The 72,089-nt window shown below is 39.4% G+C and overlaps 1 protein-coding gene and 2 pseudogenes across 1 annotated transcript; all 3 read right to left on the reverse strand.

The window, feature by feature from the left end:
* Positions 1-33,861: 33,861 nt before the first annotated feature.
* On the reverse strand, positions 33,862-35,445 carry LOC138868182 (hypothetical protein At1g04090-like; annotated as a pseudogene).
* On the reverse strand, positions 33,960-34,554 carry LOC104249737 (hypothetical protein At1g04090-like; annotated as a pseudogene).
* Positions 35,446-37,086: 1,641 nt separating the features above from the next.
* LOC104249736 (uncharacterized) lies at positions 37,087-53,675 on the reverse strand. The gene is made up of 9 exons (XM_009806216.2): positions 53,551-53,675; positions 52,668-52,753; positions 48,234-48,340; positions 47,751-47,785; positions 47,589-47,674; positions 47,191-47,299; positions 46,959-46,972; positions 39,273-39,374; positions 37,087-37,394 (listed from the first exon to the last, which is right to left on the reverse strand). The coding sequence occupies exons 1-9, from the start codon at positions 53,588-53,590 to the stop codon at positions 37,272-37,274; spliced, it is 702 nt and encodes a 233-aa protein (XP_009804518.1). The 5' UTR covers positions 53,591-53,675; the 3' UTR covers positions 37,087-37,271.
* Between the last annotated feature and the right edge of the window lie 18,414 nt (positions 53,676-72,089).

The following is a 72,089-nucleotide window of genomic DNA, read 5'->3' on the forward strand; positions in this document are numbered from 1 at the left end:
CGTTTTTGGTCGCTCTTAATGGTTTTGAGACCAGAGCCGATTTATTGTTACTCATCATGGTTGACTTTGATATTATCTTAGGCATGGACTGGTTGTTTCCCCATTATGCTATTCTTGATTGTCACGCCAAAACCGTGACGTTGGCTATGTCAGGTGCACCGCGTGTTGAGTGGAGGGGTACTTTAGATCACACTCCCAGTAGAGTTATTTTTTTCTTAAAGCTCGGCGTATGGTTGAGAAGGGGTGTGACGCGTACTTAGCTTATGTGAGAGATGTTAGTATTGATACCCCTTCAGTTGATTCAGTCCTAGTAGTACGGGATTTTCCCGATGTGTTTCTAGCTGATCTTCCAGGCATGCCGCCTGATAGAAATATTGATTTTGGCATTGATTTGTTGCCGAGCACTCAGCCCATTTCTATTTCCCCGTATCGTATGGCTCCTCCTGAGTTGAAGGAGTTGAAGGATCAGTTATAGAAATTGCTTGATAAGGGTTTTATTTGTCCCAGTATATCACCTTGGGGTGCTCCTGTCTTGTTTGTGAAGAAAAATGATGGTTCTATGTGTATGTGTATTGATTATCGCCAATTGAACAAAGTTACAGTTAAGAACCGTTATCATTTGCCTCATATTAATGATCTTTTTGACTAGCTTCAGGGTGCACGTGTATTGACTTACGCTAAAGTTACCATCAGTTGAAGATTCGGGAGCCAGATATCCCAAAGACTGCTTTCAGGACTCGGTATGGTCATTACGAGTTCCTTGTTATGTCATTTGGGTTGACCAATGCCCTAGCAGCTTTTATGCATTTGATGCACAGTGTGTTCCGGCCATATCTTGACTCATTCGTCATTGTCTTTATTGATGATATTCTGGTGTATTCTCGGAGTCGGGAAGATCATGAGCAGCACCTAAGGACTGTGCTTCAGACTTTGAGAGAGAATAAGTTATATGCTAAGTTTTCGAAATGTGAGTTTTGGTTGGATTCAGTGGCATTCTTAGGCCACGTGGTATTGAGTGAGGGTATTCAGGTGGATCCGAAGAAGATAGAGGTCGTGCAGAGTTGGCCCAGACCATCCTCAGCTACCGAGATCTGCAGTTTCCTTGGCTTGGCGGGCTACTACCGTCGTTTTGTGGAGGGGTTTTCATCGATTGCAGCCTCTATGACCAATTTGACCCCGAAGGGTGCTCCGTCCAGTGGACGGAAGAGTGTGAGGCGAGCTTTCAGAAGCTCAAGATAGCTTTGACCACAACCCAATATTGATATTGCCTACAGGTTCGGAGTTTTATACGATCTATTGTGATACCTCGAAGGTTGGACTCAGAGCGGTGTTGATGCAGGACGGTAGGGTGATTGCCTACGCGTCTAGACAATTGAAGATACATGAGAAGAACTACCATGTTCACGACCTTGAGTTAGCTACCATTGTTCACGCCCTGAAAATTTGGCGCCATTACTTATACGGTGTGCCTTGTGATATTTATACTGACCATCGGAGCTTGCAGCACCTGTTCAAGCAAAAGGATTTAAATTTGCACCAGATGAGGTGGTTAGAGTTGCTGAAGGAATATGACATCATTATTTTATATCACCCGGGCAAGGCCAATGTGGTGGCTGATGCTTTGAGTCACCGAACTGAGATTTTGGGGAGTTTCGCTTATTTACCAGCATCAGAGAGGCCTATGGCGATGGATATTCAGGCCTTAGCCGGCCAGTTTGTGAGATTGGATCCTTTAGAGCCCAGTCAGGTTCTAGCTTGCATGGTTTCTCGGTCTTCCTTATTTGACCGTATCAGGGAGTGGCAGTATGATGACCCTCATTTGCTTGTCCTCAAGGACAAGGTTCAGCACGGTGATGCCAGAGATATGACTATTGGTGATGATGGGGTATTGAGGATGCAAGGTCGAATTTGTGTACCTAATGTTGATGGGCTTCGAGAGTTGATTCTAGAGGAGGCCCATAGTTCGTGATATTCCATCCATCCGAGTGCCGCGAAGATGTATCAGGATTTGAGATAGCACTACTGGCGGAGGTGGATGAAGAAAGATATAGTTGGATTCGTAGCTCGGTGTCTCAACTGTCAGCAGGTGAAATATGAGCACCAGAGACCGGGTGGGTTACTTCAGCAGATGGAGATCCTGGAGTGGAAGTGGGAGCGGATCACCATGGACTATGTAGTTGGGCTCTCACGGACTTTGAAAAAGTTCGATGCTATTTGGGTGATTGTGGATTGGCTGACCAAGTTCGCTCATTTCATTCCTGTGTGTACTACTTATTCTTCAGAGCGGTTGGCGAAGATTTATATCCGGGAGATTGTTCGTCTACATGGTATTCCAGTGTCCATCATTTCAGACAGAGGTACTTAGTTCACATCACAGTTCTGGAGGGTCGTTCAGCATGAGTTGGGTACTCGGGTGGAGTTGAGTACAACATTTCACCCTCAAACGGACGGACGAACAGTCCGAGCGTACTATTCAGATTATTGAGGATATGCTCCGTGCGTGTGTGATCGAGTTTGGAGGGTATTGGGATTAGTTCTTGCCATTGGCGGAGTTTGCTTACAACAACAGTTATCAGTCCAGCATTCAGATGTCACCATATGAGGCTTTATATGGGAGACGGTGTAGATCCCCGATGGGTTGGTTTGAGCCGGGTGAGGTGAAATTGTTGGGCACAGACCTGGTTTAGGATGCTTTGGAGAAGGTTAAGGTGATTCAGGATAGACTCCATATAGCCTAGTCCAGATAGAAGAGTTACGCAGACCGAAAGGTTCGTGATGTTTACTATGTGGTTGGAGAGCGGGTTCTACTTCGGGTTTCGCCTATGAAAGGCGTTATGAGATTCGGGAAGAAAGGAAAGTTAAGTCTGAGATTTATTAGCCCTTTTGAGATATTGAGGCGTGTTGGGGAGGTTGCTTATAAGCTTGCCTTACCTCCCAGCTTGGCTGGAGTTCATCCGGTATTCCATGTTTCGATGCTCCAGAGGTATCACGGCGATCCGTCGCACGTGTTGAATTTTAGTTAAGTTTAGTTGGACAAGGATCTATCTTATGTTGAGGAGTCAGTGGCAATATTGGATAGGCAGGTTAGAAAATTGAGGTCAAAAACCATTGCTTCGGTAAAGGTTCCGTGGCGGGGCCAGCCGGTTGAGGAGGCGACCTGGGAGGCCGAACAAGATATGCGCAGTCGTTACCCTCATCTTTTCACTACTTCAAGTATGTCTTTATGCTCGTTCGAGGACGAACGAATGTTTAAGTGTAGGAAGATGTGACGACCTGGCCGGTCGCCTTAAGAATTAATGCCTTGATCCTCTATAACTGCTTTCTCCAAGTTTAATTCTACTATTTTGATTTGCCGGGATGTTCAGTGTCGAATTTCGGAGAGTTTTGGGACACTTAGTCCCTAAATAAGAGCTTAAGTGTTGGAAAGTTGACCGTAGTCGGAACAGTGTGAAGACGACCTCGGAATGGAAATCTGATGGTTCTGTTAGCTCCGTTGGGTGATTTCGGGCTTAGGGGAGTTAGGATTGTGTTTTAGAGGTCCGCAGCTAAATTAGGCTTGAAATGCCGAAAGTTGAATTTTTGAAGTTCCAGTCCGATAGTGAGATTTTGATCCGAGGGTCGGAATAGAATTCCGGAAGTTGGAGTAGTTCCGTAGGGTTGAATGTGACGTGTGTGCAAAATTTTAGGTCATTTGGACGAGGTTTGATAGACTTTTTGATCGAAAGCGTATTTTGAGAATTTTGGAGTTCTTAGGCTTGAATCCATGGTTAATTCGAGGTTTTGATATTGTTTTAAGTGTTTTAAGGATTGGTACAAGTTTGGGTAGCGATTTGTGACTTGTTGGTTCCCTTGGTTGAGGTCCCGGAGGCCTCGGGATGATTTCGGATGGTTGACGGAAAGATTTTGGACTTTAAGTTGCAACTTCAGCTGCTTGTTCTGTCATAACCACACCTGCGATTTGGGTTCTGCAGGTGCGGCACCGCAGAAGCGGATAACAGACCGTGAAATTGAAATTGAGGGAGGTCAGCATGAGATTTTCCGCAGAAGCAGAACCGCATCTGCGAGTTGGAGACCGTAGAAGCAGAATTTGGTCATCTCTTCAGGAACCGCAGATGCGGGTAGTCCATCGCAGAAGCGGTACTGCACCTGCGGAAGGGTAACCGCAGATGCGGAAATGGGTCTTTAAGTGAAAGTCACAGATGACCTAGGCTCCACAGAAGCGGGACCGCAGATGCGGTCCCAGGGCCGCAAATGCGGAAATCGCTGGGTAGAACATATAAATTCTTGCCTTCGCGAAATTTAGCCATTTTTCATCTTTTCAAAATGGGAAAAAGCTTGGGGAGCACTTTTCAAGAGGGATTTTTAGAGGAGTTCATTGGGGTAAGGTCTTTGGTCCCTAAACTTATTATTGGAATGACTTTTATCAATTTAAGCACAAAAATTTAAGGAAAATCAGTGGTAATTAGGGTTTAGGGCTTGACTAATTGGAGGCTTTTGAGTAATGATTTGAGGGATCATTTGAGGTTTTATTTTGATACTCTTGGTATGACTGAACCCGTGAGAGTGTGAGGATTATGAAAATATAAATTTTACTCAATTCCGTGACGTGGGCCCGAGGGGCATTTTGGTCATTTTACATAATTTCGCGTATTAGCTTAGAATATAATTGTAGAATCATTTACTTGAAGTATTATTTACATTATGCAAATGAATTGAATAGATTTGGACCATTTGGAGTCGAGTACTCGTGGCAAGAGTATGGTTTCGAACTGATTATTGAGCCGGTTCAAGGTAAGTGGCTTGTCTAACCTTGTGTGGGGTACCTTCCCCTTAGGATATGATATATTTGATAATTGAAATGCCTTGTACGTGAGGTGACGAGCGCGTACTTGAGCTAATTATTGAAAATCCGGTTTTTTTCTTAAGTATTTCAATTGAGTTCTTTTTCCTGCTTTATTCTACTTGTGAATTTAGCATGTTGCTAGTTTAGAAAAGCATGTTTAGTTGACTTAATTGCCTATTTGCTTAAACTGCCTTAATTGCATTACGTGAAGTATGTTAGGCTAGAATTAACTGTTTACTTGGTATGAAATTTAGCTTAATTGGGCATTCTTGTGTTTTTGCTGTGTGTTTTTACTTTGGGACTATGGGACTGCATCCCGGGAGATCCCCGGTATGTATTTATGATCTGAACTGAGGTGCGGGATACCAAGAGATCCCTGGCACGTATATTGAGGATACCAAGAGATCCTCGGGATACTAAGAGATCCCTAGCATATATTGAGGATACGTGAAGCATGTTAGGCTAGAATTAACTGTTTGTTGCTGTGTGTTTTTACTTTGGGACTACGGGATGGCATCCCGGGAGATCCATTGTACGTATTTATGATCTGAACTGAGGTGCGGGATACCAAGAGATCCCTGGCACGTATATTGAGGATACCAAGATATCCTCGGGATACCAAGAGATCCCTAGCATATATTGAGGATACCAAGAGATCCTCGGGATACCAAGAGATCCCGCACATATATTGAGGATACCAAGAGATCCTAGGGATACCAAGAGATCCCTAGCATATATTGAGGATACCAAGAGATGTTCGGGATACCAAGAGATCCCCGGTTATCATCCTTGTTATGCGTGGTACTTTCTTGTGGTTTGCCTTCATCTCTGTTCCCGTTATTGTACTCTTATTATCCTGTGTAAATTCTTACTGTAGATTCTCAATTGTACTGCATACTTTATCCTGTCATCTTTATATTTATTTAATCTCAGTAGGGCCCTGACCTTCCTCGTCACTACCCAACCGAGGTTAGGCTTGGCACTTACTGAGTACGGCTGTGGTGTACTCATGCCTCTTCGGCGCATGTTTTTCATGTGCAGATCCAGGTACCGCTACTCAGGCTTATCATCATTGAGGAGGCGACTGCTCTAGAGACTTCGAAGTGCATCTGCCACGTCCGCAGACCGAGAAGTCCCTTCTTATTCCTGCTTGTAGTATTTAGCCCTTCTATATTTTTTTCTGTTCTTATTAGACATTCTGGAGTTAGAGCTATGTAGTCTTGATCTTAGCTTGTGATTCGTGGGTTTTCGGGTCTTGTATTTACGTATTGGTATTGAGAGTTAAACATGGTGTATGCCGAGTGGCACATTTAAACACTATTATTACTTTATTTCTGTTTTAAATTGTTTTACTTCCGCAAATTTTGGTTTTTCTTCCGCAATTTAGGCTTACCTAGTCGTAGAGACTAGGTGTCGTCACAATGGTTCACGGAGGGCGAACCGGGGTCGTGACAATCATGTTAATATGCAAGTTTTGAATTACATGCATAGATTGGTTTTGAATTCTGTATTGTTCTTAACATGAATATGTGTTCTGAGTATTATGATTATTCTAAAAATCATGTAATATCTGCTTATAGTTTATGATATTTGATTAGAATAATCTGAAAATTACATTGTTCCATGAAAAACGCAAAAGCCACTATTTGGCCGAAGTAGGCAGAAAATCAGAGGTCAACATGTTGACGGACTCTGATTGACCTGAAACTTGGCAGGTCCATGCGAGGCGGCCCAGTAAGCAATAGTCATCAGCTAAAGCTCATGGGATAAGTCATTTTTTGGGCATTTGGGGTCGTTTAGATGGGTTTTTGGACGTTTTATTGATTTTCTGAAAATTTCAAAACTTTTTTGAGTTGTTTTTAATCCAGTGGTAGTAGGGTTCATTTCCTATGGACTATAGGGTTAAAATACTAGTGTTATAATGTTTTTACACATTGACATAGGTCTTCTTCCATATCGGATAAACTCATTATGGATAATCACTAGGTTATACTAGTTGTTGATTACTTGTATTCACCATCTGAGTATGCATGTCGGTTCAATGAAGCTAGTATATATATTGAATGTTGATATTCACTTGACTTAAATTAACAGTTTACTCTCCATCTGAGTATGGCCTGTCTAAATTCATGGAGTGAATAATCTGTCGTTATATATGTATATTGCAAGAATAGCCTTTTTCCCATCGAAATTTGTTGTTCAAGATGCATAGATTATATATATGTAGTGTGTTTTGAGTTTTAATATTCAAATAAACATGACTGATTTTGATCTATTTAATGAAATTATCTCCCATATTAACAATGAATGCTTTCAATCCCCTTACTACTATTCTTACTCAAAACAAACTTGAGGGTCCGAATTATGTTGATTGGAAACAAAACTTGGACATTGTCATAATTGCTGAAGAGTACAAATTTGTGCTCGATGAGGTGTGTCCAGAAAAACCTGGAGATGATGCTACAGATGATGAACAAAAGGCTTACTAGAAATGGGTCAAGGCTGATGAGATGGCGCGATGTTACATTCTGGCATCTATGTAAAATGTTCTGCAACATCAGCATCAGTCAATGGAGTCTGCTTATGACATTCTGGAAAATCTCAAAGAAATGTTTGGAGATCAGAATCGACAGGCTAAGTAGACTGCCATGAAAGCTCTTCTGATTACCAAAATGGTTGAAGGTTCATCGGTTAGGGACCATGTTCTGAAAATGATGAGTCTTCTGAATGAATTAGAGGTCCTTGGAGCTAACATTGATAAGGATACGCATGTTGAAATGATCCTGCAGACTCTACCTGATAGTTTTCGGCAGTTTCACCTGAATTATAATATGAACAAAATGGATTTGTCACTTGCGAAATTGCTGAATGAGCTGCAGTCGGCAGAGACTATTATCAAGCAACAAGCTCCTCCTATGGAATTGAACTTTGAGGCAGGTTCTGCTTCTAAGCCGAGAGGCGGTCAGAAGAAGAAAAAGACTCAAAAACCCTTTGTTGGTGGCACGATTGCTTGTGTGAAAAAGGCTAAGGCAAGTGCTATCACTGCAAGCTGCATGGGCATCATAAGAAGCAGTGTCCGACTTATCTGGCCAAGATCAAAAATAAATGGGTGATTTACATCTACTTGTCGTTGAAACTCTTTTAGCGGTTGTTTCTACCATGTCATGGTATGTAGATTTGGGAGCCACTAATCATGTATGCACTTATTTGCAGGGGTTTCAGGTAACGCGGCGTCTATGTAGAGGAGAAATCAATATTTATCAAGCAGATGGTTCGTCAGCCCCAACTTTAGCAATAGGAAATATTAGTATTTCGTTTGGTAGTAGTAGAGTTTTAGCTTTAAAAGACACATTATATGTACCTTCCGTTAAAAGGAATTTAATTTCAGTTCTAGCACTATGAGAGATGGTTATGACATTAATTTTCATGATATTGATAAATGTGTTATTACTCGTGATAAATGTTATCTCTCTTCGGCTACATTGATTAATGGTCTTTTTGTTGTTGACTCTATTCCTAAACCGTTACAACCTAAAGAACTGAATTATGTTGATTTACCAAGTAAGAGAAAACGTTCTTCTGAATTGAGTGAAACATATTTATGGCACTTGCATTTGGGTCATATAAATCTAAACAGAATTTCAAGATTAGTCAAGGATGGACCTTTAAGTTAATTGAAAATGGAGGCCCTACCAACTTGTGAATCTTGTTTAGAAGGAAAAATGAAAAAACAAAATTCCCCTCTAAAGAAAATCTAGCAATCGATAAATTAGAGTTAATTCATTCTGATTTGTGTGGTCCAATGAATGTCCAAGCAAGAGGTGATTTTGAGTATTTTGTGACTTTCACAGATGATTACTCAAAATATGGATATATTTATTTGTAAGTCTGAATGTTTTGAAAAGTTCAAAAAATTTAAGACTGACACAGAAAAGTGACATAATAAATATATCAAGACACTACGATCTGATCGTGGTGGGGAGTACCTCTCTACGGATTTCATTGGTTATTTATTAGAATATGGAATTACATCTCAATTATCTGCACCTGGAACTCCACAACAAATGGTGTAGCTGAAAGAAGAAATGGGACTCTTATGGAAATGGTTAGATCAATGATGAGTTATTTCGATTTGCCTTTGTCCTTTTGGGGACATGCCTTAGAAACGATGAATTACGTTCTGAACTTAGTTCCTTCAAAGTTAGTACCTTTGACCCCTACAGAATTGTGGACTGGGCCCAAGCCTAGTCTACGGCATATTCGAGTTTGGGGTTGTCCGTCACATGTGCTGAAAGGAAAAACGAATAAATTGGAGGCAAGAACGGATGTATGTGTGTTTGTAGGTTATCCAAAAGGGACGAAAGGTGGTTTATTCTATTGTCCTAAAGAGAAAAAGGTAATTGTTAGCACAAATGCCAAGTTTCTTGAAGAGGACTATTTGATGAACCATATTCCTAGAAGTAAACTCGTTTCACGGGAACTTAGCAAAGGAATGTAAACTCAGTCATCTGAAAAACAAAACGACCAGATCCAAACCCTGGAAGTCGATTTTGACATACCATTGCATTTTAGTAGTGGGAGAAATATCAATAGACTTAATGTCCTGCAAGAACAAGTGCCCTAAGTCATACTACCACAAAGTAGTGGGAGTCATGTTGAGTAGACTGCACAACAGGAAGAAGTCGTTGATATCCTTGTGGATAGCATGGAGACTCAGGTTCCTGATGATGATGTGGTTCAACCACAAAATCAAACTGATGTAGTTGCAACTGATGTAGTACGTAGTCGTAGTGGGAGAGAAATAAGATAGCCATTTCGTTATACGTTCTTGGGAGAATCATATGATAGGATCCCTGAGGGGCCTACCTCCGAACCTGTCAATTACAACCAAGCACTACATGATAAGGATGCCGATAAGTGGGTTGCTGCTATGAAATCAGAGATGGAGTCTATGTACTCTAATCAAGTCTGGGATCTTGTAGAACTAGCTGATAGGGTTAAACCCATTAGATGCAAGTGGATCTATAAGAAAAAGAGAGGTGTAGATGGAAAAGTACAAACTTTTAAGGCAAGGCTTGTAGGGAAAGGGCTTACTCAGAAAGAAGGGATCGATTATGAGGAAACTTTCTCGCCGGTAGCCATGCTTAAGTCTATAAGGATTTTCTTATCCATTGCTGCTCATTATGATTATGAGATTTGGCAAATGGATGTCAAGACAGCTTTCCTTAATGGAAGTTTTGACAAGTGCATCTACATGATGCAACCAGACGGTTTCGTAAAAAATGGCAAGGAACACATGTTGTGTAAGCTTGAAAGGTCCATTTATGGACTAAAACAGGCATCTAAGGCATGGAACACTTGTTTTGACAAGGTGATTAAAACTTTTGGTTTTAATCAGTGTCTTAACGAGTCTTGTGTATACAAAAAATGGGATGGGACAAAGTGGCATTTTTAATCTTGTATGTAGATGACATATTGCTCATAGGAAATAATGTGGGCATGTTGGATTCAGTTAAACAATGGTTGTCCACGTACTTCGATATGAAAGATTTGGGAGAAGCAGCTCATATCCTTGGGATCAAGTTCTTGCGAGATCGCAAGAAAAGGATATTAGGCTTATCCTAGGCTCTTTATATTGATAAAATACTCTCCAGGTTTAACATGCATGATTCCAAGAAAGGATTTCTCCCTTTCAGGCATGGAGTTTCTCTATCTAAAGATCAGTCTCTTAAAACTGATGAAAAGATAGAAAAGATGAAGGTGGTTCCCTATGCATCTGCTGTGGGGAGTCTGATGTATGTTATGTTATGTACTAGACCTGATATCTGTTTTGTCGTTGGCGTTGTTAGTAGATTTCTGTCTAATCCTGGAAGAGAGCATTGGACAGCGGTTAAGCATATAATCAAGTACTTGAAAAGGACTAGGGATTACATGCTAGTCTACCATTCGGATGAACTTGTGCCTATTGGGTACACTGATTCGGATTTCCAATCAGATAAAGATTCTAGAAAGTCTACCTTAGGAAATGTGTTTACTCTAGGAGGTGGATCCATAAGTTGGAGGAGCATCAAGCAAACTTGTGTTGCTGATTCCATCATGGAAGCCGAATATGTGGCTACCTCTGAGGCAGTCAAAGAGGCGGTTTGGCGCGAAAACTTCCTAAGAGAGTTGAATGTGGTTCACTCGATTCAAGTACCAATAACACTTTATTATGATAATAGTGATGCGGTTGCAAATTCAAAGGAGCGGCGAATCCATAAAAGAGAAAAGCACATTGAGCGTAAATATCATTTAATTCGTAAGATAGTGCAAAGAGGGGATGTAGTAGTTACCAAGATTGCGTCGGAGAACAACTTGCGGACCCGTTTACTAAGAGCTTACCACAGAAGACTTTTGATAGGTATGTAGATGAAATGGGTGTCAGAATTGTAGACGCATAGTTATGAGTCTAAGTGGGAGATTGTTAGGATATACTATGAACCATGCGTACTGTTATAGTATTCTTTATGGAACAATTGTTTTATATATTCAATCAATAAAGTTTTATTTTAAATAGATCATGTATTTGTTTGTGTGTTTGTTGCTTATATAGTAGATGATTTAGTGTATAGAGTTTAGCTTATATACGGAAAATTAAATGATCGGTTCTTATAAGTCATAAAGTTTATGTTCACAACCTAATGATGGAATTGGACAAGCCATCGGAATGATTGTAGCACAAGATTAAATATAATTTATCTTGATTATGGGAATGGTCTAATTCCAACTTCTTGTGCTAGTACATTTTGTATGTATTGAACGGGTCAAGTAGAGATAGGTATTTTATACTGACTTAATAAAATAATTTCTCTAGTCCATTCAATGTACTTATACTCTTAATCTTGATATAATTATTATTAGTTGTGTATATCATTTATTATTTTGATTTATTAAAAGGCGAGATTCTTTCGTGGGTCAATAAGCCTGGTAAGTGGGACAATAATGATATACATTGGCGAAATAATAATTAGTTGATAGAATCCATATCTCGGTTTTTTGAGATTGATGATACTCCTTTATGAAAGCTTATAAGTTTTCATGTGTAAACTCGGCCGGTGGATTTTGTATCCGACACATGAAATAAGTTAAGTGAAAGTCTAAAGGAAGTGATCAATAAATTAAATTGTCAGTAATTTAATTTGATCGATTAGTATCTGAATCTTAGCATGGGGAGTTAAATAAGGTTTTATGGAAGAATTTCGAAATTGAACTAAGGAGTGCAATTACGAATTTTTAGTGGATTAATTCATAATTTATTATTGTAGAAATTAATTTCAAAATTTCGAAATTAATTCCATAATAGGAAGCCTTGTTAATTAAATTTCATGGTCCCTACTGTGCCTGAATAATAGGAAATAAAGGAAACATTTCCTTAGTGGAAGAAGAAAACCTAACAGGTTTTGGAAAAGGGTTTTGACCTAAAAAAAAACGTAGCTATATATACATGGTATATAGCTGGTCATTTTTTGCACTGAAAAACAACACGTTTTTCTTCCTTGAATTTTTCCCACCGGAAGTTCTCTATTTTTGGCTTTTATTTGGGTAACACAGTAGAAGACTGTGGAAGGTTGCTGAGGTCTTGCAATTCTGCAACTGGAGAAGGATATCGATTTGCTTTGTTCACGCTTCAAGAGGTAACTCGTATAATCTCCGTATATTCTAATTGTTTAATTTATACGTGAATACGATACTGTGATTGCTTCCGCTGCGATATATAATCCAACAATAAGTATATCCAGAACAGAGCATGTCTGTTTAGTTGTGCATGTTTTCTATTCGATAAAAACCGTAGCTTTCAGTCTTTAGGGTGCTGATTTATGTTGAATCTTGCGCGACAACTTGAGGATGGATCTTAATTAGTTTGTAGGTCTTTAAATTGACTACTGTGAAAACGCCATTAATCATGCAAATCTATGCGTGCTATTACAATTTATATAGAATTGGATAATCCATCAATATAGATACTGGGATTTTCATTAACCCCCAGTATAGCTACTACTAGCTGTATGGGTAAAATTGATTAGCGATAGGTGTATGAATGATGAGACGACATGTGGAACTGGAGACACGTAAGATATGAGTCGGTGAATATTTGACATCGGATACAAACATGTGATTGGTGCTGAATAAATTTCGAAGGCATGAGAACCGAGAACGATGATTTGAAAAGAAGATATTGGTTGGAAAAGACAACATTCAATGAGCAACTGTTACAAAGAATCTCAGTACTAATGGTCAACCGTTATGTAGCCATCAAGAAGAGTTTTATTTTCATTAAAGAAGAGCTTGATTTGGGGATCTTATCTCCCTGAATAGAGCTATAAATAGAAGAATTTGTAGTCATAATTAAGACGAAAAATTATCTGTACTCAGAGGCTATAATTTTCTCTTACTATATCAACTTACTCTATTTCTTTTGTTCTTAACATTGCTCTTATTACAGCTACCGGAGAAGTTAAGTCCACAACCATACTTGTATTTTCTTCAAGTTATTTAGTAATCTTATTTCTGTTGCTATCATTTTCATATTCTTGGATCAAACTAATTTACGTGTCTATAAAACACGTTACGAATGCAATTGTACTGTTTTACGGATAAACAATTTGGCACTCATCGTGGGGCATAGACAATTGTATTATCACTTTGATCCATTCATTTGTCACTAACAAAGTTTGATTCTTTTTATCTATTAAAAGAAAAATTAGATATGACAGCTAATGATGTGAACAACTCTTACAATGATGGAACAAATTACGAGGATGTGTTCCAAGGTGATGTTTCAACCAGTGAAACTCACAACGAATGGAATGAAATAACTCTGGTTCATGGAGAACAAAATTCTCGGCATGTGAGAATCCCAACTCCTGACGATATGGACGATAAATGAGTTGTTGAGACGGTTAAAATTTTGAGAGAGCAACGAAGGAAAACTATGAATCACCTCTCAAGACAAGATCGAGTGATAACGGAATTGAAGCAGACACTTTCAGTTGCTTCTAATAACTCCAATGGAGTAGTTCGTATTCCTCCCAGTGTCCGTGCAAATCCAACAGTTCAAAGGACCAGTAACGATGCTCCAAAGGAGGAGTTTAGCTTTAATGAGGCAGGTGGTGCAGGTAGTGGATCTGGGAAAGATAACAATGCTAATAATCCTTTAAAAACCAAGCTCACGAGATTCGTGAAGGAAATGAATGAATAAATGGACCAAAATACTAAGGAATTTCATGCTCGGATGGATCAGATCTTGAGGGAACCGCCGGTGTTAAAGGGACCAGATTCAAAGAAGTATACAGAGTTGTCGTTCAAACCAAGTGCGGCCCCAGAATTAATTCCGAAAAGATTTAAGATGCCTGACATTTAGAGGTATGATAGGACTTCAGATGCACATGACCATATTGTAAGCACGTGATTTTTGCCCTATATGAGAATTACTCCCAAAAAAATCAAAAATAAAATAATTTTTCTTGGTGTGCAATTTTTGTGATATTTTGTGTAACTATTTGTATGTTTGTCTATGCATGTTTATTTGTTAAATTATTAAAAATACAAAAATATGTCGCATTTCGCATGTGGGATTTAATTATACAATTGTTAGTAACTAAGTTTGTTTTACAAAAAAAGTAAAAATTACAAAAATAGGCATCGTTTGCATTTTTAGCATTTAATGTCCAAATATACAATTTTATGCTTAATTATTACTTAATTGTGCGTTAATTGTTATTGGGAGTTAATTTGCGCTTTTATAACTTAATTTAGTTCTTAATAATAGTTTAAGTATTTTTATAATTTAGTTTTATAAAAATAAAAGAAGAAAAGAGAGCGAAAAAATAAAGAAAGTCGGAATAGGGCCTCTTCTTTGATTTCAAGCCACAGGCCCAAAAAATGGCCCAATCTTCCCAAACGACCCAGTCCATTTCGAACTGGGTCGACCCAGTCCATAACCCAACACCCCTATTATCTTACAAACAACACAAAACAAAAAAAAAAAAAAAACCCTAAATAATACACTAACTCATCCGCCCCCCCCCCCACTTTGGTTTCTTATTCTCCAAACCTTCCAAACCTCCCATGGCTACCCTTTGCAGTTTCTCCAAGCATCATCCATGGCCTCCCTGCCTATCCCCTCGACACACACACACGCACGTCACCCTCACGACCCCGGCTCGATTAAAACGACCCCTCCACCGTCCGCCATTGACAAGCAACGTTGTTGCTGCGTTTTGCTCATCGACCAGCTGCTTTTGCTTTCTCCTTCCTCAAACTTACGTCCAAACACACCTTACGCTACTGCTTAACGTCCAGAAACTCTCCAGCTCGTGAAGTTTTACATCCCGCCATGGACGAGCACGCACAGCTGCGTCGACCAGCTCCTCCGTTGCCGCAACGTTGCTGCCTGCGCTCCAGTGTTGCTGCTTCTCTTCCTCCTTTCTTCTCCTCCGAACTACTGCTTCTCCGCCATGGACGAGCACGCATAGCTGCTCACGTTTCAGCCCATGTCGCTGCTGCTTCCCTTCCTCCTTCCAGCTGCGTCGACCCGCTGCTGCAGCTTCGTTTCTGCTTTTGATGGCGCGTCATCTTCTTCGTTTTCATCAAGGATTCGTTTGGTTTTTGCTTGAGTCTGTTGTGTGTTGTTTTGAGTTCAAGAAGAAGGGGAGTTTATCGTTGAAGTCAATATCTACGATAATCATTTTTCGGACAGATTTGTTTACAATCGAGTTCGTCGTTGATTCATCTCCGGTTAGTTGGTTTTGAGTTTATTTCGTTTTTATATTTTTTTCGAAGTAAAAATCGATAAATGTTTGATCCTTGCTTTGTTCATGTCTATCGTTTGAATTAATTTTTAGTTTGTTCATGTGTTTTGATTGAATTAATTTTCAGATTTCAAATGGAAATTTAATTAGTGGTTTTTCATGTTTATTTCATGTTTGTTTTATTGTTTAGGTAAAAGTTTGTTAGTTTAATGTTTGTTAGATTCAAATTGAAGTTTAAATTAATTGTTTCTTCAATATTGTTTCATGTGTTTTATGTATTTTCAGAAATTGTTAACATTGTTTAAATCATGTGAATCCGTCATATTTTGTTATTTTTATTGAATATTTTCATTCATGTTTGTACTTTGTTTGGTTGATCTTGAATCCGAAATTTGTATAGTTTGATTTCTTGTTTTATTGTTTATCATTTATGATTATTTCTTGAATTTGTCTCATAATCTTGTTTAAGTTTAATATAGGAATTGTTGGTTGTAATGTTGTTAGAGTTGATTTTAAGTTCAATATTATTGAATTTAGAAATCTAAATATACTTGTTTGATTGTTGTTGTTGAATCTGAAAATAGGTTTGTTTGTTGCTAAAAATATTGTTCAATCAAATTTTAGTTGTTCTTTGTTGTTCAATTTGTGTTCATATGATTTGTTGTTGAAATCATGTTCATGTGATTTATTGTTAAAATGTTGAAGAAATCATGTTCATGAGATTTGTTGTTTGAATTTGTGTAAAAATTGGTCATATTGGCTATATTTTGGTTGAGTTTGATTAATTGATTTGTTATAGCTGATGGGGGTAGTTTGATAATTTGCAGTACGTTCAGGGGTAGTTTGGTAATTTCAGTAAGGTCGGAGGGGTAGTTTAGGAATTGTACATTTTTGTAATTTTTTATGTGAAGCATGGGGGACAAAATGTAATGGGGTGGGTTCTGATATAGTTGTTTAATATAAAGGGGGGACAAGACAAAATTTAGTGGGGAGGAATCTTGTATTTGTTTATGTTAGGCATGGAGGACAAAATGTAATGGGGTGGGGTGATATATTTATTTAATGTAATGGGGGTGAGTGGAAGATAATGGGTTTGGTAGGGGAAAGTGATTGATTTTAATTGAGTTTGGGAATGCGTTATATATAGAGGTCTTGATACAAGACAGAGGAAAGAATACAGATGGAGGAACTAATCTGAACAGAAGGAGAGGAAAAAAACGGACAGATAGAAAGAGAGAAAAAAGGACTGAATATTTAAGAGAGAAAGAAAAATTTCGAAAAATATTTAAGCTTTCAAATAAAAAAAAACTAAAAAAAATCTTCTGCTTTCTTTCTTTGTTTGAAATCAGTATTAATTGTTGTTGTTTCATTCAAAGCTTGAAGCTTTTGTTTTTGGGATTACTGCTCTACTGGTTTGCAAACTCTTTTCCTGGGTTGTTACTGTTGCTGGGTTGTTGTTGTTGTGCTGTACTGTTATTACTGCTGCTGATTCTCATCTTCTTTTGTTTCCAATACCAGGTACACGACTGTAATACTAGCTATTGCAAAGCTAATAATGTGGAAGCATGAATACATATGAAGAATGAAATTTTGAAGTTTTAATATCATTTTTATTTCCTTTTATCGATTGTATTTAAACTATTTCATGTATTACTGAATAATAATTGAAATAAGAAAAAATAACATAAGTTAGTCTTTAATGAATCGGTTTGGCAAAACGGGTTAATTCACTAGTTATGAAGGTTACAAAATTATCAACAGTAGGTTAATCATGAATAAGTAGCTAAATTTAGTTAAGACATGAATTTGAATTAATTTTCGAAAATTAGGCATTAAGGCATTTGAGTTCAGGCAAGATTAGAAACTTCGTTTAAGTCTAAAAGACTTTCTAAAAAGTTTTAGTAATTATGGTTAAAATTTAGTTTCAAATGGTTGTGAATAATTAATCTCAATAGTTTTTTTTTATAACAATGCTGAGTTTTAATCTAGCTGTATTTGATTCGTTTGAATATTAGTTGTCAAATTTTTATTTTATTTATAATTTCGAGTTTTTTTTAAAATAAAATTCCTTTTCATCAATATTTGTATTAATCTAGCAATTAGTATGTCATGCTTAAATAAATAAAATAAAAGCTAGTGATTAATTAGGATTTTCTTTCTTTATTTTAGAGACTAATTTTCATAGAAAAATGTAGTCGATTTAAGATTTGTCCATTTAAAATAAATGAGATGAGCCTCGCTTAATAAAATGTATAGATTGCGGGGCCCTCAATAAATGTACATTTAATTGCTTAGAATTCGGGAGGAGCCGTTTAGCAAATTTCTCGGCCCTACCCAAAATAATGATACGCTAGTCGCTTTAGGCGCGTATTTAATAATATTATCTTCTTAAACTCGGGTGCGTATTTCATGCAACCCAAATCCAAATCCCAAAACATTGAATAAAAATGTGTTCCGGATTGCGGGAGCATTTCATGTGACGTAATCCAAAGACATGTTTTAAACAATGTTCACATTCTTGTAAAAATAATAATAACAATAATAAAAGCGGTAAAAAGATAAAATTTGCACATGAGCTCATAATTGTATAAAAATCAGATATTTAAGCCAAATATGACAGTTGAGCGACCGTGCTAGAACCACGGAACTCGGGAATGCCTAACACCTTCTCCCGGGTTAACAGAATTCCTTATCCAGATTTCTGGTTCGCGGACTGTAATACAGAGTCATTCTTTTCCTCGATTCGGGATTAAATTGGTGACTTGGGACACCCTAAATCTCCCAAGTGGCGACTCTGAAATAAATAAACAAATCCCGTTTCGATTGTCCTTTAATTGGAAAAAACTCCCTTGTACCCTCTCGGGAGCGGAAAAAGGAGGTGTGACAGCTCTGGCGACTCTGCTGGGGATTTGGAAAACCCAGAACCACTGGTTCAGAGTTCAAGAATTCGAGCTTAAAATAACTGCTATAGCTGGCTTTATTTATTATCTGATTTTTACATGATATATGTTTAATGTGCTAAATGATGCTTTTACCGCTTTAATATTATTTGAATTGTGTATATAAAACTGCTACGAAACCCTTCTTCTTTCTGAGTCTTCTGAATTTATGGTGTACACGTGCGCGTGGCCCACCTTTCTGTTAGAAGTCATACCAAATAAAACGAAGTTGGGACAAGTAACTAGGCCGGGTAGACTTTCGTGCTCCCGGTACGTTGCCCCCACTTCGGCTCAAGCTGTCCACTTGGGTAAGCCAGGGCTAGAACAATATGCCTCAGGTTTTTCACTTAGAATAACTCAGCTTCATGCCGGATCCCTAGTAGGAACGTTTGTTTGCATCACGTGCATTTGACTTTGGAGGCTCAACACAGGGGTTGGGTCTGTCTAGGACAAGTGTACCAAAAAATGAAAATGACCATCCTGATGCATCTTACTTGCTGCTACTTGCGCATTTATTTGATTCGGAGTTGTGTGTTGACTGACTTTTGAATATCAGGAATAATATTTTAAAATTGAAAAAAAAAAAGAAATAGTGGTTAGGGAATTGACTGTTTATTTTTGAAAAAAAAAACCAATGCCCAAATACTGTCAAAACTCTGCCGAAATTTTGAGAAAATGAAAAAAAATATTTTATTAGTTTGTTTTATTAAAAGCAAAGAAAAAATAGAAAGAAAATAAAATCGTTGTTTTGTCTTATTTTTCAAAAATATATATATATATATATATATATATATATATATATATATATATAAAGGAAAATAATTTGTCTTCCCCTGAAAATGACAATGAAAAAGAGTCTTACATTTAAAATAGTTTTTTTAATTCGTTTCTGAAAAATTCAAAATGAAAATGAAAAGAGTAGTGCTTTGAAAGTGGTTTTGTTATTTGTTGCTGAAAAAGAAAAAAAAATCTTGTTTTAAAATAGTTCGGTTAGTTGGCCCGAACTACGCGGGTTTGATTCTCACTGGATGTGAGATACGTAGGCAACCCTTATCGGGTCCAACCCCCTTTTTTGCTAAAATAGCCAAAAACCAATAAATAAATAAAAAACGTGTCAAAATTTTAATTTTGTCATAAATAAGTCGGGCAGTGTCCAGCCTCCCCTTTTGCTAAAAAAAATAGCCAAAAAAAATATGTCAAATTTAATAAAGAAGTCGGGTGACGCTGTTTTGTCAAGACACAGCTGAATGTTCCCGAAATGGACGCCGGAAGGCTGACTTTGCATAAACAGCCACTTTTTGGGTCATGTTTAAGATTTGGTCCAGTTGACCCACACAGCCTTAAAAATCTTCGTCCCCGAGACGTTGAAAGGCCGTGTTTGCAATGTTGAGTTTTCTATTTTTGAAAAATGATAAAAAGAGTCATAAATAAGTCGGGTGATGCTGTTTTGTCAAAACATAGCCGAATGTTCCCAAAAGGGACGCCGGTAGGCTGACTTTGCATAAACAGCCACCTTTTGGGTCATGTTTAGGATTTTTGGTCCAGTTGACCCACACAGCCTCAAAAAATCTTCGTCCCCGAGGCGCTGAAGGCCCGTGTTTGCAACACCCGGTTTTTATTTTAATTTGAAAAAAAAAACAAAGAGTCAACGGTCAGGTGAATACCGTTTGAATTTTTAGTCAAAATAAGCCGAGCCAGCTTCGGCCGCGTCTTAAACCGTTCTTGCCGAAATAGCCTTAGAGTATCTTTCAGTTGTCGAAAGGCTATTTTCGTAAAAGAATGGACAAATTTGTAAAGTGTTATGAAATAATCCTCCCGGCCTCAAAATTCATGTGAAATTTGGAAGGGGCTACATTTGCAAAAATAGCTGTTTGGTTGCATTTGTCAAACGGGGAAAGGAAGCTGGCCTTTTTGTTTTGAGGTTATAAATCTTTTGACTAGAATATGTGGGTTGTTTTGATTTTTGAGTGTTGGTCATCTTTCAACCTTTGAAACCCAATTTGTTTTATTATGAAAATTGATAAAGAAAAAAATGTTTCATTGCTTTTACCTTTCATTTGGTCCGAACTACGCAAGGTCTGATTCATGCGGGGTCATGATACGTAGGCAATCTCCATAAGATTCGACCACAACAAAAAAAATGAAGAAAAAAAAAATCGAAAAAGAAAAATGAAAAAAAAAATCGAAAAAAGAAGAAAAATGAAAAAAAGAAAAAGAAAAAAAAAAGGGAAAAGATGTTATTAATAATGGGGACCGACGGAGTCCATTCTAACCTGTTTCGCTTTGAATCACAAAGAAAGTTAAGGTGGTTGGTTTGTGGTAAGCCGGAAATACAAGACCCAGAAGCACACTTTGCGGGGATCAGGCCTGATAACAGAAGCACTCGAATCCTATTGGGACTTGTTGACTAAAGTTGATGATATTGAAGTTGGCAATGGTCTGGGCAATACTGATGCGAAGCTCAGTGGCTGAGATGCCAGTTTTGATAAAATGGGAGGACGCTCCGTTCCTTGGTTAGCAGGAGAGAAGTTTTTGGTGGCTTATTTTGTTGTCATTTCTGTTGTCCGGATTATTCTTAGGGTTGTAATCCGAATATTGTCTTGTGTCAAACCTTCTTATCTTTCCAGTTTGTCATATCAGTTTGTTTAAGTTTTGTCAAGGCTGTGTTAGGATTTTATTCTGGTTGTTTTGTTTGTTTTATTATTCAAACCATTTCGCCGGTAGTCTAATACAAAAGCCGGTCTTTTATTGTTTCCAGTCATCTTTTTGTTCAGCGCCGATTCTCGTGACATGAAATGCGCACACAGTTTGGGCCTAATCTTAAAAGTTAATCATAAAACCCTCGGAAGATAATCAAAGCATTTAAAGGAAATAAGAACGGTTTGAGATTATTTGAAGCCCGAGTCATGTGGAACTGGGGCAAGTAAAACATAAAGAAAATCGTTAAATGCAAGATTCGCCAAATTGGCATGGTCGTTCATGAGAATGAGAGTGTCGCCCAGCAGTGCTTTAGAAATGACAAATGAAAAAGCAAGTGTTTAACACAATTGTCAAGTCCAGCACCATCGGAAGAGACTATAAATCTATGATCAATTGTGTTGTTTGCACTTGGCATGTTTTGAAGACTGGAATGACGAAGGCATTTTATTCTGCTACCTAAACACTTTATCCTTCGTTACCCCTTTTGAGCCTTATTTATTTTCTTTCATAACCCTCGTTCGGAATCAATAGCAACGACTAGGAAATACGAGCCTTGAAGGTAAAGAAAAAAAATCAACAAAAAAAAAACGAAAAAAAAATAAGAAGAGAAAAATGATAACAAAAAAACAAAAGAAAGTCAAATGAAGAAAACAGAGGAATTGGGAACTACGTTTGACCTGATTCCTCAAAAAGGATACGTAGGCGCTTCACGGCTCGGTCATAGGGTGCATAATGGCCACAATGGTCACAGTGTACATGGTATGATAAAAATTTTAAAAAAAATTTATAAATAAATAATCCCCAAGCAAGAAACTGGGGCAAGGGTTGCGCTTGTGGTAAGCAAAATTGGTTCCGAAGGTTGTAATTTTAAATCCCAAATTTATTTTGTTTTTGAGCCTTTAATACCCTTTCTTTCTAGCCTATCCAAAAAACCCACATTACGGTCCAAAGAAAGACCTTCTGATCAGTCTGCAAAAGATGCCAAGTCAGACAAATGAGAGTCTTACCGGCGAACATAACATTCTGTTCCACAGCAGAAAGGACTCTAATCTCCAGCAGAGAGAGTCATACCGGCAACACTCCAAATCCCCAGCTGGAAAGTGATACAAATGAGAGAGTCTTATCGGTGAAAATCTTCACGGACACCATAAGGCGATGAAAGCTGAGAGAAAAACCAAAATGAGAGAGGCTTGATAGTGAAAACCCTTCGGGCACTACAAGTCGAATAAGATTGAGAATCAGATGGGGAATTGCCAATTGAAGGTCTTGAAAGACGATTGACGACGGAGGATAGGCCACATATGCATGCCATGACCATTAGAGTCGGTGTCTGCGTTTGATAGATTTTATTTATAGTTTCTTTTGTTAAAGAGTCATCTTTTTCCGTTGTCTTTTATTCTGTTCCCTTTTATCTTTTCCTTTCATAGAAAGTTCCCCAGTAGAATCTGTTTGGTCAGAACCAGTGGGAAATGACTTCAAAATAGGCCATCAGCTTTCCAAGATAAGATCTGACTAATACATCCAAGTGGTATAGTCAGCAAGGAACAAGCGCGAGGCCAGTGTCAAGAAAGATATCTCCAGTAAAAGGAGATTGACAAAAGGATCAACGAGTGTCAAGAGGGATATCCTTGCCAAAATCAAAGGTTATTAAAACCTCAAGGCCAAGGCCCGTGGACAAACAAGGAGAGCAATAAGCAGGATTTGGGAAATTCGTGCGAGACTAAAAGGTCGGGAAAATGACAGTTTCCGAATTATGCCACAAAAGAAGAGGGATATCCCCAGCAGAAAGGGATCATTCCCAGCAAATAATATCGTCCCCAGCAAGTTTTTTGGAGCACAGAGCAGGGAAGGAGAAAGGGAAAAGCCATCCCCAGCAGGAGTATCACAACCAACCACCGCGTTTTAAACTAACAAATTTTGTTTAATTTGAAACAGGTAAAGGAAATGGCATTGATGACAGAAATGCATGCCATAAGGGAGACTGTCAAACTGGGGCAGAAAATTTTCCTTCCATTTATAAAATTTTCTGGAAGTCAGATACCCATTCGGGGTAGAATAAATATAGCACAAGTCTCAAGGGAAGTGGTCTTTGAACCAGTTTTACCCCCAGCATAACAAGTTTTAATAAAAGAAGTTGTATCCCCAGCAGACAGAACAAAGGGATGACATTTGTGCTCAGAAAAGCAAATAGCCATTATCATCCCCAGCAGCTTCCAAAAGAATGAAGCATCGATTTGAAGGGATAAAACTCCCCAGCAGCGTTATCCTCAACAACGTTATCCCAAGAAGATAACACTTTTATCCCCAGCAGTGTTGAAAAAACCAAAAAAAAAAAATTGAATTTGAAGGAGGGGAAGAAAGGAGACTCCCACAGTGGTATTATCCTCAGCAAGCAAGAACAAAGCAGTGCAAAGGAAAAAGAAAAGAAAAGAAGAAATTACGAAGGTAAGTTTCTCAAATCATTGATCTTTACATTTTCCTCCTAGGATAAAAGTCCTAATCTGATGAATTTCCTTTCCGATACAATCTTGGTCCGATGAAATTTTTCTCCCAAGATAAGATATCAAATCTTAGTCCGATGAATTTTTCTCCTAAGATATCAAATCTTAGTCCGATGAATCTTTCTCCTAAGATAGAAATCTTAGTCCGATGAAATTTTCTCCTAAGATATCAAATCTTAGTCCGATGAATCTTTCTCCTAAGATCACAACAAAATGGACCTAGTTTGACGATTTATCTCCTAGAGTCACAATCTTGGTCCGATGGAATTTTTTCTCCCAAGATAAGATATCAAATCTTAGTCCGATGAAATTTTCTCCTAAGATATCAAATCTTAGTCCGATGAATCTTTCTCCTAAGATCACAACAAAATGGACCTAGTTTGACGATTTATCTCCTAGAGTCAAAATCTTGGTCTGATGGAATTTTTCTCCCAAGATAATATAATAAAATCTTAGTCGGATGAATATTCTCCTAGGATCAAAATCTAGTCTGATGAATTTTCTCCTAGGATAATTTGAAAAAAAAGAAGAAGTTTGAATTTGAAAAAAAGGGGGTCATTTTTTGGTTAAAGTCAGGAGCCCCCCTGGAGAACAGAATGGCGATGTATTGGTTGAAGTCAGGAGCCCCCTGGAGAACAGAATGGCGATGTATTGGTTGAAGTCAGGAGCCCCCCTGAAGAATAGAATGGTGATTTATTGGTGGAAATCAGGAGCCCGACTGAAGAGAGGAAAGTCGTTTTATTTTAAAATTGTTTAAATCTCGCCAACCTAAAAAAGGAATGGCATTTTATTTTCAAAATTGTTGAAATCAGGAGCCCGCCTGAAGAGAGGAAAGGCGTTTTATTTTTAAAAGTTGTTGAAATCTCGCCAGCCTAAAGAAAGGAATGGCATTTTATTTTCAAAATTGTTGAAGTCAGGAGCCCGCCTGAAGAGAGGAATGACGTTTATTTTTAAAGTTGTTGTTGAAGTCAGGAGCCTCCCTGGAGAACAGAATGGTGATTTGTTGGTTGAAGTCAGGAGCCCCCCTGAAGAACAGAATGACATTTCAAGCATTGAAGTTGGGAGCCCGCCCAGATAACAGAGGCATACATTTCAGTCTTTACATTTCAAGCATTGAAGTTGGGAGCCCGCCCAGATAACAGAGGCATACATTTCAGTCTTTACATTTCAAGCATTGAAGTTGGGAGCCCGCCCAGATAACAGAGGCATACATTTCAGTCTTTACATTTCAAGCATTGAAGTTGGGAGCCCGCCCAGATAACAGAGGCATACATTTCAGTCTTTACATTTCAAGCATTGAAGTTGGGAGCCCGCCCAGATAACAGAGGCATACATTTCAGTCTTTACATTTCAAGCATTGAAGTTGGGAGCCCGCCCAGATAACAGAGGCATACATTTCAGTCTTTACATTTCAAGCATTGAAGTTGGGAGCCCGCCCAGATAACAGAGGCATACATTTCAGTCTTTACATTTCAAGCATTGAAGTTGGGAGCCCGCCCAGATAACAGAGGCATACATTTCAGTCTTTACATTTCAAGCATTGAAGTTGGGAGCCCGCCCAGATAACAGAGGCATACATTTCAGTCTTTACATTTCAAGCATTGAAGTTGGGAGCCCGCCCAGATAACAGAGGCATACATTTCAGTCTTTACATTTCAAGCATTGAAGTTGGGAGCCCGCCCAGATAACAGAGGCATACATTTCAGTCTTTATATTTCAAGCGTTGAAGTTGGGAGCCCGCCCAGATAACAGAGGCATACATTTCAGTATTTACATTTCAAGCATTGAAGTTGGGAGCCCGCCCAGATAACAGAGGCATACATTTCAGTCTTTAATTTTCAAGTATTGAAGTTGGGATCCCGCCCATACAACAGAGGCATACATTTCAAGATCAAGTCAGAGGACAATAAAACAGAGGGTTACAATAGGAATCCCCAGCAGAAAACAATAAAATTCCCCGGCACCGGGAAGCAGAAGGTTGCAACAAGAGGTCCCAGCACAAACTCAAGTGCATGTGTCAAAAAGAAGAAAAGCACCGAAAAAAATGCAAGCAGACAAGAAAGCAAGGCAACAAGAACAAATTGCAGTCTAGCCTAGCTTCTTGTTTTCTTTTAAGCACGGTGTAACAAGGAGATCGGTAAGCAGTGATAACAGCATGCAACAGCAGTAACATCGCAGTCCCACGGTAGTCCCAGCTACCAAAAACTTCCCGAACTACATTGACCTGATTCCTGTTTAGCCCAGGATATGTAGGAAACCTTTGAAGCAAAGGTTCGGTCAAATCTTTTTCAAAAAATGCTTCACACGGAGTACTCGGATGGGCAAAAATCGCTCGCTTTATCTTTGCACGAAAACCCTTCGTGTCTTCGGGCAAAGAGGGGCAGCTGTAAGCACGTGATTTTTGCCCTATATGAGAATTACTCCCAAAAAATTCAAAAATAAAATAATTTTTCTTGGTGTGCAATTTTTGTGATATTTTGTGTAACTATTTGTATGTTTGTCTATGCATGTTTATTTGTTAAATTAATAAAAAATACAAAAATAGGCATCTTTTGCATTTAGGATTAAATTATACAATTGTTAGTAACTAAGTTTGTTTTACAAAAAAATAAAAATTACAAAAATAGGCATCGTTTGCATTTTTAGCATTTAATGTCCAAATATACAATTTTATGCTTAATTATTACTTAATTGTGCGTTAATTGTTATTGGGAGTTAATTTGCGCTTTTATAACTTAATTTAGTTCTTAATAATAGTTTAAGTATTTTTATAATTTAGTTTTATAAAAATAAAAGAAGAAAAGAGAGCGAAAAAATAAAGAAAGTCGGAATTGGGCCTCTTCTTCGATTTCAAGCCACAGGCCCAAAAAATGGCCCAATCTTCCCAAACGACCCAGTCCATTTCGAACTGGGTCGACCCAGTCCATAACCCAACACCCCTATTATCTTACAAATAACACAAAACAAAAAAAAGGGAGAAGAAAACCCTAAAAAAAGCTAAGTCATCCGCCCCCCCTCCTATCTTTGGTTTCTTCTTCTCCAAACCTTCCAAACCTCCCATGGCTGCCCTTTGCAATTTCTCCAAGCATCATACATGGCCGCCCTGCCTATCCCCTTGACATACACACACGCACGTCACCCTCACGACCCCGGCTCGATTAAAACGACCCCTCCACCGTCCGCCATTGACAAGCAACGTTGTTGCTGCGTTTTGCTCATCGACCAGCTGCTTTTGCTTTCTCCTTCCTCAACCTTACGTCCAAACACACCTTACGCTGCTGCTTAACGTCCAGAAACTCTCCAGCTCGTGAAGTTTTACAGCCCGCCATGGACGAGCACGCACAGCTGCGTCGACCAGCTCCTCCGTTGCCGCAACGTTGCTGCCTGCGCTCCAGTGTTGCTGCTTCTCTTCCTCCTTTCTTCTCCTCCGAGCTGCTGCTTCTTCGCCATGGACGAGCACGCATAGCTGCTCACGTTTCAGCCCATGTCGCTGTTGCTTCCCTTCCTCCTTCCAGCTGCGTCGACCAGATGTTGCAGCTTCATTTCTGCTTTTGATGGCGCGTCATCTTCTTTGTTTTCGTCAAGGATTCGTTTGGTTTTCGCTTGAGTCTGTTGTGTGTTGTTTTGAGTTCAAGAAGAAGGGGAGTTTATCGTTGAAGGCAAGATCTACGATAATCATTTTTCGGACAGATTTGTTTACAATCGAGTTCGTCGTTGATTCATCTCCGGTTAGTTGGTTTTGAGTTTATTTCGTTTTTATATTTTTTTCGAAGTAAAAATCGATAAATGTTCGATCCTTGCTTTGTTCATGTCTATCGTTTGAATTAATTTTTAGTTTGTTCATGTGTTTTGATTGAATTAATTTTCAGATTTCAAATGGAAATTTAATTAGTGGTTTTTCATGTTTATTTCATGTTTGTTTTATTGTTTAGGTAAAAGTTTGTTAGTTTAATGTTTGTTAGATTCAAATTGAAGTTTAAATTAATTGTTTCTTCAATATTGTTTCATGTGTTTTATGTATTTTCAGAAATTGTTAACATTGTTTAAATCAGTTTGAACAAAGTTTGTTTGTTATTGTTATTGAATATTTTCATTCATGTTCATACTTTGTTTGGTTGATCTTGAATCCGAAATTTGTATAGTTTGATTTCTTGTTTATCATTTATGATTATTTCTTGAATTTGTCTCATAATCTTGTTTAAGTTTAATATAGGAATTGTTGGTTGTAATGTTGTTAGAGTTGATTTTAAGTTCAATATTATTGAATTTAGAAATCTAAATATACTTGTTTGATTGTTGTTGTTGAATCTGAAAATAGGTTTGTTTGTTGCTAAAAATATTGTTCAATCAAATTTTAGCTGTTCTTTGTTGTTCAATTTGTGTTCATATGATTTGTTGTTGAAATCATGTTCATGAAATTTGTTGTTTGAATTTGTGTAAAAATTGGTCATATTGGCTATATTTTGGTTGAGTTTGATTAATTGATTTGTTATAGCTGATGGGGGTAGTTTGGTAATTTGCAGTACGTTCAGGGGTAGTTTGGTAATTTCAGTATGGTCGGAGGGGTAGTTTAGGAATTGTACATTTTTATAATTTTTTATGTGAAGCATGGGGGACAAAATGTAATGGGGTGGGTTCTGATATAGTTGTTTAATATAAAGGGGGGACAAGACAAAATTTAGTGGGGAGGAATCTTGTATTTGTTTATGTTAGGCATGGGGGACAAAATGTAATGGGGTGGGGTGATATATTTATTTAATGTAATGGGGGTGAGTGGAAGATAATGGGTTTGGTAGGGGAAAGTGATTGATTTTAATTGAGTTTGGGAATGTGTTATATATAGAGGTCTTGATACAAGACAGAGGAAAGAATACAGATAGAGGAACTAATCTGAATAGAAGGAGAGGAAAAAAAACGGACAGATAGAAAGAGAGAAAAAAGGACTGAATATTTAAGAGAGAAAGAAAAATTTCGAAAAATATTTAAGCTTTCAAATAAAAAAAAACTAAAAAAAATCTTCTGCTTTCTTTCTTTGTTTGAAATCAGTATTAATTGTTATTGTTTCATTCAAAGCTTGAAGCTTTTGTTTTTGGGATTACTGCTCTACTGGTTTGCAAACTCTTTTCCTGGGTTGTTTCTGTTGCTGGGATGTTGTTGTTGTGTTGTACTGTTATTACTGCTGTTGATTCTCATCTTCTTTTGTTTCCAATACCAGGTACACGACTGTAATACTAGCTATTGCAAAGCTAATAATGTGGAAGCATGAATACATATGAAGAATGAAATTTTGAAGTTTTAATATCATTTTTATTTCCTTTTATCGATTGTATTTAAACTATTTCATGTATTACTGAATAATAATTGAAATAAGAAAAAATAACATAAGTTAGTCTTTAATGAATCGGTTTGGCAAAACGGGTTAATTCACTAGTTATGAAGGTTTCAAAATTATCAACAGTAGGTTAATCATGAATAAGTAGCTAAATTTAGTTAAGGCATGAATTTGAATTAATTTTCGAAAATTAGGCATTAAGGCATTTGAGTTCAGGCAAGATTAGAAACTTCGTTTAAGTCTAAAAGACTTTCTAAAAAGATTTAGTAATTATGGTTAAAATCTAGTTTCAAATGGTTGTGAATAATTAATCTCAATAGTTTTTTTTATAACAATGCTGAGTTTTAATCTAGCTGTATTTGATTCGTTTGAATATTAGTTGTCAAATTTTTATTTTATTTATAATTTCGAATTTTTTTAAATAAAATTCCTTTTCATCAATATTTGTATTAATCTAGCAATTAGTATGTCATGCTTTCTTAAATAAATAAAATAAAAGCTAGTGATTAATTAGGATTTTCTTTCTTTATTTTAGAGACTAATTTTCATAGAAAAATGTAGTCGCTTTAAGATTTGTCCATTTAAAATAAATGAGATGAGCCTCGCTTAATAAAATGTATAGATTGCGGGGCCCTCAATAAATGTACATTTAATTGCTTAGAATTCGGGAGGAGCCGTTTAGCAAATTTCTCGGCCCTACCCAAAATAATGATACGCTAGTCGCTTTAGGCGCGTATTTAATAATATTATCTTCTTAAACTCGGGTGCGTATTTCATGCAACCCAAATCCAAATCCCAAAACATTGAATAAAAATGTGTTCCGGATTGCGGGAGCATTTCATGTGACGTAATCCAAAGACATGTTTTAAACAATGTTCACATTCTTGTAAAAATAATAATAACAATAATAAAAGCGGTAAAAAGATAAAATTTGCACATGAGCTCATAATTGTATAAAAATCAGATATTTAAGCCAAATATGACAGTTGAGCGACCGTGCTAGAACCACGGAACTCGGGAATGCCTAACACCTTCTCCCGGGTTAACAGAATTCCTTATCCAGATTTCTGGTTCGCGGACTGTAATACAGAGTCATTCTTTTCCTCGATTCGGGATTAAATTGGTGACTTGGGACACCCTAAATCTCCCAAGTGGCGACTCTGAAATAAATAAACAAATCCCGTTTCGATTGTCCTTTAATTGGAAAAAACTCTCTTGTACCCTCTCGGGGACGGAAAAAGGAGGTGTGACACATATCACAACTTATACTACGACAGTAAAGGGAAATTACTTGGCCCCTCACGAGATCGAATATGTTTTGTTGAAAAAATTTGACGAATCCTAACGAAGGGTGCTTTAACCTGGTATTCTCTTCTACCTGAGCATTCAATTGATTCTTTTTAAATGCTTGCATATTCTTTCATTAAAACTCATGCTGGGGTAAAAGTCCAAGTTAGAAAGTCAGATATATTCAGAATCGCCCAAGGAGAATTTGAGCTATTGCGAGAGTTCGCGATTTGATTTCAGAAGGAAAGGATGTCGTTGCCAGCAATACTGAACGAGTGGGCAACTGAAGCATTTACTAAGGGTCTCAATCCATTGAGCTCTGATGCCTCCAGGAAGCTGAATGAAAACTTGTTAGATTTCAAGCAACTACATGGGCAGATGTCCACAGTCGCTATGAGTCAAAGATTAGAATAGAAGATGATCAACTAAGTTGCTCGGTATCTTTCAAAGGACGTATTCGTGATTGGAATTATGAGAAGTTCAAAACTGATTTCAATGCAGACCGGAGACCTTCTAGAAGCCATTTGCAGCTTTATGAAAGAGTTGATGGGCGTGGGAGTAAATGATTTCAGTCATCCAACAGGTTTATTTCCGATAGAAGGATTGATCGTGGTTGGAGTAGGAGATGGAAGTGCCTTTCTAGAGATTGGCCTTTTCAATGTTGTCATCAATTGTATTCATCTTAGGTCCTTTGGCTGCCTTTTCTACTCAACAGTGCCCAAACCCCATAGAGACAAGTTTCACCCTAGGTCCATCCCATGTGTGTTTATTGGCTATCCTTTTAACAAAAAGGGTTATGAACTTTACAATTTGTCCACTAAATCCTGTTTCTCTAGAGATGTGATTTTTCATGAGCACATCTTTTCTTTCTCTAAATCTTCTGTTTCATCATGTCCTGCCATACCTTCTTCCCATGTTCCTGGTTATTTTTCTGATGATTCCCACTCTCTCTCTCTCTCCTCTTGTTCCTGATCCTTCTCCCAAGTTTTCTCCCATCTCTACTCATCCTTCTCCTCCCTCAGGTTCCCCTGATTTCACTTTTTCTCCTTCTTCTAGCTCCAATCCCCCTTCTGTTCTCCCTTTATCTCCTCCTCCAATTAGAAGATCTAGTACACCTCATATTGTTCCTACTTATCTTCAGGATTATGTATGTCCTACCCTTCCTCCTTCTGCATCTCTTCCTGCCTCTTCTAGTTCTGAGTCTGTTTCCTTCAATGCAACCACTACTCAGCTCCACATCCCTGAGCCCTACACTTACGCTCAGGCTGCTGCCATCCCCGAGTAGCAGGATGCCATGATAAAGGAGTTTGAGGTTTTGGAGGCTAATAGAACTTGGGATATTATTGAGTTACCCCCTGGTAAAAAGCCTATAGGCTGTAAATGGGTATACAAAGTAGAATATAGAGCTGATGGGAGTCTGGAAAGGTATAAGGCCAGGTTGGTGGTTAGGGGTGATACTCAAGTTGAGGGGTTGATTTTCATGAAACTTTTTTTCATATTGTTAAAATATCGACTGTGAAGTCTTTAATTGATGTTGTTGTTAAGCAACACTAGCCTTTGTTTCAACTTGATGTTAATAATGCATTCTTACATGGGGATCTTGATGAGGAGGTCTTTATGAAGGTGCCTCATGGTTTGTCTGTTCCTCCTTCTTGTTCTTCTTCTCCTCCTTTGGTTTGCAAGTTACTTAAGTCCCTCTATGGTTTGAGACAGGCCTCCAGACAATGGTATGCTAAACTATCTCAGGCCCTTTGTTCTAAAGGATATTCTCATTCTTTAAATGATTACTCCCTGTTTACTAGAGGTTCTGGGATTTCTTTGGTCATTTTAGTTGTGTATGTGGATGATATCATCCTTACTAGGACTGATTTTTTCTGAGATTTCCTCCTTCAAAAGATTTTCTGCATGAAAAGTTCAAAATCAAGGACCTTAGTTCTCTTAATTATTTTCTGGGGATTGAGGTTCTCTATTCTGATTTTGGGGTTCTTCTTCATCAAAAGAAGTCATGAACTTATTGGACTCTTTACTTCTTCTGCTTCTTCTATTGTTGTTTATCTTCTCTCTATTAATGAGAAACTGAAGGCTTTTGTTGGTGAGCCTTTGCCCAAGCTTGAGGAGTATAGGTGCTTGGTGGGTAAGTTGAACTTCTTGACCCATACAAGACCTGATATGAGCTTTGCAGTTCAACATCTCATCCAGTTTTTACAAGCTCCTTGTGTTCCCCATGTGCAGGCTGTTTTGCACATGTTTAGGTATTTGAAGGGCACTTCTGAGTTTTGTCTTTTCTTCAGTAATTCACTTGATCTTTCCTTGAAGGTCTATTGTGATATGATTGGGCTTTTGTGCTGATAGTCGAAGACCTATGACTGGTTTTTGTGTTTTCCTTGGTGATTGTTTGATGAGATGGAAATCCAAGAAGCAACCTGTGGTCTCTCTTTCCTCTGATGAAGCTGAGTACAGGGCCACGAGTAAAGCTACAGCTGAGGTCACTTGGCTTTCAAGGTTGTTGTCTGATTTTGGTCTTCCTTCTTCTTCTCCCTTCCCTTTGTATTGTGACAATCAGGCAGCCTTGCACATTGCACGTAACCTAGTATTTCATGAGCGGACTAAGCATATAGAGTTGGACTGTCATTTCGTCAGAGGTAAAATTGATGATGGGCTAATCAGCTTGGGCCATGTCTCCAGTGATGCTCAAGTTGCTGATATACTTACCAAGGCACTTCCTAGGCCTGCTCATCATTTGCATCTTCGCAAGTTGAGGGTTTTATCACCCTCCAACTTGAGGGGATGTTAGTATATTAGATAAAGGCCGACTATTTAGGCCTTTCTAGTAACTTAGGCCAACGTCTGTATTGAGTCCATTAGTTTGAATTAGTTGGTCCACCGAGTCTCTTTGTTGTGCAGATTGACACCTCTTAAATATAGAAAATATTTTTCTGGAACAGTCTCTCAAATTTATGAACCCTAGTTTACATTTTGTCAATCCTTCTGTAAATCTCAATACTTAACAGACTAGAGAGAGGAGAAATGTCTCTTTTGGTTGTAGTGCTTTTCGTTTTGCAAAGAAGACGAAGAAAACCCCTCTTTTCCCTAAACAGTTTATGCAATTACAGGATGTGATGCCGATATCATTTTGTTCAAGATTACTGATGGCTTCTCGTTGGCTTCTTTAAGTATATCCAGAACAGAGCATGTCTATTTAGTTGTGCATGTTTTCTATTCTATAAAAAGCCAAGCTTTCAGCCTTTAGGGTGCTTATTTATGTTGAATCTTGCGCAACAACTTGAGGATGGATCTTAATTAGTTTGTAGGTCTTTAAATTGACTACTGTGAAAACGACACTAATCATGCGAATGTATGGTCGCTGTTACACTTTACGTAGAATTGGATAATCTATCAATATGAACCATACTTTTAGATATTTGAGAGAGCTGCCAAAGAAAGCTTTTTCAATTGAATCCACTGCTGTGTAGTAGCTATTAGCAGCTTTCTCACATCCAATACATGCAAGAAATGGTGGAGATTGGACCAATTCAGTAATAGGATTCCAAACATATTGCCTAACCACTACCATCTTTCATCTCCCAACCAATTGTCCTTTTCCTTTGGTCATGTTGGCCCTACTTCACCATATAGTTCAGTTGGAAATAACTCAATGAGACTCTCCACTGAAAATCTCATAAAAAGGGGAAGATGCTAGATTATTTTCTTAACTTCTGATCGCCCATCGTATATGATGGTTGGACCCCATTCCCTCATATATTGCAACCATGGTGGTTCTGAAACAACTCCCTCTCCAAGGTACTCAGCAGCAATAATTTGATATACGCTTACTAGAGTCTACATGGTATTTGCTACGGGCACAATCATTCCTCACTCCAACCCCGAGTTTAGTGGAGCCCTGGATATAGCAACCGGGATGTGGGAAACTCACGTGCCCATTTTTTTGATGCATATACAACTAACTTGTTTCCCTCGATGAACTCCAAGTTGCAGGCGTCTAGCCATTCACACCACTATGCTCCGAGAAATACACACTCGAGAGCTCACCGGAAAAGTTGTTGATACGAAGTGTATAATGCTCCCAACAGTAGCGAAGCAAAGAATTTTTCCAAAGGTATTCAAATTTGAAAGAATCTCGATAAAGGGTGTTCAATATGTGTTATATACCTCTAAAACATAATATTTTACCTATATACATAGTGCAATTTTTCGATGAAGGGTAGTCAGTTGACCACTCTTGTGACCATGTGGCTTCGCCACTGGCTCCCAATCACCAGCATGCTCTCCTACTTTATTCAAAGCAAAACTCAACAACCCAATCTTGAGGGAAGTCGGTCCATCGAAAGAGCAGAATATCCACATTGCAATATCCGTGAAGGTTCCTCCTAAAGCTGGTTTAACATGAACATAGAGCTTTGCACTCTGCATGTTCCCACATTTGACATTGGTTCGATTGGCATCATCCTTATTTGGAAAATCAAGCCAATATTCACCAGCGTTTTCTCCACCTGCAGGCAAGTTTAAGCCTTTAGAGTTGATGGCTATACCGCTATTCCTCCCACTTTGTAGAGGAGAGCTCCATTAATGAAGAACCACGAAACTGAGGAGGGCAAATAAATCTCATCGGGGTGGAGATGGAGATACACTGTTGGTCCATAGTGCTTGATAAGTGCATGGATCTGCTCAAGGTTGGGCATTCCATGTAGGAAAGAGTCGAGATTTTTCAAGCACGAAAAATTATCGAGTTCATCTCCGGAACTGATTGTTGTACTGCAGAAGAATGTAAGATGATTTACTTGCCATCTTGTTATTTCTTGGTATTTAACTGCACAAATTATTTGTAGGTGTCTTGTCTTAGTCTCGTCACTATCTTGTCGGGGTTAGGCTCGACATTTACGGAGTACATTGGGTCGGTTGTACGGATACATACTTCTGTGCTTCTTGTTCAGATTCAGATATTGGTACCAGCTGAGTCTCGAGAGGTGCTTAGCGGATACCAGATAGACAACTCAATGTAGAGCTGCATATCGTTCGCATGCCTTAGAGCCATCTTCCATTTTATTGTACTGTTTTTACTTTCCAGAAAGTATTGTATTTCTTTCAAGACAATATATTTAGTATACTCTAGTAGCTCATGTACTTGTGACTCCACGTCTTGGGATGGTTGAACGTTAGAGTTGATCATAGACATCATATATACTTCAAAATTATATTTCACTATGTTATCATTTTGTTGTTGATTGAGAGTTTCGTTTCTCTCGTATTTTCTGTTATGTATTGACTTGCCTAACAAGCGATGTAGGCGTCATCATATCCCGCAATTGGAATTTTGGGTCATGACATTTTTTAACTTTGCTTTTTACAATTTTTATTAGGTTTTCCTTTCTTGAGAGAAAGAATAATCTCATAATACCTGATATAAATTGCTCTGAAGGACGATGTTAAAGGGTGATGGACAGAAGTGGCATTAAGGAGTTGGTCTTTAAATATTGTCTCTTTTTAAATGAATCTAGAAAATGACCCCTGGCCCACAAACATTAATTACTTGTTATGGATTTTCTACCAAATTGATAGAATTTATGCTATATTTATTCTACTTAAATTGTTAATTTTCACAAATTCTACCTGATTGACGTTACTTTGTGATTGTTTAATTGTTTACCAAACTCTACCGTATTGGTATGACTTTGTGTTATCTACATTCAACCTATTTGTTAGATTGTTCAAAAACTCTACCCAATTGACATGATTTTGTACTTTTTCAATTCTTCACCAAACTCTACCAAATTGACATGAGTTTATGTTACCTGCAATTGACCTATCTCTTAAATTGTTCATCCAAGTCCACCCGATTGACTTAATTTTTTTGTTTTGTTTAACAAAGTGTTCTTCAAAATTGTAATTCGAATTTCGATCAAATCACCCATAATATGCTCCAAATGATCTTAAATTTGAAACAAACCTCTAAATATCAATACAACCGATCCCCCATCACTAATTTAGCCAATAACACCAAATCAAGAAGACCTACTTTATCTTCTTAACACTTTCTAAGAACCACAATGGAGTTTTGAGATTTTAAAAATAAATTACTATATCAATGTTTGAACTAAAAATTCAAGACAAATTAACTTGAAGTTTTCAACCTCAAACAATAATTTCAAGCTTCCAATATTGAAGAACTATGGTGTTCTTGGTGAAGAAGAAGCCTATTTTTGCAACAAAGTCAAAAAGGCAACAATATTTAAAGACATCCTTATGGAAACAACGGATATAATTTTTTGGATGTTAGAAGAGGTTACCCGAATTTGAACAGTTCAGTGGATTAGACTGACATGCCTTTGATCATGATAATCCAACGGCAAATATACAAAATTTCTATTTTATTCTTTCAACTTTAATTACATGAAAGTATAACTTGCAAAGGCTCCAATTTGAATTGGAGATGTAGGTGGTAGCCAAACCAATGCACACACTTCAACTATTCCATCGGATACTTGTCACCCTTACTGAATAACTCTCCCCACCTAAGTCTTAGGCAGATGGAAAGAAATTACCTAGCATTTTTTCTCTGTCACCAAAATTTGCACCCACTTCATTGACCACTAGGCCACGCTATTGAGTGCTTTCACATGCTGCTTTTTCATGTGTTGGCAATTCACTCTAACTAAAAATTTAAATCGAATCCTCATTCATAGACAATAAAAATTCCATTTCAAATCCATTATCAGAAAAATCCTTGTTCTTTCCTTCCACCTACACTTCTCTTGAAAAAAGAAAGGAGAGAAGAAATCCTTCCACAAACTTTTTCTGCAACAGTCTATAATCTGAAAGCCACTGCTATTTGTTCCAGAGAATGGTGAATGTATAATCAGTTTACTTAGGATCTCGACGCTGAACAATTGCACTGAATGTGAATGGCTCACCAGGTTCAAATATTGCTTCAAGATCTTCAAAACTTTGCTCAATTTGTAAATCTTTAAAAACTGCTAGACCATCCTGCAATTGTTTTGCAAAAGCATAAAGGCAAAGCAATTCACATTCAAGAAACAAACTTTTGTCTCTTTTTTAGATAACTACACATTCAGGCAACATGTTGAAAGCAAAGAGAGTGAGACAATCAGAAGAAACTTCATACATATAGTTTGATTCAGCAAAGAAAATGAACATGGTGAATGATGTATCTTGTTTGCCTTTCAGCCCAATTCCTGATAAATCCCAACCTCTCCTCTTCTCCCCCAAGTCTTAATCCCATCCCATGAAATAAATAAATACCTACTACTGTTTTCTGAACTTCAAATAGAGTCCACTTTGACCTCTATAACTCAGCTAGGAGCTACAGCGAGGGCCATAACAAAGTTGTGTTTCTTCCAACACATGCATATTAATGTTTATTAGGCATGGGTCTTCTCTTCCCCCAACCCCTCTTCTTATTACTGTTTCCCTTCACTCTCTTGTGTGTGTACGGAGGGGGTGAGGGGAGCATTAACCGCCTATACTGGATCATTAAAAGGATTGTAAATTGTTCCTTGATTTCTTGTGAAGTCATTTTTAGATCAGTAAAAGGATTTGTATTGATAATAAAAGAGGAGGCACCTGTGATCGGGATGAGGTAGATGCCTCCCAGCTGGGGGGCGGATCTCAAAATAAAATAGGAGGATAGGCAAAAATCTCGATTTCAATTGAAAGAATAAGTTGAATGAAAAGTTTTTGATTTATCTGGCAAGCTTGGCCCAACATTGGATTTGTTTGAAAACTGCCAAGGTGGCATTCATTCAACCAAATCTTTTATGCCTATGCCAGCCCAAACTAATTGACTTTTTTTGGGAAGGAAGGATCACTCCAGTGCTTCGGGTGCAAGGACAAACTATACAGATAAGCAAAAAGGTCACATGCAAGAGAATAAACGGTGCAATAGAATCTGCAGGGATCTACAGACTACAGCAATAAAATTTCTGTCGAATAAAAAAAATCAATGAATTGTACAAGTTCTTCCCTTTTAACCAAAAAATAAGCTGCTGAGGCATTGAAGCTTCAGTTGATGTGTCAGTTCCGACAAGTCGTCAAAATGGGATTTCATTTCTCGTAACTCATGGTTTGCACAATTCACATTCTTTCAATATTAAACAAGTAAATGCGGATCGACCGAAAAGTTATTTGTGCATCAAGTTGATAAAAGAGGTAGGTTAAATCACATTAGTTTGTAGCTGCAACATAAAGCATTTCCTTTACTATCAAGGTATCCCTATTAGAAGCCCTCAATAACTATTTGCATATGAACATAGATATTTACTCATGATTGAGTAATCACACTCTGATCATGATGGAACCCGTAAAAAATACAAGTACTTAACAAGAACTTTCTAGATGTTCTAAACTCAGAAAAGGTGAGATGGAACAAAATTAGCAAATGCCTTGAGAACTGACTCCAGTAGTAAGTTTCTCATACAGTTCTGTAAATTCAAGAAATGAGAATCAAAAATTATTTTAAAATGTTTAGAAGTCTAAATATACTTCTAGCCATTCCCTTGAAGAACCTTTTGAATAATATTTTGAGGTGCGCTGTAAAAATCTTGAGAGGACTGCAATAGTTAAATAAGTTTTATATGGCCATTCAAATATTTGACATGTTATTTAGAAGCTAGAAACGGTAAAGAATCAGCAATGTTTAGAATCCAAAAGTTGAAGCTAAGTATTAATTTATCTGTCAACAGGGGAGATAACTTATTGTAACCACCATAACATGGTTAAATGCACCCATAGCATTTGATAATTCTGTATCTATCCAAGTCTTTGAGATATAAAAGAAGGGCGTGAATATGAAGAGACAAAATGACTGAGATGCATAGGGAGGGGGAGGGGGGAGGGGGGGTCTACCTTTTCTACATATTCGCTGATGGTCGAGTTGATTATTTTCTTGATAACTTGCTTGTAAACTTTTGAGTATCCAAGAATCTCAATAAGAATATCTCTTGGTATCTGTCAAGACATGGAAAATACGCATAAATATAGTACGTCTGGCCTGAGAACCATAATCGATTCATAAGACAAGCCAGATACAGTAGTCTCCACTCAGTATCTTTTTCTTTTTCTCCGTAAAAAAAAAATTATAACTGACAAAAAAATTGTACTATAAGAAGTGTTAGAGATAGCTATGTAAATGTTGGAGATAGCTATGTAATTGTCCCACATTGGAATAGGAGTAGTATCCCCTTTGTATAGAGTAGCTATAAATAGCACCTCTTGTATTGCATCACACACAATATCAATATATCATATTTTCTCCCGTGCCTTCTCACATGGTATCAGAGCTATCGTGAGAGATTTATCGCTGTGCATAAATTCCAGCGATTCCGGGAAGTAAAATCAGTCACCGGAACCCTTTTTTTCCGGCGACTTTCAAAGTTGTTTTGCGTCTGCTTTGTCTCGGTCAGTGTTGTGCACAAAATCCAACACTACCACAAGAGTAGTCACTGTCCGGCGACCAAATCCCAGTGAAAATCTCCGGCGGTACTGTAGCTGTCCAAAGAAAATTTTCCGGCAAAGTTCCAACGTTGCGTGGGCCACCTTCCGGCCATTTTTTTGCGACGACTCTTCAGGACAGATTGTTTCCCTTGCAATTCCGAGCCTACCCATCCAGGTTACACCAAATTCCGACCACTTTTTTATTTTTCCGGCATGAATAGTGATTTCAAAAAGTTGACTTCCGGCCATTTTTTGAAAAAGTTCCTTCAGAATAGTTGGTCTTCTGGTAATTCCGATCCTACCCCTACTGTTTTTATTTCATTCCGACCACTTTGAATATTTTCCGGCTGCAACAGTAACTTTCCAACTGCTACAGTAGTTTACTATTCTGGTTCAGTGTTCCTTACTCTATTTTCAGTGGATTACAGTTGATTATTTCTCTTATTTGGTAATAATTTACAAGATGTCTTTGGGAATTGATGTTTTTGGGTCTAAAAGCATGAGTTCTGGAAACTCTAATGTTATGATTACCTCGGAACCTTTAATGGGAGGTTCAAACTACTTAGCTTGGGCTTCATCTGTCGAGTTGTGGTGTAAAGGTCAAGGTGTGCAAGATCATCTGATTAAACAGTCTAGCGAAGGAGATGAAAAGGCGATAGCGCTTTGGGCAAAAATTGATGCTCAATTATGTAGCATCTTGTGGCGTTCTATTGATTCTAAGTTGATGCCTTTGTTTCGGCCATTCCAGACATGTTATTTGGTTTGGGCAAAGGCTCGTACGTTATACACTAATGATATATCTCGCTTCTATGATGTGATATCACGGATGACAAACTTAAAGAAGCAAGAATTAGATATGTCTACTTACTTGGGTCAGGTACAGGCAGTCATGGAGGAATTTGAGACATTGATGTCAGTTTCTGCTAGTGTGTCAAAACAACAAGAGCAGCGACAGAAAATGTTTCTAGTTCTTACACTCGCTGGACTTCCTCATGATCTTGATTCAGTACGAGACCAGATTTTGGCGAGTCCGACTGTCCCTACAGTTGATGAATTATTCTCTCGATTACTTCGCCTTGCTGCAGCACCAAGTCACCCAGTGATTTCATCACAGATACTTGATTCCTCTGTTCTTGCATCCCAGACAGTGGATGTTCGGGCATCTCAAGCTATGGAGAATAGACGAGGAGGCGGTCATTTTGGGAGATCTAGACCCAAGTGTTCTTATTGTCACAAACTTGGACACACTCGCGAAATGTGTTATTCCTTAAATGGCCGTCCACCCAAAAATGCCTACGTTGCTCAGAGCGAGACTACAGGTAACCAGGGCTTTTCTGTATCTAAAGAAGAATATAATGAGCTCCTTCAGTATCGAGCAAGTAAGCAAACATCTCCACAAGTAGCCTCAGTTGCCCAGACTGACACTCCTATTGCTGGTAATTCTTTTGCTTGTGTTTCCCAGTCTAGTACTCTTGGACCATGGGTCATGGACTCAGGCGCTTCTGATCATATCTCTGGTAATAAATCACTTTTGTCGAATATTGTATATTCACAGTCTCTTCCTACTGTTACTTTAGCCAATGGATGTCAAACTAAGGCACAAGGAGTTGGACAAGCCAACCCATTGTCTTCTATCACCCTAGATTCCGTTCTTTATGTTCCTGGTTGTCCTTTTAGTCTTGCATCTGTTAGTCGTTTGACTCGTGCCCTCAATTGTGGTATATATTTTATTGATGATTCTTTTATTATGCAGGACCGCAGTACGGGACGGACAATTGGTACAGGTCGTGAATCAGAAGGTCTTTACTACCTTAACTCGCTCAGTCCTTCCACAACATGTCTAGTTACAGATCCTCCAGATCTAATCCACAGACGTTTAGGACATCCGAGTTTATCCAAACTTCAAAAGATGGTGCCTAGTTTATCCAGTTTGTCTAGATTAGATTGTGAGTCGTGTCAGCTTGGGAAACATACCCGAGCTTCCTTTACGCGTAGTGTTGAGAGTCATGCAGAGTCTGTTTTCTCCTTGGTTCATTCTGATATATGGGGTCCTAGTAGAGTCAGTTCAACCTTGGGATTTCGTTATTTTGTTAGCTTTATTGATGATTACTCAAGATGTACTTGGCTTTTCTTAATGAAAGATCGTTCTGAGTTATTCTCTATATTCCAGAGTAGATGGCAGACCTACTTTCATAAACTTCTAAATGAGGAAGGGGATCAAGATATTGTACTAGGTGAATTGAGGAATGCCGACAGCCCCCATGAACTAAGTGATTGTCGAGACATTGAGGTCGATGAGGTCATGGAGGCAATGCGTAAGATGAGAAGGGGCAGAGCTACCGGACCAGATGAAATTCCGGTTGAGCTTTGGAGGTGTGTGGGTAGAGCAGGCTTGGAATGGCTTACTAAGTTGCTTAATGTTATATCCAAGACTAATAGGATGCCCGAAGAGTGGAGGTGGAGTACAATGGTCCCGTTGTATAAGAACAAAGGCGATATCCAGATCTGTAACAACTATAGGGGTATTAAATTACTAAGTCATACCATGAAAGTTTGGGAGAGAGTGGTAGAAATGAGAGTGCGAAGGACGGTGTCTATTTCAGACAACCAGTTCGGGTTCATGCCGGGGCGATCTACCACAGAAGCTATCCACCTTATTAGGAGGATGGTGGAACAATACAGGGATAAGAAGAAGGATCTCCACATGGTGTTTATCGATCTAGAGAAAGCGTACGACAGGGTTCCTAGAGAGGTCTTATGGAGATGCTTAGAGACTAAAGGGGTCCCGGTTGCCTACATTAGGGCGATTAAGGACATGTATGATGGAGCTAAGACTCGGGTTAGGATAGCAGGAGGCGATTCCGATTATTTTCCGGTTATTACGGGGTTGCACCAAGGGTCTGCGTTCAGCCCTTTCCTATTTGCCCTGGTGATGGATGCTATAACGCATCATATTCAAGGGGAGGTGCCATGGTGCATGCTATTTGCTGATGACATAGTCCTAATCGACGAGACACGACGCGGCGTCAGCGAGAGGTTAGAGGTTTGGAGACATACCCTTGAGTCCAAAGGTTTCAGGTTGAGCAGGACGAAGACGGAATACCTTGAGTGCAAATTTGGGGCAGAGCCGACGGAAGCGGGAGTGGAAGTGAGGCTTGATTCTCAAGTCATCCCTAAGAGGGGTAGTTTCAAGTACCTGGGGTCGTTTATTCAGGGGTCCGGGGAGATCGACGAGGATGTCACACACCGTATAGGGGTGGGGTGGATGAAATGGAGGTTAGCGACGGGAGTCCTGTGTGACAAGAAAGTGCCACTGTTACTGAAAGGTAAATTTTATAGGGCAGTGGTTAGGCCTGCTATGTTGTATGGGACCGAGTGTTGGCCGGTGAAGATCTCACACATCCAGAGGATGAAAGTTGCAGAGATGAGGATGTTGAGGTGGATGTGCGGGCATACAAGGAAGGATAAGATTAGAAATGAAGATATTCGAGAGAAGGTGGGTGTGGCCCCCATGGAGGACAAGATGCGGGAAGCAAGACTCAGATGGTTCGGGCACATTCAGAGGAGGAACACTGATGCACCGGTGAGAAGGTGTGAACGACTGGCGGTGGTGGGTACGAGGAGAGGTAGAGGGAGACCTAAGAAGTATTGGGGAGAGGTGATCAGGCAGGATATGGCGCGACTTAGGGTTACTGAGGACATGGCCCTAAACATGGAATTGTGGAGATCGAGCATTAAGGTTGTAGGTTAGGGAAAATTGTGATGTCTTTTCTACAGCGCACTAGAGTGAGACTAGCCAGTTAGGAATTAGTCTTAGGATGTTATTGATCAACTACTGATGATGGGCTTTATCTGTTGTGTATTAATACCTTACATCTTTCTCGTATTTCCTATATCTCTTATATTGCTGTTACTTTGTTATTTTATGGTATTTATGTTATGTTATGGATTTTATGGTATTTTATGTTGTTTTATTATGAGTCTATTGATAGTACTAATATAGTGTCTCTTGTTGCCTCTTTGAGCCGAGGGTCTCCTGGAAACAGCCTCTCTGCCCCTCGGTGCAGAGTCTGTTTTCTCCTTGGTTCATTCTGATATATGGGGTCCTAGTAGAGTCAGTTCAACCTTGGGATTTCGTTATTTTGTTAGCTTTATTGATGATTACTCAAGATGTACTTGGCTTTTCTTAATGAAAGATCGTTCTGAGTTATTCTCTATATTCCAGAGTTTTTGTGCTGAAATCAAAAACCAATTTGGTGTCTCTATCCGCATTTTTCGCAGTGATAATGCCTTAGAATATGTATCTTCTCAGTTTCAGCAGTTTATGTCTTCTCATGGAATTATTCATCAGACATCTTGTCCTTATACCCCTCAGCAAAATGGGGTTGCAGAAAGAAAGAATAGGCACCTTATTGAGACTGCTCGCACACTTCTAATTGAGTCTCGTGTTCCGCTGCGTTTTTGGGGCGATGCAGTTCTCACAGCTTGTTATTTGATTAATAGGATGCCTTCATCTCCCATCAAGGGTCAGATTCCACATTCAATATTGTTTCCCCAGTCAGCCTTATACCCTCTTCCACCTCGGGTTTTTGGGAGCACATGTTTTGTTCATAACTTAGCCCCGGGGAAAGATAAGTTAGCTCCTCGTGCTCTCAAGTGTGTCTTCCTTGGTTATTCTCGTGTTCAGAAGGGATATCGTTGTTATTCACCTGATCTTCATAGGTACCTTATGTCAGCTGACGTCACATTTTTCAAGTCTAAACCTTTCTTCACAACTGATGTCACTTCTGCTGACCACCATGACATATCTGAGGTCTTACCTATACCAACTTTTGAGGAGTTTAGTAATCCTCCTCCACCTTCAACCACAGAGGTTTCACCCATACCAACTTTTGAGGAGTCCAGTGTGATCCCTCCTAGTTCCCCAGCCACAGGAACACCACTCTTGACTTATCATCGTCGTTCGCGCCCTACATCAGGCCCATCTGGTTCTCGTCCTGCACCTGACACGGCTCCTACTGCGGATCCTGCTCCTAGTACACCGATTGCACTTCGAAAAGGTATACGGACCACACTAAACCCTAATCCTCATTATGTTGGTTTGAGTTATCATCGTCTGTCATCTCCCCATTATGCTTTTATATCTTCATTGTCCTCGGTTTCCATCCCTAAGTCTACAGGTGAAGCATTGTCTCATCCAGGATGGCGACAGGCTATGAGTGACGAGATGTCTGCTTTACATACAAGTGGTACATGGGAGCTTGTTCCTCTTCCTTCAGGTAAATCTACCGTTGGTTGTCGTTGGGTTTATGCAGTCAAAGTTGGTCCCGATGGCCAGATTGATCGACTTAAGGCACGTCTTGTTGCCAAAGGATACACTCAAATATTTGGGCTAGATTACAGTGATACCTTCTCTCCAGTGGCTAAAGTGGCATCAGTTCGCCTTTTTCTATCCATGGCTGCAGTTCGTCATTGGCCCCTCTATCAGTTGGACATTAAGAATGTCTTTCTTCATGGTGATCTTGAGGATGAGGTTTATATGGAGCAACCACCTGGTTTTATTGCTCAGGGGAGTCTCGTGGCCTTGTATGTCGCTTGCGTCGGTCACTTTATGGTCTAAAGCAGTCTCCTCGAGCCTGGTTTGGTAAGTTCAGCACGGTTATCCAGGAGTTTGGCATGACTCGTAGTGAAGCTGATCACTCTGTGTTTTATTGCCACTCTGCTTCAAGTCTATGTATTTATCTGGTAGTCTATGTTGATGATATTGTTATTACGGGCAATGATCAGGATGGTATTACTAATCTGAAGCAACATCTCTTCCAGCACTTTCAAACTAAGGATCTAGGCAGATTGAAGTACTTTCTAGGTATTGAGGTTGCTCAATCTAGCTCAGGTATTGTTATTTCTCAAAGGAAATATGTGTTAGACATTCTTGAGGAAACAGGGATGACAGGTTGCAGACCTGTTGACACGCCGATGGATCCGAATTCTAAACTTCTGCCTGGACAGGGGGAGCCGCTTAGCGATCCTGCAAGCTATAGGCGGCTGGTTGGTAAATTAAATTATCTCACAGTGACTAGGCCCGACATTTCTTATCCTGTGAGTGTTGTAAGTCAGTTTATGAATTCTCCCTGTGATAGTCATTGGGATGCAGTTGTCCGCATTATCCGGTATATAAAATCGGCTCCAGGTAAAGGATTACTGTTTGAGGATCGAGGTCATGAGCAGATCGTTGGGTACTCGGATGCTGATTGGGCAGGATCACCTTCTGATAGACGTTCTACGTCTGGATATTGTGTTTTAGTAGGAGGAAATTTGGTGTCCTGGAAAAGTAAGAAACAGAATGTAGTTGCTCGGTCTAGTGCAGAAGCAGAATACCGAGCAATGGCTATGGCAACATGTGAACTAGTCTGGACCAAACAATTGCTCAAGGAGTTGAAATTTGGTGAAATCAGTCGGATGGAACTTGTGTGCGATAATCAAGCTGCACTTCATATTGCATCAAATCCGGTGTTTCATGAGAGAACTAAACACATTGAGATTGATTGTCACTTCGTCAGAGAAAAGATACTCTCAGGAGATATTACTACGAAGTTTGTGAGATCGAATGATCAACTTGCAGATATTTTCACCAAGTCCCTCACTAGTCCTCGCATTGATTATATATGTAACAAGCTCGGTACATATGATTTATATGCTCCGGCTTGAGGGGGAGTGTTAGAGATAGCTATGTAAATGTTAGAGATAGCTATGTAATTGTCCCACATTGGAATAGGAGTAGTATCCCCTTTGTATAGAGTAGCTATAAATAGCACCTCTTGTATTGCATCACACACAATATCAATATATCATATTTTCTCCCGTGCCTTCTCACAATAAGTTTTTTTTTTTTTGAAGACCGAGAAATCTGTCTGGGGCCGACCATTACGAGCGACTGCAGACTTCGAAACTCGGGAAAATGGAGAGAAAATGGACAATGAATTTCTGTTCAAACTCCTATCAGATCAAGTCCTGGGGTCATGCTTAATATATTTTTCCATTGATGTTATTCATAAATGTAGAACAATAGCAAAACAGATAAAGACTAAGGAAACTTACATTGGGAGTTTTTCCTGACAGATTCCAAGTTGTTCAAATGAGATGCAGATGAGCAATGCAAAAAATCAGTTAGTAGGTCACCAGTTCTCAAAAATGCAGACATAAAAAGGTAACAAAGGAAGCCAATTAAAAGTATCTTTAAGTAACCAAAATATCAGGGAAGAGAATCTACCACTGCTTGATGTCTTTTGAGATTAATGTAACTTAAATAGAAATTTATTCAATGCTTCACCTCCTTTTACTCTTCGAAACCCTGGAATAGGTTGAGCATCTTCAACCATTCTTGAAAACACCTTGCCAAAGATCTCTTCAGTTTTGGCACCCGAGACATTAACACTTATCTGCAAAGAACCATTAAGTCCAAGTGTTAAAAAGCTTAAGAACGTAGTAAGGATGATTTACACCTTCCCTTCATGGTTTCCCTTTATGGTTGCCTTACTGAGGTAAAACAAATTCCTTATGAATAGTGTCGTTTGCATTAAAAGAATTCTATTAGAGGACACTTTCAGATTATAGACAAACCTTTACAAGCTTTCTCATCTGCACAGACTATTGTCTCTATACATATCATGGATGAATAGACCAAGTAATCAAATTAACAACTTTTCCATGATCTTACCTCATTCTTACCTTCAATTTGTTAGAACCATTGACACCGCTCGTGGTAACAGAAAAATCTTCAAATTCAGAAGTAGAAACTTCAGCATCTCCAATTCCTAATTAAGAAAGAAGGAGAAAAAGTTAGCCATGCCACTGTCAGAATCTTTGAAGGGAGTTGACTTGCATTTGCACCTAATGATACAGCATAGCAGCATCCAGCTCTTGCCCTGCAGAAAGAGGGAAGCATGGGTGAGCAAAGCAAGCGAGCAATATGATTACACCCTTATAAAGAGTGTATGTTTTCTTATACTGTTATTTACTTGATTACTTGGTTCTTATCTGGCTGCTATGGTCGTGGAGAAGTGTAAGACCGTCGAAACTAATTGGAGGTGTCTATAGTAAGTGCCGCTTTGCATGACCAAGTCATAGTATAGGAGGGCATAGTGTAACTTGGAATAAAAGTTAGAATTCCATTCCGGGGAAGGTGCACTAAGATATAGCACAATCAAGTTTCGAGAAAAATAAATTTTTTCTTGAACTGCTGCAGCTTCCCTTGTACCATTAACCATGCAATAACCACGGAAGTCACACGACATACTAGAAACTATGAAACACATCTATCTTTACATCAGTGGAAGCATGCAAAAAGAAAAATATTACTAATCACTTAAATACCTTTCAGGAAGTCGTCCCAAACCACATCCGGTCCAAAGAGGAACACATTCTCTTCCAAACAATTTGCTTGGAAGCAGGAAATGAACATGATGCATTAGAGGCACAACCTGCACTATAAAACATATTTCTCAGTGATTGCAGAATAGACGGATATTGAGTAGGAAAACAGGCACCAAAACCATAACATAGCTAAGAAGGGAAACATCAGTCAAATATAAGAAAAAGTAGGAAGCTGAAACACTGGGTGCACATAGGGGTGGCAATTTTGACCCAAAAAATTGTAACCCGCCCAAGGTTGAACGGGTTCGATCAATAATAAAAAAGCCAATGGATCAAAATGGGTTGGACCCATAATGACCCACCGAAATATGTAGCCCAACCCAATGGGTCAAATAAACAAAACATACGCTCTTTATCTCTCGATTTCTCAGATGACCAAGGTGAGACAGACTACTCTCTTCCGCTCTCCCACTCCTTCATCCTCGATTTCTCAAACGACACAAGGTTAGACTACTATTTTTCGCTCTTCCACTCCATTCTCCTCCTCCTTTAATCTTTCTCTTTGATTCTTTATCATTCAAAGTGCTGATTTAATTTTTGTGTGGATTTTGTTATCATTCGTGAATTGAGTGTTTGAATCTACTGTTTATTTCTTATTTAGGGTTTCTATGAGCTCAAAACTCAAAGTATTTCCAGATAATATTTGCTCTTATATCTAGCTATATGCTTTGCTCTTAAGCTGTCAAAGAGCTGATTTTTACTTTTTTAAAAAAGTTTATGGAGCATATAGATGAAGTCGAAAAATCTACTTAAATAAGCTCGACAAGTGCATGCAGGAGGACTTCTGTAGTACGGAATATTTTTTTGAAGTTACCACTTGACATCAATCCGGATAATAGATTGAGGGCAAAGTGTAAAGATTGTGGTGGTATATTTGGCTGATTCAATTGGTGGAACTTCAAATTTAAAGAGCCACCGAGCTAAGCGTCATAGCAATGTGTCATAATCATGTTGTTATCCAGCTGTGAATAGTGAAATGTTCCGTGAATTGATTGCCAAAGTTGTAGTAAGGCATAACTTACCTTTTAGATTTGTGGAATATGAAGAGATAAGAGGAATACACAGTTTTTTGAATCCCACTGTCACGATGGAACACAGTTTTTCAAAGGTTGATGTTTTAAAATTATATTAGAAGCAAAAAGGAGTAGTTCACGATGAATATGCTTGACTACTGATTTGTGGACATCAATTACCTTAAATGGTTATTTTTATCTGACGGCTCATTTTGTCGACTTAAATTGTATTTTACAATATTCTGCATGTGCCTCCTTCACATACTGGCCAAATTCTTGGACCGATATTGGTTAATTTCTTGAAGGAGTGGGGAATCAACAACAACAAACCCAGTAGTAACCCACAAGTGGGGTCTGGGGAGGGTAAGATGTACGCAACCTTACCCCTACCCCTGGAAGGGCAAAGAGGTTGTTTCCGATAGACCCTCGACTAGAGAACGACTGAAAAAGAAAAGGTAATTGCAACAAGTAGGAATAACAGCAAGATGAAATAAGATTGAATCCAAGAATGCAGTCAAACTCTAGGTGGTAATAGCCATCTATGGATAAAAGATATCATACTAACACTAAAAGAGAAACGCTCGACTACCTACAAACCTTCTACCCTAATCTTTAAGCTCCACACCCTCCTGTCTAGGGTCATGTCCTCAGTCAGCTCCAGCTGCGCCATGTCTCGCTTAATAACCTCTCCCCAAGACTTCTTAGGCCTACCTCTACCTTTACTACTACCCGCTGAGGCTAACCGCTCGCACCTTCTAACTAGGGCTTCTATACTTCTCCTCTTAACATGCTCGAACCATCTCAACCTTGCCTCCCGCATCTTATCCTCCACAGGGGCCACTCCCACCTTTTCCCGAATAACTTCATTCTTAATCTTATCCAACTGGGTATGCCCATACATCCACCCCAACATCCTCATCTCAGCTACTTTTAGCTTTTGGGTATGAGAGTTCTTGAGCAGCCAACACTTTGTTCCATACAACATAGTAAGTCTCACTACAACCTTGTAGAACTTAGCTTTAAGTTTCAGCGGCACATTCTTATCACACAAGACACTGAAAGCAAGCCTCCACTTCATCCATTCTGCTCCGATACGATGCGTGACATCTTCATCAATCTCTCCGTTACCTTGTATTATAGATCCAAGATACTTGAAACTACCTCTCTTGGGGATGACTTGCGTATCAAGCCTCACTTTCATATCTCTTCCTGGGTACCGTTGCTGAACTTGCAGTCCAAGTATTCCGTCTTGGTCCTGCTCAACTTGAACCCTTAGACTTTAGGGTCTGCCTCCAAACCTCCAGCCTCTCGTTAACACCACCCCGCATCTCGTCAATTAAAATTAATGTCATCAGCAAATAACATACACCATGACACCTCACCTTAAATGTGTCTCGTTAATGCGTCCATCGCCAAGGAAAACAGGAGTGGACGATAACCTTAGATAATGCAACTTATAATGAGAAAATTGTGGATAGTTTCAAAAAGCACGTGAACTCGATGGATTCTTTGTATGTAACGGGGACTTTGTCCATATTCGTTGTGCAAATCACATTTTAAATCCGATTGTTAAAGCAAGTCTAAAGTCAATAGATGTTGCAATCTTTAACATAAGAGAAAGTATTAAATAAGTGAAAGGTTCTGAGTAAAGGATAAAAAGGTTGTAGACTGTATCAAAAATCTTTGATTGAAGTTGATTGAGAAAGTGCGTCAAGATGTGCCGACGAGGTGGAACTATACTTTTCTTATGCTTGAGTGTGTTATTCCATATCGTCGGGCTTTTTTTGACTTCAAACCAGTTGGTGCGGATTTGAAATATTGTCCTTCAGAAATGGATTGGGATAAGGCAGAAACAATTGCCAAATTCCTAAAGCCTTTTGATGAAATCACTACTTTGTTTTCGGGAAGCGAATATCCGACAGCTAACTTCTTTTTTCATAAAGTGTGAAACATTCATTTGTTGATAAAGGAAGAGAAAAATAGTGAACATCCTGATATCATCATGGCTGGAAAAATGGAAGAGAAATGTTCAAACTACTGGCACGAGTATACTCTAGTTTTATCATTGGCAATTGTTCTCGATCCTCGATACAAGTTAAAGTTTATGAAATTTTGCTTTTCAAAGCTTGATTCTTTAACTTGTTTAATGAAAAGACGAAGGTTATTGAAGATAATTTGCATTGATTGCTTAAGGAGTACATGAGATCCCCAACATCTAATAGTGCATTAGATACCCTGAGTTGTCACTGATGGCTCGAGATGTTTTAAGTATACCTATTAGTATTGTTGTGTCCGAACCAAAGTTCAGCATTGGAGGACAAGTAATTGAGAACTATCAAAGTTCAATCTTACCAAAAACTGCAGAAGCTAAGTTGTGTGCTCAACATTGGCTCTATGGACATGGAGGTAAAATTTATTCTTATTGAGATGTATTATGTCAACTTTTTTCTTACTCTTTCTCTGTAGTTATCAATTTTTTTTGTCTATTTTTAGCGGCTGATGATTCTTATGAAGAGGATATTGCAATTGATGTGGGAAGATTGCTGCCCGTGCCGATGAATCAAAATCTTATGAGTGAGAAAACTTATACATATACATGCACTCTAACTTGAAATATATGTGAATTTCATCAGAGTTGCTCAAGATTGGCTCCATTGTCTGAGTGAAAATAAATGTAATGTGAAAACAGCTAAGTTTTTACTTCTCATTGATGGAAGCTAAATGTTTGTGAATTTCATCAGAGCTCTCTTGGCCAGGTTCCACTGCTTTTAGAGAGAAACAGATGTTATAATACTCAAATCACAGCGTTTTTAGTATGAGCGCACCCAAAAAAAAATGTTCATTTGATTCTCTGGCAGCTTGACAAAGGCAACATAGAGTATTAATTGTCACTCCCCAAACTATCATCCAGAGTAAGGCCATTACTTATGCTTCTAACAAAAGTAGGTTGGAATAATGACAGACTTTGAAGTAGACGTGTGCATACATTTTTCTTTACAATTGGAAGAATAAGTAGCCATTTTGAAATCAACAATTACACTCTAAGCCTCTATTGTTCTCACTTATCTGCTTCCCACACGTGCACATAATTAAGTGTAGAATTGCTAAGCATAACAGACTAAATATAGAAGTCCAGGTTCCTTGCTCCACAAGCCATATGCCAAGCAAGGTTGGCAATTGATCAAGACTTTAACAGCTTAAATAACTTTAGTTTAACTCTTTTGGTGGGTAAGCAATATAAAAGGTTGTTCGGCATGAGCTGGGTCCACGACAGCTTTAAGAAAAGATGCTATAAAGTAAACGATTCCTTGGAACCCCAAAGCTAGCTTCATAATGCATATAGTAAGTAGATTTACTTTACCTGATTATGACCCATTGCGGGAGCAGCAGCATAGATCACTTTTGCACGAACTCCAATACGATCAGAAGGCAAGCCAGCATGCCCATCTGTTTAAGAGAAAGAGCAGTCCATTTTGAAAAGAAAAAAAAAACAAATAAAACAGCTATGTGACTACAAGATTAGACAAGATGATCTTCCACAATAGGAGTGTTTCAACAGATCTTGTGCATTTTTTCAATGAGACAAGTAGGAACTTCAACCCCTTCTTCAACCCATACATAAAATTACATTTTGCAGCAGAAACCCATAGTAGAGTCCAAATGCATTCCAATGCAATTAAACTTTGGAGCGTAACTAACTGCAGGTAGTTTGGAGTTTGACACATTTAGACTTCCCCGTCTGTCTTTGTTCTAGTCATTATTGTTTTCTTAATTTTAAATTAACAAGCTTAGCATTCACATTTTTGCGGACTTATCCAAGTCAAAAACCCATTTTTCTAATTAAATTAATGAAACAAACATGTAAATTTCCATGTTAACATAGGGCCCGAGCTCTAGTTATGGAAGAAGGAACCGAGAAGAAGGTATCAGCGAACAACTATTGTAATATAGCATGACTCACACTAGGCCATGATTTCTTCTATAGATGTCCCTCAGTATAAAATCAGCTATTGGGACTAACTGTTTTCATACCAAATTTCCATCAATAAAGTGTAAAATGAAAATAATGAGGCAACCATTTTACAAGATACTGACAAAAGTATAAACCAATTCATGAAACAACACGTCTCGCAGAAGAGCAATCCCCCAATTTATAAAATTCTATTCTTAACCAAACCGAAAACTCCAGTGAGAGTGAAGAAGACACTAAATTATGAAAAGAGGGAGGAGAGAGTAAAGAGTACCTCCTCCAAAGCTTCGCGAACAAACAGCGGAGAGCTCCATTCACCGCCAAAGAAACAATTTAACAGAGCTTTTCTAATATGATAAGATATCTGTGTCCAGATTTTTTCTTCTTTCATTTTTCTTTAATATCATGGAATTTTGCCACAAGAAAACTCGTTTGGTACTGCCCGACCAAGGACATTCTTGTAATTTTCGTGTGTAAGTGCTTACGTGTCTTATCTCTAATTGAACTATGTTATGCAGAAAATAATAGTCCCTCCGTTTCAATTCACATGAACTTATTTGATTGGGTACATAATTTAAGAAAAAATGAAAACTTTTAAAATTTATGATCCTAAATAAGTCAAAAAGGAACTCATAGTATTTGTATTATTATAAAAACTCCTTATTAAAGGTAAAATTATAAGTTTAAGCTAAATTATTACCAAATTTAGAAATGAGTCATTTTTTTTTGAACGGACCAAAAAGAAAATAGGTTCACATAAACTGTTCTTAAAGATGAGAAGTTTTATTGTGTCTCATACAACTGACACTAGCTGTATGAGGCTCCTTTTTGTCTCACAAATTTGTGGACCCCAATCTTACACTTCTGGGTCCACAAAACTGCGAGACAAAAAAGATGTCTCATACAACTAGTGTCAATTGTATGAGACACAAAATAAAATTTTCCCTTACGGATCAAGGATTTAAGGGTATGATAAGGGTAAGGGGAGGATTCCTTAGAGGGTATTTATTTAAGAAAATTTAAGGGTATGGGGTAAGGTTACTTTTAGTGGTACCCCACTAATACCTTTACCGGTACTAAGGGTGCGGTACCGATACTTAGGAATAATTTTAAATTAAAAATAAAAAAAATTATATTTAAATACAAACAAACTTTAATTGATAAAAAAATTCAATACTTTTATTTCAATGCTTATTAAAATAAAATTATAATTTACATGAATATTTTAATAACTTCTATTGCTTCTTCGCTTGTAATTGATATTACTTATTCTTTTGCGTCCCTGATGTCTCCGCTAGATAGTATTTCACATAGGCATCGTCGTCTTCATGAATTATTTCTGGAAGGCCAGAGTTTCTTCTCTTCCACTATTTCAACGAGTCTTCATTTCCTTCATATTCGCAAATACGATTTTTTACAGTTGTTCTAGGAAAACCTTGAAAATCAAGATTATACGTTTCTTGTATGTAACGCCTAAAATCGGATTGGCTAGGATTTACTTCAAAACGAGGACCCCCTTCTTAGCATTACCCTTAGTCAATATATTACACACTTTTTTTACTAGTTTAGGAACCATTTTTAATAATAAATAACTAAAATTACAAGAAATAGCAATACAAATATAACAAAACTAAATATGAAAATTAATATGAGTGCTAGAACGTTAATTGCAATTAGAGATAGAGAATTAGAGAGATATGAGAGTTTTGTGTGAACATTGAATGAATGAAATGGGGTATTTATAGTTTTAAAATAGGGCCAAAGCGTATTTAAACAAACTTAGAGTAAAATATAAATTAAGGCGCAGAGGGAGTGTTAGGAGGCTAGGGAGGCAAAAATAGCCATTTTTAGCCGTTGCCAACAACTATTTTTTTAAAAATAACCATTGGCTAACAGTGCAAAAACGTCCACATTTTAAAAAATATATATATATAAGGGTACCGGTACCGGTGCAGACCGGTCTGGTACCTTAAGGGTACCAACTGGACCGGTACTACGGTTTTTTTTTTCATTACCCTTACAATTTATTCAAATCCCTTACCCTTACCCCCAATTCGGAGCGATACGGTCCGATACGGGTAATATCATCCCCTCAGACATGTCATGACCCCAAAAGCCCGGTCGTGATGGCGCCTATCACATTACTAGGCAAGTCAACCTAACCATATAACCACAACAAATATCCTTTCATAAAATTATTTTTCTAACACGGGTTTGAATACCAATTTTTATAAGAAACGTTTAAAATAATTGAAATATGCGGAAGTCAATAAAACATAAGAAAACACAGCCCAAACATCTGGTGTCATGAGTCTAAAGCCTTTAAATACACAACCGATTGTCTAATACATCAATAGTCTTAAAATACGGAAAAAGGAACAAGATAGGAAGGAGTAAAGCAGGGCTGGACGCCATGCAGCTTCCTTGCAATCTCCAGAAAACTCTGGATAAGCTGTCGACCCTCACTCTGCCGCTCGAGCACCTGAATCTGCACACAAGGTGCAGGGAGTAACGCGAGTACGCCAATTCAGTATGTAACTAAGGTAAATAAGGTCTGAAAGAAGTGACGAGCAGTTAAAATCATATAAGAGAATAAACAACAATATAACAGGTCAAATTCCACAGTTTATAAACCAGCTTTATCATAAAAACTCCAGTTTCAATTGGAATACTTGAAATCATTTACTTAGCACATTTTCAACAAATGCTTATTTTAAAAAAAGATTGAAATCAGTGAAAAACTATCACAGCTGGGCCCCTCGGGCAAGGTATCACTCAAAACATGGCCTCTCGGGCAGCCTCTCAGTCACTCGTGACTCAGCTCTCGTCACTCAGTACACAATCTGAGCACTCAGGCTCATTAATATCTCATAATACTAATAACCATAGTAACCGCTGCGTACGTGCAGCTCGATCCGTAATTTATAGTCGACTACGTTCACTAGGGGTGTACAGACTCCAGAGGGGCTCCTACAGCCCAAACGTCATATCACTACGGCGCGCAGCCCGATCCAATATATATCTTTGCGGCGTGCAGCCCAATCCATATAAGTATCGCTGCGACGTGCAGCCCGATCCATAATTCACACATAAATAAATATCTTCACCATTAGGTTCTCAACCTCTCTCAGTCATTAACCTCACAGCCTCTCGGGCACAATAGTAAAAGTTAGGGAACTTAGTCCAAACAGTCCTCACATTAAAGAAATAGAGTGATAAAACAAGTTTTAAACAATAAACAGGTAAAACATGACTGAGGATATGCTTTCAAACAAGTAGAGTGAGGAAAGACAGTAAAAATACCCCTAAGGGTCTCAACAGGTCGGCACAAGGCCCCAAACATGGCATACAACCCATAATATAGTATAAATAACTAAAGTACGGAATATCATAAGATTCCAAATCAAATACGCGGCTTAATAGTCGTTACGGGACTGACCAAGTCACAATCCCTACCAGTGCACGCCCACACGCTCGTCACCTAGCATGTGCGTCACCGCATTTATCAAAATAAGTCAAATACCGGGGTTTTGTGCCCTCAGTTCTAGATTTACAATGGTTACTTACCTCAACCCGGTGGAAATACTACTCCGCGATGCCTTTGCCCCTCGAATCGGCCTCTACTCGCGTCGAATCTATCCAAAATCAGAATCATGACGTCAAAATATGCTAAGGGAACGAAGCCCAAGCGAAAATAATCAATTAATACCAAAAATTTCGAAATTTCCAAAACCCGACCCCCGGGCCCACATCTCTAAACTTGGTAAAAATCGCATCAACAGATTCCTTATCCTTCCACGAGTCCATACATACCAAGAACACTGAAATCGGAGTTCAAATGACCCCTCAAATTCCCATCTAAAAGTCTCTTAATCTCAATCCCTAATTCTCAATTTTTAGCCTTTAATTTCCATTATTTACACCTCTAATCCGTGAAATAATACCATGGAAATGAGTTTTAGGTCCAAAATCCTTACCTCAATGAAGTTTCCTTGAATTCTCTCTTCAAAATTGGCCAAAACTCTAGAATTCGCGTTTAAAAATGGTGAAACCCTCTGAAAATCGCGAAGGAAGAAATATATACATTCTGACCCAGGCCTTTTTGCACCTGCGGTCAATCTACCGCATCTGCGGTCCTAAGCGCTGCATCTGCGGTTTCCACTTACTCGACCAGTTTCCGCTTATGCGGTTCAAAATACTGCACCTGCGCCATCGCAGGTGCGCCTCCTCGCCCGCTTCTGCGGTTTCAGCTAGCCTTGACCTTTTTCGCTTCTGCGGTCCTTTTCTTCGAATCTGCGGCATCGCACCTGCGGCTAATCTGCAGGTGCAGAAATACCAGAAGCAGAAAATCTGCAGCTTCTTCAAAATTTCCAAACTCTCCGTCAACCATCTGAAATCACCCCGAGGCCCCCGGGACCTCAACCAAAAGCACAAACATAACCCATAACCTTATTAAAACTTATACCAATCTTCAAAACGCCTCAAACAACATTGAATCAACCAAAACTCATCGGATTCAAGCCTAAGTTTCCAAAATCTTCTAAATTATGCTTTTGATCAAAACCCCAACCAAACTACGTCCGAATGACCTAAAATTTTACACACACATCCCAAATGATACAACAGAACTACTACAACTCTTGGAATTCCATTCCGACTCCTATATCAAAATCTCACCTATCAACCGGGAATCGCCAAAAATCAAATTTCGCCAATTCAAGCCTAAATCTACTTCGGACTTCCAAAACTCATTCCGATCACGCTCCTAAGTCCCAAATCACCTCCCGAAGTTATCCGAATCATCGGAACTCACATCCAAGCCCTCTAACACATAAGTCAATATTTAGTTGACTTTTTCAACTTAAGCTTCCTCAAAAGAGACTAAGTGACTCAAACCTTACCAATTCCTCTCTGAACCCGAACCAATCAACCCGATCACATATAGAACCATAAGACAAAGCAATAAGACGCAGAAATAGGGGAAATGGAGTGGTGACTCATGAGACGACGGGGCGGGTTATCACATCCTCCCCAACTTAAACAAACATTCGTCCTCAAAGAAGTCAAGAAACATACATGAAGCCTCAAACAAGTGAGGATATCTGCTACGCATCTCCCGCTCGGTCTCCCAGGTAGCCTCCTCCACGGGCTGACCTCTCCACTGCACTTTCACCGAAGCTATATCCTTTGACCTTAACTTTCGAACATGACAATCCAAAATAGCCATTGGCTCCACATCATAGGTCAAATCACCATCCAACTGAACCGTGCTGAAATACAGAACATGAGACGGACCCCTAATATACTTTCGGAGCATAGAAACATGAAATACCGGATGCACACTCGACAAGCTGGGTGGCAAAACAAGCTCATAAGCTACCTCCCCAATCCTCCGAAGCAGCTCAAAAGGCCCAATGAACCGTGGACTCAATTTACCTCTCTTTCCAAATATCATAACACCCTTCATGGGTGAAACCTTCAATAGAACCTTCTCTCCAACCATGTAAGACACATCCTGAACCTTCATATCGGCATAGCTCTTCTGTCTCAATTGCACTGTACGAAGCCTCTCCTAAATCACCTTCACCTTTTCTAAGGCATCCTGCACCAGGTCTGTCCCCAATAGCCTAGCCTCACCGGGCTCGAACCAACCAATTGGAGATCTACATTGCCTCCTATACAAAGCCTCATATGAAGCTATTTGAATACTCGACTGGTAGCTGTTGTTATAAGCAAACTCTGCAAGCGGTAGAAACTTATCCTATGACCCTCCGAAATCAATAACACAAGTACGCAACATGTCCTCCAATATCTGAATAGTGCGCTCGGACTGCCCGTCCGTCTGAGGGTGAAAAATTGTGCTCAACTCAACCTGAGTACCCAACTCTCGCTGCACAGACCTCCAAACTGCGAAGTAAACTGAGTGCCCCTATCTGAAATGATAGAAACTGGGACACCGTGCAAACGAACAATCTCCCAGATATAGATCTCTGCCAACTTCTCTAAAAATAGGTAGTACACACAGGAAAGAAGTGCGCGGACTTGGTCAGTCGATCCACAATCACCCAAATAGCATCGAACTTTCTCAAAGTCCGTGGAAGTCCAACTACAAAGTCCATAGTGATCCTCTCCCACTTCCACTCTGAATATCCATCTGCTGAAGCAAGCCACCCGGTCTCTGATGCTCATATTTTACCTGCTGACAATTGAGACACCGAGCTACAAATTCCACAATGTCTTTCTTCATTCTTATCCACCAATAATGCTGCCTCAAATACTGATACATCTTCGCGGCACCCAGATGAATGGAATACTACGAGCTATGGGCCTCCTCCAGAATCAATTGCCGAAGCCCATCTACATTGGGCACACAAATCCGGCCCTGCATGAACGGGGTAGTTCTAAGCAATAACTATACCCTCCTGCATCAATACACAACCAATTCCAACTCTCGAAGCATCACAATACATGGTATATGAACCTGAAGTTGATGACAAAACTAGCACTAGAGCTGTGGTCAAGGCTGTCTTGATCTTCTGAAAGCTTTCCTCACACTCATCTGACCATACAAATGAAGCACCCTTCTAAGTCAACTTGGTCTAGGGCGATGCGATAGACGAGAACCCCTGAACAAACCGACGATAATAGCCTGCCAAACCAAGAAAGTTGCGAATCTCTGTGGCTGAGGACGGTCTAGGCCAACTCTAAACTGCCTCAATCTTCTTCGGATCAACCTGAATACCCTCGTTGGACACCACGTGCCCCAAGAAAGCCACTTAACTGAGCCAAAACTCACACTTGGAGAATTTTGCATAAAGCTTCTCCTCCCTCAATCTCTACAACACAGCTCTTAAATGCCCTGCGTGCTCCTCTTGACTACGCGAATACACCAGAATATCATCAATAAAGACTATGACAAACGAATCGAGATAAGGCTGGAACACGCTGCTCATCAAATGCATGAACGCTGCTGGATCATTAGTCTGGCCAAAAGACATCACCAAGAACCCATAATGACCATATCGGGTCCTGAAAGCTGTCTTAAGAATATCCGAGTCCCTGATCTTCAACTAGTGATAACCTGAACAGAGATCAATCTTGGAAAACACTCTTGCTCCTTGAAGCTGGTCGAATAGATCATCAATGCGAGGCAAAGGATACTTGTTCTTAACTGTTACCTTGTTCAATTGCTTATAATCAATGCACATTCTCATAGTATCATCCTTCTTCTTCACAAATAGAACCGGCGCACCCCAAGGTGACATACTAGGCCGAATGAACCCTTTATCAAGGAGTTCCTAAGCTGCTCATTTAACTCTTTCAACTCCGCTGGCGTCATACGATACGGCGGAATAGAAATGGGCTGAGTGCCCTACACCAGGTCAATACCAAAATCAATATCCTTGTCTGGTGGCATGCCCGACAAGTTTGCAGGAAACACATCGGGAAAATCCCTCACGATTGGGACAAAATCAATACTGGGAGTCTCTGCACCGACATCCCTCACAAAGGCTAGATACGAAAGACATCCCTTCCCAACCATACGTTGGGCCTTCAAGAATGAGATCACTCTACTGGGAACATAATTAGTCAAACCTCGCCACTCGATCTGTGGCACACCCGGTATAGCTAATGTGATTGTCTTGGCATGACAATCCAGAATAGCACGACACAGAGATAGCCAATCCATGCCCAAAATGATATCGGAGTCCACCATACACAATAATAAAAGATTCACTCGGGTCTCCAGACCCTCAATAGTCACCACACACGACTGGTACACACGGTATACAACAACAGTATCGTCCACCGGAGTAGATACATGAATAGGTGAAATAAGAGACTCACAGGGCGTATCCAAATAACGAGCAAAGTATGATGACACAGAAGAAAAGGTGGAATCGGGATCAAATAATACAGAGTCATTTATGTGGTAGACTGAAACAATACCTGAAATCACGGCGTCTGAAGCAGCATTATCTGGTCTACCTAGGAGGGCATAGAAATGAGCCTGACCACCACCTGATCGACCTCCCACTCTAGGACGACCCCTAGCTGACTGACTTCCATCATTAGCTGGGTGGGTGGGTAGTGAAGTAATTGGAGCTGAAGTCGAGGTCTAGCCCCTCTGCTGAGACGGACCATCATGAAGACAAGGACACTGTCTCCTCATATTCCCAAACTCTCCACACTCATAGCAACTCCCTGGTGCTGGAGATGGGGACTGAAGGAAACCCTTGGCACCAGAATGACTAGCAGAAGGACCTGGCATAGAAGAACCCTGAACTGATAGAGGACGGGACGAACTCTAGGCTAGAAGGTCACTGAATGATGAATGGACCTAATGAGAACTGTGAGATCCATGACCCGATGATGCCCCACGATAACCTGGGAGAGCTGATTGAGCCTGCCTGAATGGACGGCCTCTGCCCTGCTGGAACTGACCCCTCGAAGGAGCACTACTAAAGCTACTAGATCCCCGAGGCCTTTTGGCCTCCCTCTCCTCTCGCTCCCGGCGGCGAACCGACTCAATCTCACGGGCGATGTCAACAACCTCCTCGAAAGTAGCACCTGTCACCCTCTCCCTAGTCATGAGAATCCGAAGCTGATATGTGAGGCCATCAATAAACCTCCTGATCCTCTCTCAATCTGTGGGAACCAACCAGACCACATGACGAGCTAACTCAGAGAACCGCATCTCATACTGTGTCATAGTCATCTCTCCCTGACATAACTGCTCGAACTGCCTGCGCATCTTCTCTCGATGATACTGTGGTATATACTTCTCTAGAAAGAGAACAGAGAACTACTGCCAGGTAAGGGGCGCTGCACCAACAGGCCTACGCCTCTCATACGCCTCCCACCAAGTGAAGGCAACCCTAGAAAACTGAAAGGTAGTGAATGCTACACCACTGGTCTCTAGAATACCCATTATACATCCTCTGGCACTTATCCAGGAAACCCTGGGCATCATCGCCCTCTGCACCGCTGAAAGTCAGAGGCTGAAGTCTGCCAAACCTCTCTAGTCGATGCTGCTCGTCGTCCGGCATAACCGATACCACATACTCCTGAGCTGGTACAACCGGCTAGGATGGAGGTACCCCTGGTGGAGTCCCTGCACAACCTGCTCAGGTGTGCGAGCAACGGGAGTCTGGGTGCCTCCGCCGGCCTAAGAAGTAGTTGTTGCCGTAGTAACTGAGACTGACTGAGCCAAACCGATACACACTGATAACATCTGAGCTAAAGCCTCCTAAAGGCCTAGAATCACAATAGGCACAACTGGTGCCTGATTTGGTGCTGATGTAGCGTCCACAACTAGGACCTGATCCTGAACTGGGGCAGCTGGTGGATCTGCAGGTGCTACCCTAGCTGCTCTGCCCCTACCACGGCCTCGACCGCATCCTTGGTCTCTAGTGGCCCCAACTGGCGGTACTAGTAGTCGTCCATCCTGCCTGGTAGCACGTGTTCTCACCATTTGTGAGAGAATGAAATAATAGAAGTTTAGTACTCGGATCAACAGAATCGCACGACAACAATTTCAAGAAAATGAAGTTTTTCCTAAAGGTTCTGCAACCTCTCGAGGATAAATACAGACGTCTCCGTACCGATCCGCGAGACTCTACTAAACCAGCTCATGACTCACGAGACTTGTGTAACCTAGGCTCTAATACTAACTTGTCACGACCCCAAATGCCCGGTCGTGATGGTGCCTATCACATTACTATGCAAGCCAACCTAACCATATAACCACAACAAATATCCTTTCATAAAAATCATTTTTCTAACACGGGTTTGAATACCAATTTTCATAAGAAGTGTTTAAAAAAACTGAAATATGCGAAAGTCAATAAAACATAAGACAACACAGCCCAAACATCTGGTGTCACGAGTCTAGAGCCTCTAAATACACAACCGACTGTCTAATACATCAATAGTCTGAAAATACGGAAAAAGGAACAAGATAGGAAGGAGTAAAGCAGGGCTGCCGATGCCATACAGCTACCTTTCAATCTCTAGAAAACTCTGGATAAGCTGTGGACCCTCACTCTGCCGCTCGAGCACCTGGATCTGCACACAAGGTGCAAGGAGTAACGTGAGTACGCCAACTCAGTGAGTAACTAAGGTAAATAAGGTCTGAAAGCAGTGACAAGCAGTTAAAATCATATAAGAAAGTAAACAACAATATAACTGGTCAAATTCCACCGTTTGTAAACCAGCTTTATCATAAAACTCTAGTTTCAATTGGAATACTTGAAATCATTTACTTGGCACATTTTCAACAAAGGCTTATTTTAAAAGAAGAGTGAAATCAGTGAAAAACTATCATAACTGGGCCCCTCGGGCAAGGTATCACTCAGAAAATGGCCTCTCGGGCAACCTCTCAGTCACTCGTGACTCAGCTCTCGTCGCTCAATATACAATCTCAGCACTCAGGCTCATTAATATCTTATAATACTAATAACCATAGTAACCCTTGTGGTGTGCAACCCGATCCATAATTTATAGTCAACTACGCTCACTGGGGGTGTACAGATTTCGGAGGGGCTCCTACAGCCCAAGCATCCGGCGCGCAGCCCGATCCAATATATATATATATCGCTGCAGCGTGCAGCCCGATCCATATAAGTATCGCTGTGACGTGCAACCCGATCCATAATTCACACATATATAAATATCCTCACCATTAGGTTCTCAACCTCTCTCAGTCATTAACCTCACAGCCTCTCGGGCATAATAGTAGAAGTTAGGGAACTCAGTCCAAACAATCCTCACATTTAAGAAGTAGAGTGATAAAACCAGTTTTAAACAATAAACAGGTAAAACATGACTGAGGATATGCTTTCAAACAAGTAGAGTGAGGAAAGATAGTAAAAATGCCCTTAAGGGTCTCAACAGGTCGGCACAAGGCCCCAAACATGGCATACAACCCATAATATAGTATAAATGACTAAAGTACGGAATATCATAAGGTTCCAAATCAAATATGTGGCTTAACAATCGCTATGGGATGGACCAAGTCACAATCCCTACCGGTGCACGCCCACACGCTCGTCACCTAGCATGTGCGTCATCGCATATCAAAATAAGTCAAATACCGGGGTTTTACCCTCAGTTCCAGATTTACAATGGTTACTTACCTCAAATCGGTGGTAATATTACTCCGCGATGCCTTTTCCCCTTGAATTGGCCTCCACTCACGTCAAATCTATCCAAAATCAGAATCACAACATCAAAATATGCTAAGGGAACGCAGCCCAAGCAAAAATAATTAATTAATACCAAAATTCTCGAAATTGCCAAAACCTGACCCCCGGGACCATGCCTCGAAACTCGGTAAAAATCACATCAACGGAATTCTTATCCTTCCACGAGTCCATACATACCAAGAACACTGGAATCGGAGTCCAAATGGCCCCTCAAATTTCCATCTAAAAGTCTCTTAATCTCAAACCCTAATTCTCAATTTTTAGCCTTTAATTTCCATTATTTACGGCTCCAATCCGTGAAATAATACCATGGAAATGAGTTTTAGGTCCAAAATCCTTACCTCAATGAAGTCTCCTTGAATTCTCTCTTCAAAATCGCCCAAAACTTCAGAATTCGCGTTTAAAAATGGTGAAACCCTCTGAAAATTGCGAAGGAAGAAATATATACATTTTGACCCAGGACTTTTTGCACCTGCGGTCAATCCACCGCATCTGCGGTCCCAAAAGCCACATCTGCGGTTTCCACTTACTCGACCAGTTTCCGCTTCTACGGTAAAAAATACCGCACCTGCGCTATCACAGGTACGCCTCCTCGGTCGCTTCTGCGGTTTCAGATAGCCTTGTGTGACGACCCGACCCGTCATCTCATGAGTTACTGTCTCGTTCGTCCCATTTTTTGCTTCCTCATGTTTCATTATTGGTATTGGGTGCATTAGAATTTATTTGGAGCGATTTTGATAAGAAATGAGACATTTAGTCTCTTTTAAGAAGGTTTAAGTTGGAAAAGTCAACCGGACGTTGACTTATGAGTTAGAGGGATCGAATGTGAATTTCGACGGTTCGGTTAGTTCCGGGAGGTGATTTGTGACTTAGGAGCAGGACCGGAAGTAATTTTGGAGGTCCGGTGTTGAATTAGGCTTGAATTGGCGAAGTTAGTATTTTGGCGAATTCCGGTTGATAGGTGAGATTTTGATCCGGGTGTCGGAATGAAATTCCGAGAGTTGCTGTAGATTCATTGTGTTATTTTGGATATGTGTGCAAAATTTCAGGTCATTCGTACATCGTTTGGTCGGGTTTTTGATCGAATGTGTGTTTTAGAAGTTTTAAAAGAACTTAGGCTTGAATTCGATATAATTTGATGATTTTGGCATTAGTTGAGGTGTTTTGACGATTGGAGCAAGTATGGATAATGTTTTAAGACATGTTGGTACTTTTAGTTGAGGTCTCGGGGGCCTCGGGTGTATTTCGGAAAGTTAACGGATCGATTTAGGCACGAAAAATATAAAGCTGCTGCATTTTTTTACAGCACTGTGAACAGTAGTTATGAATAGTGCACATGAACAATACCCATGAACAGTGCCCCGTAACAGTATCGTTGAATAGTGCCGTGAACAGTATCCCGTAACAGTACCCCATGAACAGTAACACAGGGTGAACAGTAACACGGGGTGAACAGTAACACAGGGTGAACAGTAATTTCGAAAAATTGAGGGCAGAATGTTTACATTTCATACGCGATAAATACCCCATTTCTCCACAATTTTTAGTCATTTTGAGAGCTTTTGGACGGGGATTGAAGGGAGTTTCAACTAAGATCGATTGGAGGTAAGTTTTATGAGCTAAATAAATGATTTTATTGAAGAATCATCGTAGAAATCCATGAAAACATAGTCAAATTATAAGAAATTAGGGCTTGAGATTGAAATTCTAAATTTGGGATTTGAGGGGTCAAATGGACTCCGATTCTTGTGAATTTGGTATGTATAGACTCATGGCGAGATAAGGAACATTTTGATGTAAATTTTTTTTGTATTTCAAGACGTGGGCCCGGAGCTCGGGTTTTGCAAATTTCATGATTTTTGATATTTTTCGAGTCTTTTCGATTGGGTTATATTCCCTTAGCCTATTGTGATATATTCATTGTGGTATTGGCCAGATTCGACGCGCGAGGAGGTCGATACGAAATGAAAGGGCATCGCGGAGTAGTATTTGGCCGACTAGAGGTGAGTAATAGATGTAAATGATGTCCTGAGGGTTTGAAACCCCAGAATTTCACATCGTAACGCTATATTGAGGTGACTTGCACGCCGGATAACGGGCGTGGGGTAGAGCACCATTGGGGATTGTGACTTGGTCTGTCCCGAGAGATATTTTACTATATTTTTGGTTGAGATGTATACTTTATTATTGTGAATTGGACTTGTTGCCATGCTTGGGGCCTTGTGCCGACCTGTAGAACCCTTAGGGAATTTTTGACTGGTTTTCCTCACTTATTTTGTTAAAGAATTTATATCCTCAGTCATGTTTCCAATTGTAGGCTTCTTGCCAATTATTTGAATCCTTCAGGGATTGATATCACTGTTTTCGCATATTTTGCATATCATTTGACCTCAGTCCAAGGTTTTAAATACTGTTTTGCAAACTCAGCCATCTTTCTAAGATTTGAAAACTTAAATGATATTTCTAAATGATATTTCGGGCTGAGAACTACTGTTTTACAAATGCCCAAGGGGCTTATGATGATTTCTGGACTGAGCATGGATCGGGCTGCGCGCCGCAGCAGTGTTATATTGATATTGAGGCCGAGAGCCTGGTTGATTACATTGATATTGAGGCTGAGAGCCTGGGTGATTATACTGAGATTGATATGAGGCCGAGGGCCTAGATTTGATGCCACGAGATGGCTTGATATTGCGCTTGGGCTGTAGGAGCCCCTCCGAAGTCTGTACACACCCCTAGTGAGCGCCATCGACGATAAATAAATATGGATGGCTCGGGCTGCACGCCGCAGTGGGTACCAGAGGGTACCGTCATATGCATTGCATTGCACTCATGCATTTATTCTTTATCTGCATTATCTGTCATAATAATTATGTGCTCTTATTTCATTGACTGGTTGCTTTATACTGTTCTGAGTCTGAGGGGCTGATACTGTTCTGAGATACTGAGCCCGAGGGGCAGATTTCTACTTATTATTTTGATACTGAGCCTGAGGGGTAGATTTCTAATTTTTATTTTGATATTGAGCCCGAGGGGCAGATTTCTACTCGTCATTTTACTTCTGAGCTCGAGGGGCAGATTTCTAGTTATTATTTTGATACTGAGCCCGAGGGGCAGATTTCTACTTGTTGTTTTGATATTGAGCCCGAGGGGCAGATTTCTACTCGTCATTTTACTGCCAAATTACCTGTTTTACTGGTTTAAAAGAAATTTCACATGATGTTTCACTGAATTGTTATTTTAAATGATTTCACTGCTTCTGTATAGAATGTTGTGTGCCTTAACGTGTTTTCTTACCTTCAGTCATTATTTATATTTATTACTCACTGGGTCGGAGTACTCACATTACTCCCTGCACCATGTGTGCAGGTACAGGTATTGCTAAGGCATAGAGCGAGTTTTCTGCTGTTCAGTTTTCATCGGAGTTATCGAGGTAGCTGCATGGCGTTCGCAGACCCGTTTTCTCCCTTATCTTCTGTTATTTATGATATCTTCAGACTTTGTTCCTAATTCCATACTTTGTAGAATTTTAGTAAACTCTGTAGTAGCTCATGACTTGTGACACCCCGGTTAGGGCTGAGTTGGGTTGGATTTTCGTATTTTATCTATACTTTCCGCTATTGGATATTATTAAACCATGTTTATACTATAATTGTGTTAATTAATTGTCTTAAAAGGATGAATTGGGTTGAATGGATGGCCTTGTCTTCATGAGAGGCGCCATCACGACCAGGTTCGGGAATTGGGTCATGACAAGTTGGTATTAAAGCCTAGGCTAATTGGTCTCGCGAGTCATGAACAGGTTTAGTAGAGTCTCGCGGATCGGTACAAAGACGTTTGTATTTATCCTCGAGAGGCTGCATAACCTTTAGGAAAACTTCACATTCTTGAATTCTTATCGTGCGTCCTTGATTCAGCTTGAAAAGTAACTCTTACGATTCTTTCCACATATTCGTATGCGCGAACGAACACTCAGTATTCAATTTACCTTGATGGCTTGTAATTCCCCGATAGAAGGGCGAGACGTGATCTCAGTGAGTTTGATGTTAGGCCAGTCTGGAGGACTTGAAGCCGGATCTTGCCTATGGCTTGAGCACTGAGGTGCTGATTGTGCGAGCAAGTGTTTTGAACCTTTATGTTCGATATTGTCCCTATTAGTTGGAATCATGGTTGGATAGCTACGTGAGGAGTATGATAGTACTGCGAGATGTATCTATATGACTTGGAAGTGACGAGGAAGGTCTACTGGATGATAGATGAACTATTGAGTGTATGATTTCCATTGTGATAGGATGTGTAGTCCCAAGTTATGGGTGCGTGAAGAATCTTTTTATGTCTCCTATTTGGAGTGAAGTAAATTTCATGTTACAGTATGAGTTTAGACTCAGGAAGATTAAGTGATTGTGTAATGTGTATGGCAGTGGAAGGTATACAAAAAATATTAACTAAAGGTAAAGCTAGTGGGTAATTGGCTTATGAGGGGAATCTATTTGTCATACTAGTTAGATAAGTCTGGGAGCTGAGATCGCTTCTGTAAATGTATTATGACGAAATCGTTAAGTCAAGGAGACCACCTTGAAGGTCTAAAACATTAAAGAAAGAATATGTTCTTACTCGGTTGAATAGCCCAATAATGGAGGATTGAAAGGTATTTTCTATGTGTTATGATTCAAATAGGTGCAACACATGTCCATGTATCAATTTTGATAATATAATACATGTAATATTGAGATTAATGTTGTTGATATACATTGTGATGCTTTGTCAAGTTGTGGACGTGTTGTTAGGATGATTTTGGTGATTCTCTGGTAGGTGGATAGGCCCAATTACAAAGAAAATTGTGCCGAAATTTTTGAAAAATTTGGGACTTAGTAAAAAAAAATTGTCGCCTAAAGAGTGGGCTTAACTGTTGTGTGAGTGAATGCAAAAATTGCAGAAGAGTTAAAATTTACGATGATTCGTGTTTCCACAAGCTTATGAAGGAGTGAGTTTAATCTCACCATGGTATTACGACAACAATAGAGTATATGTGTTGTGATCTATGGCTTCGAGCCAAGTTGGGGAGCTTGCTATTGGTTAGCGGATTGTACGGTTATGTACTATGTTAGTTACGATTTGATGCATGCTGGTGAATCAGTTCTGGTTGTGGAAATTAGGCCGAGAATGGCACGAGTGAAGGAATTTTTTTGACAAGATGTCATGAGCTCGGATGAGCAAGAGATAAGTTTCGATGTTTACGGTAAGTTGGAATTATCTTCAGCGTCACCTAAGATCGGTGTTTTGTAAAAAGGGTTTTACGTCCCGGTTAATGACTCTTGATCTCTCTTCAGCGTTAGTGCGATCGATGGTTTGGAGGTACGCTCCAGATATTGTTGTGGTAGGTTGTAGGAGTGTGTCCCACGGGAAGATTATATAAGTGTGACATGTGATCACTTGATTGATTAAAGATGTAAACCAAGTATGAAGTTTGTGATGGTGTCGTTAAATTAAAGATTCATGCCTAGAGGACACTTGGCATATTGGGTTGTGAACTGGGGAGGATTACCCCGATTGTGATGGTTGTTCTTGTGTGTTATGAGAAAAATGGGAGTTATTATGGACCTTTGAAAGGTTATCAGACTAGTTCAGTGTGATCAGAATCGGCTTGAAGTCGATGGATAGATTTAATGTGAATAATGGCTCTATATCAGGGCAGATGTGTGCATTTTAGTAACGCGGTCCTCATGGAAGAGTAGTTAGGTTGATGTTTCATTGTCAGATATTTCGCGTAGTGATACATTGCGCCGTGTGAGTTGTGAGACGACTTGAGAAATTGCTATGTGTTGAGAATCTGTGTAGGAATGACATTATATGAGCATCTTGGCTCTTGAAATTCAGATTTTACATCGCACCTCAGTTGTGCTTGAGTTTTGTAGCTTATAACGCTATATGTCCCTTAGAGATATTATTATTCACTTAGCATGCTTACGACCGATACTTGGTATTTTGTTGTAATAAGCAAATTTGGCTCGATGTGCATCTCCTTATGTGAGATCTATGTGTGGATCGGGTGGCACGCCGCCATGGGTATGTTATCTGGATCGGGTTGCACGCCACAACAGTGTGATGTTGAGTATAGTTTTCTATATGCTATTTGTATGCCTTGCTTCCTGTTTTCTAAGGAAAGTCTGTATTAGTGTGTGAGATTGGTAATTCCTTCCAGAGTTTGTTTTCCTTTTGTACCGCGTTCGAATTGATAGCTTATTGGCATATTGAGGCATCATATGCGACTTTTGATTATGTCTAGGATGGCTTATTACCTAAGCAGTTCGTACTGGGTGAGACGAGATCATTGAATTTGAGATTAGTGCAATCTGAGTATATGAAGTAAATTAAGGAGCTAAGACCATGATTTTGCTCAAAATGAGGTGATAGTTCTTGCCAGGAGTATAGAACCAACGAATCGTTGTCTCGACAGTGGTCATGAATTTATGCATACCTCATCCGTCATGTCAATATTGTAAGAGTTAGAACAATACCTATGTACATCATGCAGAACATGAGATGTGTAGCGATTTTCTTCTAGGTGATTAGAGAAAAAAGCTTCAGATGATTAGGGCGAATGATCTTCAGATGATTGGGGAAATAGTATTGCTAATTGAAAGTGACTTGACGAGAGTATATGTCTCATAAAAAGGTAATGTTATTAAACTAATGATATTTCAGTAGTATTGCGGCATGTTTTTGTTGGGTCCACTGATGGTACTGATGAGCTTGAGGTACGGCTCTTTTGTTTGAGTCATTTTTCATGACTTGAGTATGTTCAGGCCGTTTCTTATTGGTGCGCGTATTATGAAAGTTGTGGCTTAGGCCTGTATTGAGGTGTCATATCACTAGAGTGGTGTGTTGGATTCGAGGTGATCATTGGGGTCATTGATGAATACGAACGGATTTGATTTCAGCATGTTTGATGGGTAAATATCGAGGTTCGATTTTAAAAAAATATAAAAAAATTGTTACTATAATTGCTAGAGGAGAAATGGCCTTATGAATGGTTGATCTGAGCAATGGTTATGATTTATTGCGTGTTTCAATTATCATTGGCAGTATATGAGAGTGTTGGAATGAGACATTGGCTAATAAGAGATTTCTATCGGTATTTGGTTGTTGTGGGCAGCTGTTGTGAATGGAAGTTATTGCTGCATTTGTTTGAGTTATTGGTATATCATACAATTGCACTTAAGGTTGCAGACATGGTCTATTACAGCTGGTTCAAACTTATTCTGAATGTAGGTGTGAGGTTCTGATCTTGTGTATGATTCCGAAAAGGTAAAATGTGGCTCTATGATTTATGGGCTAGACTAGATTGTGTGATCTTAGTTACAACGCGTTATCGGACCAATGTGAGATATGGTGACGTGGGATCATCCCCGGGTTTATGCTTGATAAGGTCATTCAGCTTTTGGTTGGCTTCTAGGACAACTCTGGGTACGCTCGAGGATGAGCGTTTGTTTAAGTTGGGAAGAATGTGACGACCCGACCCGTCGTCTCATGAGTTACTGTCTCGTTCGTCCCATTTTCTGCTTCCTCATGTTTCATTATCGGTATTGGGTGCATTAGAATTTAT

Source organism: Nicotiana sylvestris, chromosome 5 (genome assembly GCF_000393655.2).
Source record: "Nicotiana sylvestris chromosome 5, ASM39365v2, whole genome shotgun sequence".
Classification (NCBI taxonomy): domain Eukaryota; kingdom Viridiplantae; phylum Streptophyta; class Magnoliopsida; order Solanales; family Solanaceae; genus Nicotiana; species Nicotiana sylvestris.

Bases quoted from the DNA above. Each gene is read 5' to 3' on its own strand.
- LOC104249736 (XM_009806216.2), bottom strand. From the start codon at position 53,590: ATGGAGCTCTCCGCTGTTTGTTCGCGAAGCTTTGGAGGAG. The intron at 52,754-53,550 runs GTACTCTTTACT...TCTCTTAAACAG, and splicing joins TTCGCGAAGCTTTGGAGGAG to ATGGGCATGCTGGCTTGCCT. The intron at 47,675-47,750 runs GTGCAAATGCAA...TTTCTTAATTAG, and splicing joins CTGCTATGCTGTATCATTAG to GAATTGGAGATGCTGAAGTT.